Source organism: Nipponia nippon, unplaced genomic scaffold, assembly GCF_047370975.1.
Source record: "Nipponia nippon isolate SJK-2023a ecotype South Korea unplaced genomic scaffold, ASM4737097v1 scaffold_12, whole genome shotgun sequence".
NCBI lineage: Eukaryota > Metazoa > Chordata > Aves > Pelecaniformes > Threskiornithidae > Nipponia > Nipponia nippon.
Window position 1 is genome coordinate 1,874,718 of NW_028262313.1, and position 68,417 is coordinate 1,943,134.

General features: G+C 50.1%; 3 protein-coding genes across 10 annotated transcripts; all 3 read left to right on the forward strand.

Moving 5' to 3' along the window:
* The first annotated feature begins 1,463 nt into the window (after window positions 1–1,463).
* Window positions 1,464–27,997, forward strand: MTMR8 (myotubularin related protein 8). 4 transcript variants are annotated; one of them, XM_087748348.1, is made up of 15 exons: window positions 1,466–1,698; window positions 3,301–3,423; window positions 4,103–4,265; window positions 6,606–6,763; window positions 8,316–8,444; window positions 9,435–9,569; window positions 11,526–11,658; window positions 13,411–13,520; window positions 14,646–14,771; window positions 16,439–16,488; window positions 18,599–18,799; window positions 19,227–19,355; window positions 20,299–20,425; window positions 22,265–22,592; window positions 22,675–27,997. In XM_087748348.1, the coding sequence occupies exons 1-14, from the start codon at window positions 1,675–1,677 to the stop codon at window positions 22,547–22,549; spliced, it is 1,893 nt and encodes a 630-aa protein (XP_087604474.1). In that variant the 5' UTR covers window positions 1,466–1,674; the 3' UTR covers window positions 22,550–22,592; window positions 22,675–27,997. The 4 variants fall into 4 exon arrangements, with proteins under 4 accessions (XP_087604475.1, XP_087604474.1, XP_087604473.1 ...); XM_087748347.1 differs by having other exon boundaries at window positions 1,467–1,698; window positions 22,265–27,997; XM_087748349.1 differs by lacking the exons at window positions 8,316–8,444; window positions 9,435–9,569 and having other exon boundaries at window positions 1,464–1,698; window positions 22,265–27,997.
* Window positions 27,998–33,656: 5,659 nt separating this feature from the next.
* Window positions 33,657–39,241, forward strand: ASB12 (ankyrin repeat and SOCS box containing 12). 3 transcript variants are annotated; one of them, XM_087748202.1, is made up of 4 exons: window positions 33,657–34,609; window positions 34,709–34,825; window positions 36,510–37,355; window positions 38,367–39,241. In XM_087748202.1, exons 3-4 carry the CDS (start codon window positions 36,545–36,547, stop codon window positions 38,498–38,500), a joined length of 945 nt encoding a protein of 314 aa, XP_087604328.1. In that variant the 5' UTR covers window positions 33,657–34,609; window positions 34,709–34,825; window positions 36,510–36,544; the 3' UTR covers window positions 38,501–39,241. The 3 variants fall into 3 exon arrangements, with proteins under 3 accessions (XP_087604328.1, XP_087604329.1, XP_009472850.1); XM_087748203.1 differs by having other exon boundaries at window positions 34,709–34,812; XM_009474575.2 differs by lacking the exon at window positions 34,709–34,825.
* A 1,555-nt stretch (window positions 39,242–40,796) lies between these two features.
* Window positions 40,797–51,027, forward strand: AMER1 (APC membrane recruitment protein 1). 3 transcript variants are annotated; one of them, XM_087748952.1, is made up of 3 exons: window positions 40,861–40,931; window positions 41,550–41,792; window positions 42,763–51,027. In XM_087748952.1, the coding sequence occupies exon 3, from the start codon at window positions 42,833–42,835 to the stop codon at window positions 46,193–46,195; it is 3,363 nt and encodes a 1,120-aa protein (XP_087605078.1). In that variant the 5' UTR covers window positions 40,861–40,931; window positions 41,550–41,792; window positions 42,763–42,832; the 3' UTR covers window positions 46,196–51,027. The 3 variants fall into 3 exon arrangements, with proteins under 3 accessions (XP_087605076.1, XP_087605078.1, XP_087605077.1); XM_087748950.1 differs by lacking the exon at window positions 41,550–41,792 and having other exon boundaries at window positions 40,797–40,931; XM_087748951.1 differs by lacking the exons at window positions 40,861–40,931; window positions 41,550–41,792 and adding an exon at window positions 41,849–41,976.
* Window positions 51,028–68,417: the final 17,390 nt, after the last annotated feature.

A 68,417-nucleotide genomic window follows, 5' to 3' on the forward strand; every position in this document is an offset into this window, starting at 1 on the left:
GACAGCAGGGCTCCATCACGCGTAACGGGGACTCGGGAAGACAAACGCCATCGCTCGGAACGTCCCCCCCTTCCTCCTTCTTCCCCCAGCTCTACGTGCTGAGCATGACGCCATACGGTGTGGGATATCCCTGGGGTCAGCTGTCCCGGCCGTGTCCCCTCCCAGCTCCTGGTGCCCCCCAGCCTCCTCGCTGGCGGGGTGAGCAGCAGAAAAGGCCTTGACTCGGTGTGAGCGCTGCTCAGCACCAACTGAAACGCCCCTGCGTTATCAACACTGCTTCCAGCACGAATCCAAACCATAGCCCCATACCGGCTACTATGAAGAAAATCAACTCCAGCCCAGCCAAAACCAGTACGCCAGTTTATTATTAACATTATAAACTATCATCATCCTTCCACAAACCCCAGGGGAAGCCACCGGGGGAAAAAATGACTTTGGATGGATGCGGAGCAGAAACGTGAAGCCCTAATTAAGGAGCGCTGCCCCCACTAATTGCGGTGGAGGAGCCTGGGTGCAGGTGCTACCTGGCAATTACACCACCTGCGTGTCTCATCTTGAAGTGAAGCAGTGTGTTTTTATACAAGTGGTAGAAATTAAGGGTTGCTTATTTCTGCGTGGCCATGGCTAGGGGTCTGTCCGACCCCGTACAGCTTGGGTTTGCCACCAGCTGAAGGAATGTAACAGTATCTCTGCTGTCCCCTTTTTCCTTCCCATGTTATCTCTAATAAACGGTATTTTAATCAACACCTTGCGGAGTCTGAGTGCCTTTCTTGCTGGGATCCATAACAAATGCTTGCACTGGCGCATTACACTAATATCGCCCATTATGTAATAAATAAAAAATGTCAGTTCTCAGGCTTGATACAAGGTCACCCTCCTGAAGGAAATTTCTCAGTAAATGAAGGGTTTAGATGGCAACGGACACCTGGGGAAACCCTGCTGCCCTTGGGTTTGCGGGACATCATGAATATTCATTGCAGAGGCAGCTGCAGGTGAATAGCAACTACAGCAGTTCCTCAGGATCAAGCTTGGCTCTCCCCAAGAGACAGCATTATGCTTTGAAATTAAAATATACGGGAAAACAGATAAAACAGGTAGTATGAGTTCCGTGACATGCCTGTACTAAGTATTAACGTGGTCAAATGTGTCTGCACCCCCCTTTCACGAGTGGGGAATGCTATCAGCCTGTTAAACACTGAGGGCAATTCACACGCTGAGGAAAAAAGGGTTTTTTTCCCTGAAATACCCCCGAGAGCTTCGTGTGCGCCCACGCCGGGAGGGGAGGGGAGGGGAGGGGAGGCGGGCACGGGTCCGGGTCCGGGTCCGGGTCCGGGAGGCGGCGGGGCCGCAGCAGGACACAGGGGCCTCTCTGGCGCCCTCAGGCCGGGCCCTGCCCAGGGCCGCGGAGGGCGGCGATGCTCCCCGCCGTCCCCCGGGACCAGCCCAGGGGCTCCGGGCAACCGCGGCAGGAGCGTGGCGACCGCCGGACCCCGGAGTCCCGCCGCGCCGGCGGCGCTGTGCCCTCACCCAAGATGGCGGCGGCGGCGGCGCCGCTCCGCAGGACTCTCGCGAGGTTTGCGGCAGGGCCGGGCGCTGCCCCCTGCAAATGGCGGCGCGGAGGCCGGGCCGGGCGGGCGCGCCGAGGTGAGGCCGGGGGAGGCGGGCGGTGCCGCCATGGAGCACATCACCACGCCGAAGGTAAGGGGCCGCGCCGCCCCGGCAGCCAGCCGCCGTCCCGGCGGCGTCCCCTCGCGGCCCCGGGGGCGCCGGGCCGGGCTGCGGGGCTCCGTTCGCCGCCCTGCGCCGGGGCCTCCCCGCGGGACACCTGAGGTGAAGCCCCTTCGGGGCGGCGGGCCTCGGCCGCGGCTGTTGCCGGGGCCCTGCGATTTCAACGACTTTTTTTGTTTTAAGGTCGTGATTAATTTCAGCAAACCATCTGCCTTTGCGTTCCTTCAGGGCCGTCCCTTGCGCTTCTCAGACGGGTCAGGGATGAGTCTAGAAAGCTTAACGCTACTTGGTGTGGTGTTTAGGTGTTTCTTACTGTACCGCCTTGTTGGAAAGGGAATTTTTAGAAAGGATACTGATCAAAAGCTGTTTTGGTTACGAATCGAGTAAACTTCGTGTACATCAAAGTGCCGAGACCCCCTCAGTCCGAATAAGTAAATAAAAATGTGCTTTTTTTAGTTGAATGAAGTGAAATGGGAGCTCTGGCAGTGCTGTGCTCATGACAGCTAAAAGAAATGGTATTTACTTCAAGCAGCTGTCTGTCCAGCCGTCGATTGAGTGATTGATTTTAAATCCCATGAAGGTTGCTGGTTGCTGTATTTTGTTTGGTTTTATCCTCTAGGGTATTAGTTTGGGGATGCTCCTTACCCATGTTGCCAAAGGTGCTTTGCTGCACCTGCATGTCTCTAGTGGCCTGAGAAAGGGCAATATTAGATATAATAATTATATGTGCTGAAAAACATGGTATACTGGGAAGATACACAGCTGAGACCTCTGCTCTTCACGTTTCTTTGCTGACATTTTCCATGATTTATCTCAGACCAGTGACCCTGTAAGGAAGCTTACATATTCAATACCCAGAACTAATGTATCCTATACTGTTTAACTGTTTGTTTTCATTGTCCTTCCAATTTTTTTTTTTCCCATTATTTTTGCTTAATGGTGAAAGAAAAATTCCATCTACGTTTATTAAGAAGCAAACAGGCCAGGAGAAAAACCAATCAAATAATGTAAAATGCTTTAATATTTTATTGTGTCTGTGGTAATGTTTTTTTTAAAACCATTTTTATTAATTAGCTCAGAGCGGTTTATGAAATGCACTTACATGCCTAGGAAGTGTGTTACAAGAAGTAGCTACTAATACTCTAGTAGCTACTAATACAACTGAGCGGTTGGGAGTCAGACTGGAGAGGGCTGTTTCTTTCACAGCAACGCTCTGATTATACTGAACATGGGCAGTCTTTTCTTTTGCTGTTCTTTGTCTTATTATTTCTGCAACCTTGCACAGTAATAAGCCGTGATCATCTTGGCTACAAATCCAGTAATCCTGTTACTCACACTGGTCCTAAACCTTGGCTGTTTGCTTAACCTTTTTGGCTTTAATTGATGGAGAAATAGTTTGAATTTATAGTGTAAAGCTGAGTTAGTGTTGCAGGGGAGACTTTAATTCTTATATTTTTCTGTCTGTCTTCCCGAGTTGTATATTAGCAATTACATGATTGTGGTTCAACAGGTGCTTAGGTATTTCCTCGATATAAGTTAAATTCATTTTTTTATACTCTTTTTGCATTGCAGGTTGAAAATGTGAAATTACTGGATCGCTATACAAATAGGAAGGCAGCAAATGGGACGTTATACCTGACGGCTACGCACCTGATCTATGTAGATGCTTCTGCTGAAGTCAGAAAAGAAACATGGGTACGTTGTGATACCTGGAGTCTGTTTAAACACAAGTATAAAAATTACTTTATATCTCGTATCCAAAATGAACAGGTTTGTGAATTCCAAAGTTGTAGTGGTCTTTTTATAGTATTTTGATGCCAACTGCTTACCAGAAACAGCTGTTTTGGAAGGAAATGAGCACAATGGTAATAGGACTTGATAGAGGTCACTCACTGAAGTAGTGTTAGTTCCAGAAACATAAAAAACTTGTCTAGTTTCCTATCTCAAACTCAATATACCAAGCCACCAAACTTGAATTTACAGCTTTTAGAAGGGCAAAATTAGCACTGAAATTAGCAGCCTTTTTTATTAATTCTAAAGTAAAATGGGAATGATGAAATATATTGCATATGGGAGTGGAGGGAAAGCAAAGTGAACCAGGTAAACTGAGCTGCCCATCAATCTCTAAAAGTAATTTATATTATATATCTGTATTTTTTCAATCTTGCTCTTAGTTACCTAGCCTTTGGGTGCACAGTCTGGATGTTTATTATGTTTGCTTGATAAATATCACAAATAAACTCATTTTCCGCTGATAGTTAGATGCAGTAAGCCTTAAATAGCTGATAGTATTGCAAAAACTCAATATCTGCTTGTACTGCTCGCAACCTTAGCAGCAGCTTCTGAAAAATGCTCTTTATTTCCTGTTTTGCAGATTTTGCATCACCATATTGCAACTGTAGAAAAATTGCCTCTGACCACGGCTGGATATCCACTCCTCATTCACTGCAAGAACTTCCACATGGCTCACTTTGTTATTGGGCAGGAACGTGACTGTCACGAAGTGTATACCTCCTTGCTTAAACTTTCACAACCAGGTATTTAGGACGGGAATCTGTTTTGGATATCGTTGAAACACTTTAAGCTGGAAGGCTCATCCAAGTACTAGCAAGAGCTTTGCCTGCCAGACTGTTGGTTTTGCAGTGTCGGTACAGGAGGGGGAGGATGTGAAATCAGAATTGGTTTCCACCACCAGAGATGATCTGTGTGGGTTGGCTCAGTAAGTAGAGTGATACCCTGTGGACCGGGGCATTTGCTTCCAAACTAAACACAAAGCTTTCGTGGCAGTGGGAATGAGGTGGTCCCGACGAGGAGCTTCTGAAGACCCGTGCAAAGTTCGTTTGCCTGACTGAGGCTGTATGCGGCATCTCAGGCTTTTTTCTTGTAGCACTCGCGCTGAGTGTCGTATCCCATACCCGGCTGTTGTCAGTCACTTCTGTGACCTAGCTGTTGGCTGTCTGTAGTTCTGCGCTTTCCAGTTGATCCAGGTGTTCACAGAATTCTGGAATCCCACAAGTAAAGCTTTAAACGTTGGCATCTTTCATTTGTTTCCCCATAGCATGTTCAGGCTGCTCTTCAGTGTTTTCTTTCAGTTGTGAAACCCTGTGCTTCACCCTGGCTGCCCTGACTCAGAGTCACCCTTAAGAGTATAAGCAAAACATCCTCAAAAGCCTGTGGTCTCTTCTGGCTTCAGCTTTTTAGTCCATCATGGATGAATCTTCAGGCTCCTTGTTCTTCTCGCAGGACAGCATTCCACCGGTTTCCTACCTGGCTTCTGTCTATGGCAGCTTCTGTTTTTGGGGCGCTCCTTCCGTGAACCAGTATTTGGAGTTTGGTGTTATTATAAGGATGCCGTTTGTAATTGTATTTTGTAATTATGTCACTAGTCTGAGGGAAGGGAATTGATGGCACCAGTCTGTTTCATGCTGGCCATCACCTAGGACTTGAATAGAAATACTGTCGTGGAAATGGTTTTTGCCGAGTTTGGGGTTTTTTTGATTGATATTAAGGCTTGGGTCTGTTCCTGGCATCTCCCTTGTGCCCTGAGCTTTGGAGTTTTCTTAGTTCCGAAGTTCTAATTCTAATGCTGTATCTGCAGGTTTCTGCTGTTATGTTTAAAAGCTGTCACTGTTCTTTCAGTTTTGAAAATTAGAGATTTATGTAGCGTCTTAAAGCGTGGGAGCTGTCACTGCAGGGGATTACATCAGTTTCTTTTGTCTTGTGGTTATTTGTGTAATATGCTGTAGGTCTTTCTTTTGTTCTATTTATGGATTTTTAACAGTTCTCTTTTGTTGTTTTGAAATTTATGTATGCTTCCTTCATGTTTTTTTGGCAGAGCATATAACTTTTTATGATTTGGCCATGTGTGATTGACAGCTATGGGTTACCTGTCCGGTAACCTGGCTACTTTATCAGACTCTGGCAGGTTTCACTCTGTCTCTGGAGCACTTGCTGCCTTGGGAATCAGCTGAATGAGTTATTGGTTGGATTTGCATTTTATGAAGAGAGGGAAGGAAATTGGGATGGTAGAGATGGAGGGAGGAAGAAATTACCATTTTTCAGGCACAGCCTGAAGCTTTTGTTGGGCTGACAGTAATATTCGAGACATCTATCAAGTTTCCCATACGGCTTGGAACTCACTGTTGAACGATGAACTTACAGGTGTGCAAGAGCTGTTTTATGAACTCTTCACAGAAAATATATCTCTTAATAATGTTTTCATTTATGGATTAATTCTTATGATATAAATCCCGACTAACATGCCTATTGTAGTGAATTCAGTAGGAAATAATTTGTTTGGGAAGAATTACTACTTTGAAGTTTTAATTAATTCTAACAGAATGTTTTGGCGTATCTCCCCGCATGTGGGAAGTGAGTATTGGAAGTTCCTGAGGATTTCAGTATGAATTGGCAGCACTCGGTACTACCCCGAGTGAAAACCTGTAAATGTGAGGTTGAGAAATTTTAAATATCTATACTCTTCTATGCAGTACTTTTTTTTTTTTTTTAGGAGTGAGAGTCAGTCTAAGTTTGCTTAGAGTAGTGAAGTATGCAAAGTGATAAAAGAAAACTTCATGCTTCCGATCTTGGAGGAGGCAGAAGCATAAGCAAAATAGCTATTATTAAAATATAGCCAACTGTGCAGTACAGTGGCATAGCCCTTTGGCTTCTTTAGTAAATGATTTGTAAGTCCCCTGATCTTTCTTGACTGCATAACTTTTTTCAGTCCTTGGATCAGTTGTGGTACACCTGCAGCTCGTTGGCTTGCACAGTGTGATTATCCAAAAGATGGCCTTTGGGAAGAAGTGTTGACCTCTCCGTATGTCTCTTTGTATCTCTCTCTAACTAGTTCTTTTTTTTTTTTTCCTTCTTCCCAGTGAAACCTGAAGAACTTTATGCTTTCTCTTATAATCCTAAAATGTCTAAAGAGAACCGGGAGATTGGATGGAAGCTGATTGATTTAAAAGTAGATTACCAGCGTATGGGAATTCCGAACGACTATTGGGAAATAACGGATGTTAATAAAGACTATGAGGTAATTCTTGCCCAAAGTAGCCATTTAGTGCCGTATCTCTTCTTTGTTACTAATAGCATACAGCAGTCCTGCTGCTGCTGCGTAAGTGATGCCTCTGGGGAAGAACAAGCTCAGTTGGTTTTAATTGAAGCAGCATCATCTTGATGTGAAGTTGCAGATAATGATGCTATGGAAAAACAGAACAGAGCTGCAGAGTCACCTTGGTTTGCTTTGATCCCCCTGGCAGAGTACCAGGTACTTGACATTCCTCTAGAAAAACAAACCATCTGTTACGAAAAACCTGAAGTACCTTTAGTTGCTTTCAGTATTTCCAAACCCGGTCCCGTCAGGCTGGTGACAGATGCGTAGAAGAGAAATAAATGGCAGCAGCTTGGCTTGGTGGGGAATGAGGCAGAGTGGAAAGGGACTAGGTAAGGAAGAAAAAAACAGTAGCCGAAAACAGACTTTTTTTTTTTTTTTTTCTTGCTTGGTTGGATCTTCTGTTAAATAAGGGCTCTCAGTCATTTCAGTCCTAACTGGCTGCTACTGTTATCTTCTTCTCTTTTGCCCCTGCAAGGCCAGATTGAATCTAAAGAACATTAAATGAAAGCATTTTTCAGGAAGCTTACTCAAACTCCTGCTTCGTATTATTTCCCTTTTTATTTCTTCTGATGTTGTCTACAGTCAGATCTTTCTGTCTAAAAGACAGAGCAAACAACTCTGAGGAAGATACCAATATATTAAGTCTCGAATCCCTTCCCCCTGCTCTCCACTCCCTTCCCCCACTAGTTTTCTTTACTGTTACACTTTAGATTGAAGAAATATAAGCCTGTGCTGTCAGAAATGACTGGTAATTTTAAATGACTCTATCTCTGGATGCCTGAATTGAGATATGACGCGAGAGGTGCTTTTTCCATTAGCTGATTAGGGCATCTGAATGTGGGCATCTAAAGTCATTAATCACTTTGAAGCTTTACTTGCTAGTAGGTGACTCTCAAGTGCCAACGCTTTATAATTTCTTCACGGTTTCCAGCTTATGTTTTAAAATCGTCAAGCCTCACGTAAAGCCAGACTTGGAGAATAGCTTATCTGCGAAGTACGTGCTGAAAAGACTGTACTTGCTTGAGGAAAAAGGATAAAGCTGGTCTCTGAGGATGCTACCTGATTGCTGGAAGCTCATTTCAAGTTGAATAAGATTTAAAGGGAACTTTTTAATATAGTTGTTCTTAATTTCTCTTTTAGTGAAAAGTCAGAAACTTTCATAAAATTTATGGATTTCAAGAACTTCCTTTTAATATGTATTGCGTACTGTGCGGTCCGTTCTTTAGGTTCAGTTGCAAAATTGATTGTTTCCTTTACTACATTGTTTTTATTTTGCTCCTGTTCCTGTGTTGTTTTTCTAAATGCATCTTAATGGCTTGAAACTTTAGATGTTGACTACATTAGATACACTGTGGCAAACAGTCTATTCCTGTTGTTTATAAATGCTCGATCATAAGCTAAAGATGAATTTTTCATGAATTTTGAATTGCGAAGTAGTAATATCTGGATTTTTTTCTTTCTTCTTGCTTAGGTTTGCAACACATATCCTCCAGAAATAGTGGTGCCTAAAGCTGCTAATAAGGCAGTGGTGATCGGAAGTTCAAGGTTCAGAAGCAGAGGGCGGATTCCGGTGCTTTCTTACTTATATAAAGAAAACAATGTTAGTTGTTCATTGTCTGCTGTCTTTGTGGGGAGTCAGGGTTCCTCTTCTTGTCCAGTCCCCTTTTAGTGAAAGGAAAGGATGAAGTAATTATTAGCACATTAACTTCATGTTTGAGAACAGTGCTTCTCTTAACGCCTTTAATACTGGTTTGTTCTGAGTCACAGAATGAGCTAGTTAAGGACGAACACTTAGGACGCATCCAGAGCTGTGCGAAAAGCACAAACTTTCCAAGCTTCCTGTCTGGAAATTTTTTTAATCAGCTTTCAGCGATGCCTTGTTGGTATTGGGTTTTTTTAATCTACTGTTTAGCTATATGGTTTTTTTTAATGTTTTAACAAGATACATGTTAACTCAGCTGGATTTTCTTAGTATTGGAGAGGAGGAACCACCCTGAAATAAATCCCCACTAGCTCAGAATAAGTGAAGGTTTCAGTTTGTTTTTTTTCCACTGAAGACCAGAATGTAAATTTTTAACTTTGCTGTCTCAGCAGTGTTTTAGATGCAGATGTTAGGAAAATGCTGTCACAGTCAAATTGTTGTTTTCCTGAGGAAGCATGCCTTGACCTGGGCAACTGTATGGAGTTGTGCTGGCAACTATTGACATTTCCCTCAAGCGTACTCGGTGCAGTTCTGAGCGTGGAACAGTAACAACTGATAAGTGAAGTTGTGGAGAAGAAGGGTTTGGACAATAGAAACCAAGTAGAAAACATGAGAACTGCTAACATTTGGGATACTGATCATCAGGCAGAGCACAGTGGGTTTGAGAACATAGCAGTGAAGTTTGCAGCAGGGCTCCTTAGCCTCACTGCTTTCCCAGACTTCTAGCTTTGAGAAGTATTCCAGTGGTATTTCTGTATGTCCGTTTAAGTAGCCGGTTTTTAGGGAAACAGCGAATAGGGCACTTAAAACCAACAAATTAGTGTTCTTTGGGGCAGTGCAGTAGAGACAATCTGAAAGCAGAAAAATGTGAGGTGTTGTGTGTTGCAGGCTGCCATATGTCGTTGTAGCCAGCCTCTCTCCGGGTTCAGTGCGCGCTGTCTGGAGGATGAACAAATGCTGCAGGCCATCAGAGAAGCCAACCCTGGGAGCCCCTTCATGTATGTTGTAGACACAAGGCCAAAGGTATCTTCATGGGGTTTGTAGCTACTTTTAAAGCTTGCGTCTGAATTAGTAATGCTGTTTTCAGTTCATTCTTTCACAACTCTGCTAATGCTTTCTTATGCTGCATGAGGTTAAATTGTGCCAGTCCTGAATTAGGAGTTCAGGTTATTGGGCTCCTGGTTCAGTGTCTTAATGTCACAAATGCTTACGCGTAATAAACTGCAATGTTGAGTGCTGTTAAGAATGCTTGCACTCGTGGAGTATCCTGGGTTGAGGTTTGTGCTAAGGATGACCCGAAGCAACTGGCAGTCTTGAAGCTGGCTGAGACAGTGAAGCATTTTCCCGCAGAGAGCTGGGTCCTTAATACGCTGAGTTGGAGAGGAGCCTTAGAATTTGGTTCCGCGGGGCTGAAGTGCTTTTATCAGCAGACCTGGGAAGAAGTGGGGTTGTATGGAGGCTGATAACGATGGAGAAAAGCGACTCCTCCATTTTTTTGCCGTTGTAAAAATAACACAAATGTTTCCATGATGTGCAGCTTGGAGTTTAACGCAGTTCAGCTCTTCTGGTCCGTAGCCACTATTTGGGGCTAGAACTTTGTTGCTGAGGTGTTTATGTAAGAGGATATTGAAGAAACATTCGCAAAATGAAATCTTGCATGACTGTTATCTTGAGGAACTCAATTTAGAAACCAACTCAAATGATTGTCTTCTAAGCATATTGCTTGCGAGTGTCAGTATAAGCAAATTAGAACACAAGGATTTTCATAGTACACAATTATGTAAACACAAAGATTTAAATGTGCTCTGATTATTTTAAAATTGAGCTTTCTGAGAATGTGCTTCACTGTTCAGATATTGCAGTTATTTTATAGAAACTACAGATTTAGTTAAACTATGGCAAGGGCAAGAAGGGAAAAAGTCTTTTTGGGAAAACGGAATGTTTCACCTGTTGTTCCAAGATGTATTTTGGCTTTTTGTAGTACGACGTTTCCTAGAGGTACCCTATTCCGTAACTATGTTTGTGGCAATCACTGCATGTTCTTTTGGTCCAGGCAGCTTCCAGTGTCATAGGTGTTCCACTGAAATCTAGCATTGGTGGCAACTTTGTTCTAAAGTATTGGGTGAAAAAGGGAGAGTTTCCAATTGGTGATATTTCTCTTCCTAACACAACATGTCTGGCTCTGAATAGTAGAGCTGAAGCACTAGGGTGTTATTTAGTTGTTCTAAAGTTGTATATACCATATCTGACTCTTCCTTCTCTCCTCTCTAGGGAGGCAAATCACTCCTCTTCCCAAATTAACATGTGGGGGGTTGAGGCGCTCTTTTTCTTGGTCACCACTAAAGATTTTCTGGTAGCTCTTGAACTGTTTTGGGTTAATTGTTAGAGCAGGTGGCTTCTTTTCTACTTCTTTTCTGCAGTTCCAGTTGGTTGCTGTATTCTTTCTGCTCAACTTTAATATTTCTATGTTTCCCTCAGGTGGCTTTATTTCATCTGTGCATGTATGTCTGTGAAAAGCTTTGGAATTCTCTTACTATTTCTATACCACCATGTATGTATGTTACTCGTAAAAATGACTTTCCTAGTTTTACTTTCGTATGCTTCTGTCTGAATCTTTTTACGTAGCTTCACAGTTAGGGCAGACTCAATGTCTCTCTACCTGTTTTGATGACAGCAGTGTTCTGAAATTGGGCACGGTTTTGATGCTGCCTACCCTAAGAAATTCTGTCCAGGGTCTTAATGAGTCTCTGTATATGACTAATGGACTGGAGACACTGGCATAATTTTAGTGAAACAGCTGGAAGTAATGTCTGGGAGGTGGGGAAGTACATCTGTGTAACAATTTGGTTCAGTATATTTTCTGGGAGATTTTAAAGAAAGAAGGATTTGCAAACCAGACTCTGTTTATTTCTGCGTATTGTTTGTGGTAATTTTCTCTCTTTCTTTTCTGTCCTGTTCCTGTTCCCTTGAATTTGACAGTTAAATGCCATGGCCAACCGAGCTGCTGGGAAGGGTTATGAGAATGAAGATAATTATGATAACATTCGCTTTAAATTTATTGGCATAGAAAACATCCATGTGATGCGGAACAGCTTGCAGAAACTCCTGGAAGGTAGGTACAGCCCGTGCAAGTGGCCAGTCTTCGTTACCCTTGGCTACTTTTGGACAGAACCTTTTGCTGAATATATAAACCCTATGTGCGCAAGTGGACATGGGTGTCCTGATGTAATCAGATAAGCAAAGTCAGTATCTTACTTTGTTTGCTGTATTGAAGTAGCTGAAAGTATTAATGTTGTTAAACTGCTTTCCTGCTAGACATTTTATTTATTGTTGTGCTTAGTTTTATAGTGGTTCAAAAATAGCAACTAATACTAACAACATGCCTTAATTGTGCTAGTTACATAAAATGTGAATTTCTTAAATGTGCCAAATTAAAAGAAAAAGGCTAGAGAAATATTATATTTTACCGTTAAGGTAGTCTCGTCATTGCTTTGTGAGCTATTGAAAGAAAACTAGCATAGGTTGTTGAGGAAATATTCTTCTGGGGTTTGCTATGTTTAGTTTATTTCGGTGTTAAACAGTATTTCTGATTTGAAATAAAATTTTGGCATGATCTTCCAAAGACTTTAATCTCAAATGAAAAATAAGAACTATGTACATATATTTCTGATTTCTTTAACTGAACTTGTTTCATCGAAATACATCGAAATGTATTAAACTAATGTTTTAATACATTAAAATGCAGAGTAGCTCAGGTAATTAAGCTACATTGTGAGACTGTAATCTTAGGGGAAAAATGCGAAGCAGGGCAGAAGAAATACTTACCTGAGCCATTGGAGATCGAGGTGAATCAGGCCCATGTTTTCACGAATGTAATTTTGGAGAAGTTCCATTAAAGGTGATGGCATAGCTTGGATCAAACCAGCATACTCTGATAGCTGGTTTCCAGCCCCGTTACCATCCTTGTGCTGACAAAGACTGCGGAACGGGGCAGAGTAGATGCTGCAAATCATTCTGCTTGCTCCCTGTGCTTCGTTTTCTAAAATGTAATACAGGTGCTGTCATTCAAAATATGAGTTTAATATTTTAGTAACCAGCGTAATGGTCATCTTGCTTCAAAATAGTTGAATAATTGATGCTACCAATTGCCTGGCCAGGTAGCACTGCAGGATCCGTGGTGACCTTGGAGAAAAATGAGGCTATTCACGCGACCAAGAGATTGGCCTGATAACAAGTATAAGTCCTTAATTGCCTGTTCCTGGCAGATTTATTTTGTGGTGGAAGAAGAGGCGGAATAAATACTTGTTTACCTCCGTATTCTTCTTTGACAGTGATAAAATCTCTCTCGCTGGTGCTTACGGACTATTGAACTGTATTACTCTAAGTATTTTCTATGCTGGCTTTCAGTATAGCATCTGAGTTGCCTTCAAGGTTAGACATGTTATTTCTCTCTCTAAATCAGAACTCTCCTTTCTTCAAATCTTTGTGATGGTGACTGCATGTTAGTGGTTTAGATGTGTGTGCAATGGTGATTTATAGTGAAGTAACAGATCACTAAACACTTTCTTTTGTTGGAAAAAACTCAGCTGAAAAAATAGTGAGTTACTCTTTAAAGAAAGAGGAGGATATTTTCATATCCTCAAGTTCTCTCATAGCTAAAAATTGCTGGTTTGTGTATTTAAGTACGCAACCAGTAGTTTCTGTGTCCTTTCGACAGAATGTTGCTGCTGACACTTAAAAAGTGTGGAAACGTTAGCTTTTAGGATCTACCAAGCTCTGTTGCTGTGAAGAGATAATGAGGAGGTGGGAAGAAGAGAGAGATGTTGTTAACAGTGTCAGCTAATTCCTTTGTTTGTGTTCCTAGTGTGTGAAACGAAGTCCCCCTCCATGAGCGATTTCCTCACTGGGCTGGAGAACTCAGGTTGGTTACGGCACATTAAGGCTGTGATGGATGCAGGTGTCTTTCTTGCCAAGGTAAAACTGTACCCCAACCTGCAGGTGAATTAAAAAATCTGTACTTGTCTGTTAGGGAGTGCTCCAAGGCTGTGAAGTTCTCTCTGGAGAGAAGGTGGGAAAACATTGCTATTCAGGTTGGCCTCAGCTCTCAAAAACAAGCCTGCAGTTGGAGAACATCAAGTGGGTTACCCAGCTGGCGCTCTCCTAGACCCTTCCCACGACTAAATGAAGTGCCATAGGGTTGGGGACGCTGTCCTGTTCACTGCGTTGTAACAAGCAGTTATCTAGGCTTTATTAAAACTCATTTGAAACAAATAAAATCACAGAATGTGAATAAATGACCTTTATAAATGTCTCTATATAACGCATGTTTAGCAGTGCAAACAACTCGTAACCTTGTGCTTGTTGGTTATTGAACAGCTCTGCTTTGAACGAGGGATTGTTTAGAGCAGTTTATTTTCTCCTGGTTCAGTGTGATGTGGCGGCTGCTAATTTTGATTATTCAACGCAGTCCTCATTTCTGCAGAGCTTGTGGCTTTGCAGGTCAGGCCAAAGGAGAAAAGTCAGAGGCACGTGGCTCTTCAGTAGTAGTAAAGGGCACGCAGGCAACGTGTGGCAAGAGTAGTGACCTTCCGTAAACGTTGTCTCTTCTCTCTTAAAATTGTCCCCTGTGGCAAGCAATTTTCCTGTGTTTTTCTCTTCTGCCACCAGTACAAGGGGAAGAAGGTGATCCATGTGGGAGGAAGTTGGGATGAGCTCTTCTAATTTTTCTTGAGAAGTTCCTAGTCCCCATGTGTCCAGTTGTTAGTCTTTACTCATCCACCAAATTTTTCCTCAGAGGAGGGGACTGAGAATTCTTGGCCTTTCAGAAGACTGAGCATTTTGAGATCACAGGGCCTTTGTTTCTTGACGGTCTGTGTTGCTGACAAGGCATGCTACAGCATTTTGTTCTAGTTGGGGTCTCCTATGGGTTGATGGCTGTGTGCCAAGAAATGGTGAATTTCCATGGTCCAGATGAGAAATGACAAATTCTCCTCTTGGCTTTTAGGCCAGTCAGGTAAACGCAGGTGAAGGGATAGTATTTAATTACAGTAACCAACCTAGAAAGCTGCTCAACTGTTCTGTCTGGTCTCTCCTTCACAGGCTGTGAAAGATGAAAAGGCTAGCGTGTTAGTCCACTGCTCCGATGGGTGGGATCGCACAGCGCAGGTCTGCTCCCTGGCTAGCCTCCTCTTAGATCCATTTTATAGGACTTTTAAAGGCTTCATGGTAAGAACACTAATGTTGGAATTTCAAAAATAGAAAATGCTTCCTGGATTTGAAATGTAACCAGACCCTAATTAAATGTTTTAGGCCATTTCCTGGAACAAACAGTAGGTGACCTATATAAAACCAGCTTCAATTCTATAAACAAATTTTAATTGCCCTGAACAGCATGGGCACAAAATGGCAGCTGTTGATCTGCAATTCCCAAGTCTTTGTTTCCTTGAGTGTCCACATGAGAACCGCTAATGAGACATTTCAGCAAGAGATGAGCGAGCAAAGGATGCGACTCTGGGAGCAATCCTCAAAAAAGTGAAGCAGCTTGTCATTCAAGACTGTTACAGTGAATGGTCTCTTATCTGCTAGGATTTAAAATTGAGTGAACTCATTCTTGTGCACAGGGCAGCATATAACCTGTATATCACGTAAAATCCGTGCATCATTTAAGACCTTTTTTAAAGCCATTACACATGAATTTGGCCGTTTGCTTCTATTGCGGGTTTTTTCTTGTTCGAAGCCATCACTGCGTACATCAGTGATGTTATCTTTCCATTCATCTCCTTTTGTTAAATACGTGAAAGACAGGCTGCTGCTCTTAGAGTTCCTTAAAAGAAACCTTCAAATCGGAACAATGCAAATTTTGTCTCCTCCAATGTGTTGTACTGCTAGGACTGTTTCCTTGCATTCTGTGCTATTTTTAGTAGTATTACTATTTTTGCTTCTGGATTATACTGCAATCTTTTAACAATTAAAATTACATCAGAGTGTGAAGCATCTGCCTGGGCTTTGTTTGTGCTCTGGACAATTCTGTATGAACCAAGGAACGTGATTTTGATTAGGAACAGGAGCAGTAAGTAAAACAGACAAGTGCTTGTCTGTCCTCGGAGCAAATGGCTTGTATGCACAAATGCTATGACAGCGGTTATTCCTAAATGAATGCAACAGAAGTGTAAAGAATGGAAAGATTTGCAAAGCAGTGTAACTTAAGTTTTCAAAGAACTCTGTTGTGAATTTCTGTCTTCCTTTTTTTCAAGTTTCTGGATGATGGTATCAGGAATTGATCTTTAAATATGATCCAGCAAGGCGAGTAACAGTGGATTCGGCATCAGTCATTTCGTTCCTTATGAGACCTGTGTTTAAGGAAAATACTGCTTCCTTGTTATTTTCTTATATATAGCACAGGCATTCTATTTAAAAGAGAAATAACCATATAGTTCTTCTGATGTCATCCTGAGCTCCTCAATACCCAGATGTAGTTCTTACATTCCTATTTGTGTGTTAAACATTTGTTGAATTCCAGTTGCTGATTTATTTTGCTGACTATTATGATACTCTCTTCCGAATTAAATAGCACATAATGTAATACTAAGCTGTTAATTCTTTTAGCTTGGTGTGTTGATATATTATGATTTTAACAACATAGAAACTCCCTCAAAATAGCACTAGACTTGCTTGAAGTAACTTCTGATTCCAACAGTGATGTCGTACTGGGAACTGTGGATAAGCTATAAATCACTGTTACTATTTTCATTGACTTTTATGGATAGACTCGTAACAATAGGGTCAGCAGGTAGCGTTGGTTGTAAGCTTTTTAGAGTTTAACATCAAAGGCTTCATTTTGCTTTTTGTAAACAAAGTAATGTTCTTTTTTTTAACCTCTTTCAAAACTGAAGATTCTAATAGAAAAGGAGTGGATTGCAATGGGCCACAAGTTCTCACACAGGTAAGAAGAGCGTGGTATCTTGGGTGTAGCGACTGGGTGAAGGTTTGACTGTGAAACTAATACAGTGTTTTCAGGTTCGTGTACTCCCGTGAAAAATTTAAATGAAAATACAGGACAGAGGAGAGAAGAGTTGGAAAATACTGGAGTTGGTGACGTAAAGCCAGTATCTGCTAGGGTTGTTATTTTATCAGTGCTTTTTTTTTTTTTATTACTTCACAAAATCATAGAGTCTTGAACAAATTATTTGAATTCCGAGTGTTTTCCTACCTGTAAAATCGCATTCGTATTACATGAGGAGCGCTAATGTTCTGGCAAGACATGTTGATTCTTCTGCAATTGTGTCCTGGAAGAAAATCGCAGCTAATGTTTTTCAGGAGTTTTACCAAGTTCAAAGCATAAACTTGAGCCCAAAACAGTGCTAAAACCCAATTTGACCTGCATTCTCTAGGCAGATTAAAAATGCTGTCATTCCTGTAATTGATAGCCTGCATCTACTAGGGATATTACCTCGAATTACTACTTGTTACAGTTGCCATATAGAAATTAGAAACTGAGATGGTCCAAAAGAATACGAGGAGGGAAGGGACCGGTCTGTTCAGTGATATTAGCTTGTTAAAAATTGAAGCTTTGTTCTTGATGTAAAGCCGATTCCTGTTTTTAATAATAAAGGAAATCTATTTCCTTAAAGCATATCTGGGGAAAATAAGCAATATGCACACCCTTATACTGGTGTATAAGAAGCAGCAGTCAAAGATAAACTGCTGTTTGGTCATTATTGGCCAAATAAATGTTCTGTGGTCATTGTTTCTGCTTCTTTAGGGATTCTTTTCACCTTTATTGCTTTAAGACACACACACCCCCCAAAATGCTCCTATTCTTCTATTATAAAGGATTGTTCCAAATATGAGAACTTGGCAATGGATACAAAAAGTACTTGAGACACGAATTTCAGCTTTGACTGTGAGAATATAAACTTCTATTCCAGTAGACAAAAATCGTTCCTCTCGTAGTGGTGGCCGGTGCCTTACAGTTCTGAGGGAAATCAATCCTCCTTCATGCTGCTGCTTAGGGCGTTGGGGTTGGAATCACAGGGCCAGGAACTGGGGCTTGATCAGCTAGATCTCCATCATAAGAAATCTTACTTCATTTTTCCACTTAAGTTTGGGGATGCCTTGGTTTTTTTTGTGGACTTCCAGGTTATACCCCTTCCTAGAAAAGGAGGATTCTGCCCCAGGTTTTTTCTCTTAAGAACAAACAGTCACTACAGTACAATAATGTACTATTTGGTTTCTTTCCAAAAATGCTATCATTCCTTTTCTGGTTGTTTTTTCTGTTGTGATGGATTGTAGTGAACACCAATAGATCCCTGGCTAGATTTTTGCAAAACTGGTAGGGTTTTTCTGAACTTCATCTAAAGCGGTAAAAATATTTTTCATTGTTGTTTTGGAGTTTTCTTTGTTTGAGGGTTTTCTGTTTTTCTGTCTGAGTAATTGCCTACCAGGATTTTGTTCTTGATGTCCCCATGGAGCAAAATCGGGCTGTTCTGACACTTGCTGCCTGTTGTGGCTATGCCTGCACCATAAAATACTCTCGCATCCATAGAAGATTGTGGAGGACGCTTTCTCCGCCCCTGCAACCGTTTCTTGTTGTTCCTGGCAGAGAGACAGAATCCCACCACTGTCAACTGTTTTTCCCCAATTAAGGGCTAGCATTAGTTCCTTACATTCGAGCAATATATTTTTCTTTGGAGAATATTGCCTTTTTTCCCTTGTGCTAACATCATAGCATAGGCTCAAGGATTCACAATTATTTCTTGTGATCCTTGCAAGTCTGTTAAGCAGGCTCTTCCATGGCTAATTTTACTTTAGAGAAAGGGACATCGCACAATTCTCATCACTCCTACCAGGTGCCCTTGGAGAACGAGTAATGCCGAGGGTGGCACATCTTAACGTACAGTTGCTGTAAGATAAACCACATGGGTTTTTTTCTGACTCTGCAGAATAATTTCTTATTCTAGTAGCGAAGAAAACTTGCTAGTTGCTTAATGGCGATGGGATTCTTTTTTTGTTGGGTGACACGGGATTTAACTCAGGTTTGTTCGCATCTCTAGGTGCGGCCATTTGGATGGTGACCCCAAAGAAGTCTCCCCTGTCTTCACTCAGTTCGTTGAATGTGTCTGGCAGCTCATGCAGCAGTTCCCGTGCACATTTGAGTTTAATGAGCGTTTCCTTCTTGAAATCCACGACCATGTCTACTCCTGCCAGTTTGGGAACTTCCTTGGCACCTGCCATAAGGAGCGTGAGGATCTGAAGTGAGTTGACAGTTTATAGGGCCAACAGTCTAGAAGTCACTGTAAATGTCAGAAACAGGGCAGGTTCGGTGTGTTGGTGTGTTTTTAATGTAATTGTAGATTGGTTAAGGGTAACATCGTCTTGATAGATGCTTATGTTCTACAGTGTGAAAAAACTTATAGATTAATTATTGCCCCAAAGTCAGATGTTTTAATTTGGACCACAGTAATAACTTGCAGATACCCCTTTTGGATTGGATAGTGTCCATTTTAAATGATTATATATTCTTCAGTGATGTATCTTGTGTTTATGAAATTAATCAGATACTGTGTAAAAAAAAAAAAAATTCTTAGCTCCCTTAATCTAATTCTACTCAGAACAGCTAGCGTTAATAATCCACTTAACTTGGTTCTTTTTTAGTGATTAGATGTTATTTGTAATTGACAGAATCTTTGAGAAGACCCATTCTCTATGGCCTTTCCTCTTGCAGAAGAAGCAGGAATTGAGAAATCCTTTGTACAGAGGATTTACAGCTTACAAAGAGCTTCAACCAAACACACTACCTTTCAGTTTCCAGTAAGTTGCTTATTTAAGAAGGGGGTGCTTCTTTGATTGTGATGTAGATTGGTAATTTAGGTTTAATAAAATAAATTTTCACTGATTAGCATGGTGTGTTTTACCTTTCTCCTCCATTCTTCATTCGTAAACTGAGAGTAGTAGTGCACAGGTAATTGCTAAATAAATGCAGGTCCTGTAATTTAAAATAATATCTTTTCTTTGCTATTGAGAAAGAGGGTGGGGAGAGGCAAGGAAAAGAACTTCAGATGTGTAGATAGACCCCCCCACACACCCCCCCTGACTGCTTGCTCTGTCAAATTTACATGATGGGGTAGGCAATTGTTAAAGCAAGTTCCTCCTTTCCTCCTTTCTAATATATATATTAAGGAAGTCTTTCAGACAGGAATTTCAGTGCCCAGTCACACCCAGGCTTGTGCAGTCAGGGTGGTTTTCACAAGAAGGGATTTCTTGTTGCCATGTCTGTTTGCTTGCCCAGGGTGTTACAGCTGAAGTGGTTGGTTTTGCTTTGTTTCTGGCTCACTCCTGTTCCCTACTGAGAGAGAAGGGGATGCAAATTTGGTTTTAAGTGCTGTGTGTGGTTACTGGCAGGCAAAGGGTTTTAATAAAAGTAGGGAGCTAGGGCAAACTGAGGACTTCAAGGTGGACTACCCAAGCCTCCAGTGCACCTGCTATAGAAAAAAGGATATTTTGTCCTATGTTAATACCTACTGCCAGTGCATGGGGATCATAAGGCAGAAGTACTTAAATCCTCAGAAGTTTTTTTAACTTTATGAAAATTTGCCCATTGAAACTGAATTTTACAATCCAAGGTTGTAGCAGTTTTTTAAAATCAATTATTAATCTCAATTTGTTGAAAATTTTTTTTCTTAAACAGCATCGAGTTTGTGGCCAGTAGTGTACAATTGGCTGCCTAATTCTCTTTTCTTGCCCTGTTCTTGAGGTTTTGGTGTGGGATGTATAATCGCTTTGACAAGGGAATGCATCCAAAGCAGTGTGTATTGGATCATCTGCTAAGCTGTGTGAGCCAAAAGATGAAACTGGAGGACAATGCATCTGAACTGGAAAATGTGAGTCCTGAATCTTAATAATATTTAAAATCACATGATGGTTTTGGCAAATATAACTGGGATTGAACATTGGCACTGAACAATTGTTTCAGCGTGCTGGGCAGAGCTGGGCAAAATGAGGGGTTAAATGACACTGCTGTAATAAATAGGTTTGATTACCCAAAATTCTCATCTGCTAGGTAAAACCTGTGTTGGGTCAAGTTGTGTTGCAGGGTCGTGATGTTCTAATTCTCTAAATGAAGCAGGTGTTAAAAGAACATCTGGGTTTCAACTCCACTTCCAGCAAACTTCAAAGGAGAGGGAGAGAAGAAAAGAATGAGCCTGCTTCCCCCCCCGTGAATAATATGAATATACAAAAATATTCTTGTTCTCAGTTCACGCCCACGTTTTTCTTTCCCACCTTCTCATTCACAAGACACATTGGAAAAACCAACGATCAACCAGGTGTTAAAACAGTGGAGTTACTTAAGTTGGCTTTCATGTAATGGCCAAAATGTGACTGGATCGTGTAGGCTGAATTATCCTCTAAAAGGGGCTACCTCGGATCTGAAATGCTTCGCTAAAACAAGATGGGGAATCTTCCATGTTTACTACTTGTGTTCTGTGTTATTGGAGGGCAGAGATGTGGTGTCCAGAATAACCAATTTCTCTCCTTTGATCCAGAATAATAAAGTAAGCAGCAACACCCTTCACAGTTTGGTCAGTTCTGCTCAGATTCCCCAGAGAGCTCTGTTTGTCCATATGGGATGTAGATACCTCTCTCAGCAGTGTGAGACAGGAAGAAAAAAAAAAAAAAAAAAGTAGATAGTCTTGTTAGCTTTTGAAGTGCTGTAGTTTTGTGTTGCCATATGCATGGGGTCTGGCCGAGATGGAGCTCAGTTTCCCCCCAGCAGCCCTCATGGCTCTGTGCTGTCTGTCGGCAGCGAAGGCTGTTGATAACACACCGGTGGTTTGGCATCAGGGCTGTCCCTCCAGCGTTCCCCCTCACCCGGTAGCCTGGGGGTGGGCGAGATCTTGGGAGGGGAGGCAGCCAGGACAGCTGACCCAGACTGACCAAAGGGATATTCCAGACCATATGGGGGTCTGCTCAGCAATAAAAGCTAAGAGAAAGGAGGAGGGGGGAGGCATTTGTTGTTACGATGTTTGTCTTCTGGAGCAACCCCTGCGCTTACTGAAGTCCTGCTTCCTGGGAAGTGCCTGGACATTGCCTGCTGATGGGAAGTAGAGAATAAATCTTTTGTTTTCCTTTGCTTCCATGTGCAGCCTTTCCTTGTGCTTTATTAAATTGTCTTTATCTTGACCCACGAGGTTGGTTTTTTCCATCTTACTTTCTCCCCAATCCCGTCCCGCTGAGGAGGGGAGCGATAGAGCAGCTTGGTGGGCACCTGGCGTCCAGCCAGAGTCAACCCACCACAGTCCTGTACAGCTGCCTGAAAGGAGAAGTGTGGCTTTTCTTTGTGCTCAAGGCTCTACTTGCAATATCCTTTTTATGTGTATTAAAAAAAACCCAAACCACAAACAAACCAAAAAACCCGTAAAAATACAGTAGTGGGAGAGACATCTAAAAATACACCAGTGAGAAGACCGATCAGTGTCCTTTGCTAGGTTAATGTGAATGCTGAAAACTTTAGTTTTATTAATTAAACAATGATGATTGTGTCAAACATGTAAGGATCTATGCCCATGTACTTTAACGCTGGATTGCAGAGCTGAAAAAGAAGTGCTGACACAGGACTATTACCTTGACAGTTGTTTCTTGTATATCCCTGACAACTGGGAATAATAGCTTTTTATCATCTTTTTTTAATCTTTAGCTTTTTAATCTTTTTATTTGTGTAGAAACTTCCCTTCCTTGATGGTCCTTTGCCCAGTGAAGCTTGCTCCTTATCTAAAGTAGGATACGCTGCTTCAAAAACACCGATGCTCAACACTCCTCAGGATTATGAAGTGGAACCCCCTCCTGCGTTAAGCAACGGCGCCTCAGCAGGGGATGTAGATGTTGTGTCAGATGTGGACCGAAAGCACAAGGAGAACCTGTTGCATCACCAGGGCCTCCACGATCTTAGTGACGCCATTGATGTTTTGGACTCCAAAGCCAAGGAGGGAAAGCTGCAGCACCACTGATGGGCTCTGAGAAGCGTGGCCGACGAACCAGGCGCTTGTGGTGGTGAGGCATAAGGGAGCTGTGCCCCCGCGAGGGTGTAGACCACCAAACCATTTACAGCTAAGCTGCGTACATGTGTTTGCAGGGAGCTGTGCTCGCTGTAGAGAAGACAGATGATGAAGATGCGTACAGAGCTGCCCAGAAGGCTGCCTTGAGTTAGCGTAAACCTTATTTTTCAGTGGAAACATGATGTGTGTGTAAGGTTTGTGACTGCCTGCCAGTAATGGTATTTCAAGCTTAAAGAAAGCTTGGCCAGTAAACATGGGGCTTAGGAGCTGTGCAGTGTTTATAACTGGAGTAGGAAAGATGCAACCCATTTATTCTCAGTGGTGGTGCAAGGTCATCTTAAAATGATAAAAAGTTTCAACTCATCTTAAAATTATTAAAAAAACCAAAACCCTTTTCTTAGCTGTGAATGAATCTCTGCATGGACCCTCACCTTGTGGCAGAATTGATTCATTTTTTTGTTTTCTATGCATATTTGATAAACAAAACCAAACCCCCCTGTGCCTTTTTATGGAGACCATTTTAATGTCTAGCCATGCAACGTACTATTTTTATTGTTGTAGTGTAGAGTGTAGTATTTGGTTGTCTTTGTAGTCAGTATTTTTAAACAAGGCTTTTTTTTATCTGCTGCCGGCTTCTCCAGGATCTTTGCCTATCCCCTGAGTTTAGTAGCTTCTTTCTAAGCCGACCTTTCAAAAAATAAGCTTTTAGGGACCTCATTTAGTGATTGTGAGAGTGCAGCAAGCCACAAAGACAGCCTGTAACACATGAATTTTTGACAGAGGGAGGATTAGAAATGAGAAAAGATAGGAGAAAATTTATATGGAATTTTTCTCTCTTGTTTTGTGATCTTGGTTGAATTGAAGCAAGGGAGTAACTCTTTGTTCTAAGCTGGAATCGGTATGCTTCCCTCGCATCCATCCACGAGGCAGTAATTACAGATGAGGTGTGTTCCGTTACTGAATTGGGGCCTAAAATGATTACTTCACATCCCATGCTGAGTGATTATCGTGAATGTTATCTCAGATGTTAAAATTACATGAACCTTAGAGATGTTTTGTCTGTACTGTCAAGACACGGGGACCTGAACAACATCTCTCATGGCAATGAACTTTGTAATTTTGTGAAGCTGGTGACAAAACGTAAATTGGGATGTGACCCCTTATTGGACCAAGAAGCGGACATCTTGGCTCATGACTGTGGCTCCAGCTTGGGTTCACTCCAGTGCTCGTTAACACTACTTGGTTTCTTTAAACTGCAGTAATCTCAGCTGGAGAGACTAGTTCAAAGTTGCAGGTTTAAAACAGAGACATATATTCCATTTATACAGAAGTCTTGTGAAGAAACAAGGGCTTGTCTCCCCAGGGAAATGGATGGCCCAGGAAAGCTGTTCTACAGGACTTGTTCTGGACAAGCTTGTATAAATGCGCTTAATTGCACAGGGAGTCCCTTTGTGCAGCTTAATTCAAGATGCTTTTCTGCTTTCTTTTGGATCCTCCTGTTTAAATTAGATGCTGCCATTAGGTCTTAAAATCAGTTTTTCTCTTTTATAAAATTTTGAAACAAGCTGAAAATACTTGCCATGTTAGCCCTCCCGATCTCCCAATGAAAAGGAGAAACATTCCATTATAGCTTCGTAAAATGCAATAGCCACTGTTTGTATGCTTGCGACCGATGGTGAAATGATTGGGTTAGTTTCAGTGTTCAAGATAAAAGTAGAAAAGAAAAAAACCCAAAATTGCCCTGAGTGTCTCACTTTGGGTAAGGAAATACATATTTCATTAAGCCTATCAAAAGACCCAAGGAAAAGGGGCAGTACCTGAGAACACGGCATTTTTTCAATGCCTAGAATGGCAAAGAGAAACGTTTTTTTAATGTTGCAGGTTTTTCAATCTTAAAGCAAGTAACGTAGTTGCTTTCAAGGTAGGAGTGAGAGAACTACGGTGTGCGATTGATTTAAAAACTAAGCACATAAAATACTGAACCAGGTATGCTTAAGCAGAAGACGTTCGAAATTTGTTGCGTGGGTATGTATCAAAAATACTGCATCGTGCAACAGCTATGTATTTTATTTGGAAGGGTGCACGTTTCTGAATGCATCTTTTCTTAATCTCAAGCTGAATATCTGCTGTTGAGTCTCTTTGCTCCTAAAAAGAGATCTGCTAACCTCCTAACGTTAAATTAGATAGTCTACCAGCCTTTTAAGTTTGCCGTATCCACGTACCCCTCAAGTGAAGAGGTTGCACCCTAAATCTTAATCAATCTACTCTAGCTAACCAGCGTTCGGAATCTGCTGTAGATTTCCACTGGAGGGTGCTGGCGAGATTATTTCCCTTTGCCTCTTCGTAGTGTAAAAGCTCAATTTCACACGTGCGCTTTGCAGTTTCGTATGGACTGATAGGTCAGCCCTGTCTTTTCTTTCTAGCTGGTAGAAGAGTGTAGCGGGTAGTATGCACAGCTTCTGAAATAGAGAACTCCCAAATGGTAAACGCGACCAAGACAGGCACTTTTTAGGACCAGTTATTCTAGATGTCATCGGTTCTTTTGATGTATTCTCTAATTAAAAAGAGAGATACGGAATTGTAGAGAATTTTGACTGCCCACTGAAGGATTTAGACATACCATTGGTTAATCTTTGTATAAAAACATTTTGCAGAAGGTTTCTATAAATGTTTACGGATTGCCTTGTCTTTTGAATTACTATAGATTACCTTGAAAAAAGTAGAATAATCTTTTCTGATCCCTAAAACGTGATGCTGACATCTCCACAAATCCCTCTTGACTACGATATTACTACAGGTGCATGTAACCATGAAAAGATTACTTCATACACTGAAAGTATTAGTAAGCTTTTAGTAATCTTGCTGCTTTTGATTTCAGTAACAAAACAATGGATGACTTTATACTTCGAAATGCAAAACCTAGCCAAAAAAAAAAAAGGTAATGGTCTGTCTTTTTAAAAGACTCTTGGATTTAATGTATACAGACCTGGTCAAAGTCTACAACATATTAAAAATCAGTCATGCTGGTGCTGTAAATTTATGGAGCTGGGAAAGATTCCAGGGTTTCCTGGCTTTCCATGAGGTTATTTGTTTGCAAACCGATTAGCTAGAAGCTTTTTAGTTTTGATGGTAACTCTTGTGTGTTTCAAGACCAAAAAGGAAGAGCTGTTCAAAGCGGTGCAGCGTGTCCTCAGGTCTGTGGTCGGCTCGGATTTGCTTCCCTGCAGAAAGCCTGTGCTCACTCGTTACGGGGCGCCCTGCTGACAGTGGTGAGCGAGTTGATCGTATGTTCCTTAAAAGTGTTAACAGAAATCTAAAAGCTGTTACGTAGGAATCTTCTTGTGTAAGCACTGTGTGGGTGAAAAGTTACTATAACTTATTTATTCCTAGTGGAGCATCCATGCGTTGTGAAGTCGCAAATGCTCGTTTTTATTTGGAGCTGTTAGCTGAACAATGCAGCTTGCTGCTTTCCATTTGGATTCCTCTGACTGGGAGAACTGGGAGGGAGGAGGGATCCTGTTTGCTGTGCATGGGCTCTGTTTATGTAAAACTCTTCCTTTGCTGGAGCACTTCTTGCTTTACCAAGATACTCCACGGTATCGTGGTTTCATGCCTGCACGTAGTCTTTCTTGCTACAAATAGGTACAGCACTGCAGTGGGCGAGTGCCTGTAACATTCTGCGTTAAAGCTGCTACTTTGACGTAGAAGAGGGACTCGTGTAGCTTTATTTCTCGGTTGAAATGTCTTAATGTGATCTTCACAGCGCTGGATTCTTAAATTGTATTTTTGTTTTGCAGTTGTCACCTGTGGTAGAGAAAATCCAATCGGTGCTGTTTGCTTTACAGGAAAAAAAGGGAATAATTGGTTTGCCCATAGATGTTGTAGTTGTCAGTTGGCCCGCTTTCACGGGAGAGAAAAAGCAGTTTGTTACAGCCTATGGGCATAGCGTACTTCTAGCTGCATTTGCTGTTACTGCGCTTAGTGGATGCCTTTCATTTAAGCGCTTAGCAGAAAAATTCACCTGCTACGTGAGTGCTCACTGGTGCATGAAGCTGCCCTGACTGGGATGGAGAAGGAGACTTGCTTGGAGGTAGCTGGTAAGCCTCAGTTTCCCCAATAAGCTTCTCAAGTCCTGGCGAGAGGGATTTGCTGGGAGCTGGAGGTGCGCAGAGCGTCACAGGATCTCTGCCTTGAGTTAGCCCTTGTTGGGTTCCAGGTGCAGAGCTCCCTGTTGGTGAAGGGCCCCTCTGTGTCTGTTGTTCCCATCGGGTTTGGAGATGGTGAGCCCTAGCAGGTGCTCAGAAAGCACCCTCGCATCTAACAAAGCTGCAGCGCCTGCAGGGAAAGCGTTTCAAAGCGCTCTTGTGCCAGGCGCTGCTTCGGTTCGCTTTCTGGCAAAACTGGTCTCCGGGTAGCCTCAGCGCCTGCCGGCTGCACCCCCAAAGGGATCGTTTCGTGGCACGATTTAGTAACGAATATTCCCGAGTGACCAGGAGAATTCAAAATGTGTCTGCTGTTCTGCTCTTCTCCCCTTCGCCACCGCTCTGCGTTGAGTGCTGGGGTCCTTTTTTTGTACGGCCCTAACGCAGTTACTCCTTGTTTACATACTGTCCCTCTTGCACATATAGGCACTTCCCATGCCTTGGGGTGGAGTGGGGGGAAGAATCTGTTCTGAATGTAGTAGTTTCGTTTTAATTAATACACAGCACTTGATTAATTAGATGAGGAATGTCTCGAACCAGGTGATGTTAAGTCCATGCTTTCGTAAGCATCTTTAGCACTAAGAGCAGCCAGGGCGGTGCCAGTCGCAGTCGGTGTGATTTGTTAGGGCAGGTATTGTAACGTACAGCGCCGCGTCCTTTTGGCATCTCTGAACTACAAAAGCAATGCAGAAAGAGGGTAGGTTAAAATGGTTGACCTAAATCTCTTCTCATATCGGTTATCTATGTCTATGCGTCTGTATTTAATGTAGCAGCATACTACTGGAGTAACTTGTAGCACTGGATCTAGTCATATGTAACTGAGCACACGGACGTACTTTTCCTGTCATCCGCAAACTGATCTTTGTAGGAACGGACGTAAAATCGTGTGTAGTACGCAGCTGAAAATTGTACGTGTGTTTGCTGTTTCTGTCAGTCAGTCGCCATTTTTGTCAGTGTAACTGTCGAGGGACAGTTGTATAAAATTGTGAATGATGAAATCCCGTATCCTTGAACGTGCTGCGATGGCTGTATACGTGTGAGTCATTTTAGTTAATGCACTGCTTAAAAAAAAAAAAAAGAAATTGTACCACGTTTAGAGGAGCACTGTGTCTTTTTTCTCTAAATGTATTTGTTCCATGAAGTTTCACTTGTATTACAGTTTATTTTTATTCCCTACAAAAATAAATACCTTGCCTTTTTAAAGTAAACGACTAGTCTGTTTATTAATTAGACTCAAAGCAGAACTTCACAGGTTGAAATGTGAAGTCAACTAAAGGCTCCTAGGCAGCGAGCTCATCTCAAAGCGAGTCGGAGTCCATTCCCCTTCTTTACAGAACGGAATCAGGGGACCCCCCTGCCCTGGGAGGGAGGGACTGCTGCGCGCAGGTCTTTAAGTCATAGTACTAATGAAGCTGTATTAAAGCTTGGTATCTTCTGTACGCTTCGTTACTCTGTGGTTTTTTTTTTTTAATTAGATTTTTCTTTATATATAAAAACCGAATACCTTTTCAGTGTTTCCTTCCTCCTGGCGAGCTGTCTGTCCCTCACCCGTGGGTAAGTCTGTCTACAGGTGGCTCCAGGCTGACTTCAAAAGCTTTCTGCGCAGCAGCCAGACCTTCCTCCTGGCCCGCTGTAAGGAACCGAGCCTGACCTTCGTGGGCGTTGCACAGCACCAGGTGAAGAGATCTTTTTCTGCTACCTTTGAGTGAAGAATCTGCAGTCCATCTGCTGGTGGTATCATTTAAAAATGCTCTTTTATCCAGTTCTTCTTAATCATGACTTCAGTAGTGAGTCAAGGTGGGGCAGACAAACTCAAGTGAGTGGGAGGATGCTCGAGAGGGAGATTCCAGGTGCAAAACTTGCCTCATGTTTATAACCAAGATGGGACTCGGTGCTTTAATAACTTACAGCTGTGTGGTAACAGTCAAATCCTACAATTAAATACAGATCTGCAAAGCAGAGAGGAATTAGGTAACACGAGCTAATTTGATGTTTATAAGGCTTTACAAAATGCTTCAGGATGCCATTTGGATGGGTAAATTCATGTAAATGGTTCAAATTGGTGCCTGGCGAAGTAATGTAGGCTATTTTAGTAATTAATTTTAAAATAAGCATCTGGAGGTTTTTAATACTCTGTGTGGGAGATGGGGGAGCTGGGTGGCGGGGACGGGACTCGCGGAAGGACGCGCTGAAGGCCGGCAGGGGAGGCGGACGAACCGTTTCTCCCAGGTCAGTTCAGCAGCGGTTCGGCCTTTAACCCTAAATACGAATAGTCCCGAACCGTCCGTCATCGGTCGGGGCGGTCAGACGCCAGGACCAGAGCCAAGCCCCAGAGCTCTTACCCAGCCCTGGTGAATGTTTTCCACTGCACTGTGCATCCTAAAAACAGGTATTTCTTTTCTATGTCTTAAGGCAAAAAATACGCCTGACGCTTGGGTATACTCAGTCCCCAGATGTTTCAAGTCTTTTTTTCCTTCTTGCTAATTTTAAATGTTCTTAATGGTGCCAGTGAAATCCTTCATTTACCTAAATTAGACTTGCCTTGCATTTAATTGGATTATTAGCATTAGCGCTGACTAGAATTGATAAAGCTGTAATTTACATTTGGGGAAAATTTACTGCCTGTCTGACAGCATCGTTGCTGCGGGCGATTTAAAACTGCCGTGTCGACGCTACCTGTAGCTTTGAGGGGGCAGGTTCCGCTCCGAGTCGTCGTCGGAGTATTGCTGAAGACTTGTTTTTAACAGCTCTCAGGAAAGACCTTATGCTGAGTAAAATACTGATCAGGAAACTTAATTGGAGGCACGGACTGGAAAATCACTGGTTTAAGGTGAAGTCTGCTGTTCTAAGTTCAGATTGAACAAGCAGTTACGATAACCTGCTTTCTCGTTGAGGTTCACGTTCATGCGCGCCAAGGCCGCCTTCAAACGTTGATCCATCTTCTTTCCGCATCGGTGCGCTCTTTGCTGCAGCAGAGCAATAATACTTGGTTTTTTTGGTAGCAATGCAGCTTTGCACTCACGTTTTATCCAATTCGGTCACCCAGCAGTTAAAGATGCCGGTGAGGATTTGCTAGAGAAATAGCGGCGTTAAGGCTTCACGCGTGTACGTACAATGGATAAACTCCTCTGATATTGAAGGGAGACTACAAATTTGGGGGTTGATGACCTTTAAAAAGGAAAGAGAAAAAAAAAAAGCCAACCCAGACTAGCAGCAGAAAGAGCATTTTTGTATCTGTTTGCACAGGCAAGGAGGTGAGGTACTGTCATTGCACTCAGTACGGCGCAGGGGCAGGATTGAACCTTCACCGTAGCCATTCGCTGCCGAGAGGGGACCGCGCTCGGTCCTGGCGTGGGTCTGCGCGGCTCGGCCGGCGTGTGGGGCTGCGGCAGGTCCTCCCCCGTTCAAACCCCTAATCAAAGGGCCGTTTTGTCCTGAATAATGTTTCTTTAACGATAGGCAGCAGGTGTCCTAATTGTAACTTCTTTCTAAATTCAAGTGTTCTCCTGTAACTTACATTTTCTTTCGCGTGGGGGGAGTGGAGGGGATGGGGGATACAAAACCCAGCAGCCTGAGGAGTAATAACCCGTCTGTAAGCCAGACCAGAGCCCTGATTCCCATGGCTCTGTTGCAGTGGCTTTGGGAAAAGTGAACGCTACTTACGGAATCTGATTATTTTTCCCCCCTCTCTCAACAAAGAACAGATCTTGGAGCCTGCTCGGCTGCGGGAGAGAAGCAAGGAACCCAGTATGAGTGGTTATCAATAAAAACATATATATAAGCTCTCTTGCAAAAAACCCAAACGGGTATGGATCTGCAGAATTAGCAGGCGCTGCTCTTGGCCGACGGCTTCGCCGGCTCACGCCGGGGGCCAGGCAGGCGTACGGACCAAAGGCTGAGGCTGACTTGACGCTCCAAAATTTGAGTATTCTGCAAGCGTTCTGGTTTTTGTACGGTGCCCGAGGGCAGTCCCCTCCCTGGTGAGGCGCTCGGAGGGACTCGGGCAGCGCGGAGGCTTTTACAGATCTTACCTGACAAAGGGGAAATTGGGGAGAGGATAAAGATACGGGGAGTCCGCTTCCCATTTTAAGGAAATCTCGTCCAATTCTGATGTTTTATCCTATTCGCATGTCCCTTCATACAGCATTTTGGAACTTGATGCTTTTCCTTTTTCTGCTTTTTTTGGGTGGTTATTTTTTTTTTCCTTCGGATGACCAGTAATGTTTCGAAAGCAATGATTTTTGTTGCGCAGTGATCCAGCGTGCGTGTGGCTTGAGAAAGTGTTTGGGGTAAACCTGGCAATTCACACGGATCAGAAATTCTGTTTCTGAAAGGTGGTTGTGGCCGTCCTACCTGCTGTAGGAGAATCCTTTAAGAGCAGGTAGTTCTCCCATGCCTGCTGTTATTGCCTGGTATTTTGAATAATAAAAAAAAAAAACCCTTATTGAATATATGGTCTGTGATCTTAGGGCAAAGATGCTCTTGGGGGTGGCATGACTCAGAGCTGATTAGTAGAGTTTTACTTCTTCCTGAAAGCTTTGGAATGAAACCCAGCACATTTTAATATTGTAAAATAAAAGCAGAGAAGACCCCCTTAGCTCTCCCAGGAATAACTTCCAAGTGTTGCCAGCCCTGGAGCACATCTAGAAGAGCAACCGGGGCAAACAGGCAGATTTATGTGAACGATCAGTGTCGCGCAGATAACTCACGTAACGAACAGCGGGCTTTGGGTTCTGTATTTCAGGTCCTTAATCATGGAATCGTTAAGGTTGGCAAAGACCCTTAAGATCATCGAGTCCAACCGTTAACCCAGCACTGCCAAGCCCAGCACTAAACCATGTCCCTCAGCACCACATCTCCCTGGCTTTTAAATCCCCCCAGGGACGGGGACTCAGCCCCTGCCCTGGGCAGCCTGGGCCAGGGCCTGACAGCCCTTTGGGGGAAGGAGTTTTTCCCAATACCCAACCCAAACCTCCCCTGGCGCAGCTTGAGGCCGTTCCCTCTCGTCCCATCGCTTGTTCCTGGGGAGAAGAGACCGACCCCCCCGGCTCCAGCCTCCTTTCAGGCAGTTGTAGAGAGCGATCATCTTCTTAACGATCATCTTCTCACGTCGGTTTGCAGCCGCTGGCTCCAGCGCATCCTCGGATCTAAAAGGAAAGGGGCTCCTGGAAGGCGGTGGAAGCCAGGAGCTGCCTTGCAACACCACCGAACTTCTGGGGCTCCGATGCTGCCGAAATTCCTCGAGGAATTACAGCTCGTGGAGGACAAGAAACAGTTCCTGGATTTTTTCCTTCAGTTCTAACTACATATTTTGTATGTTAGTGCACCCATCGAATTGTGAAGTGCCGAAGAAGGGGCCCTGGGAGCTGCCGCCGTGCGGGTGCGCGCAGTGTCGGCAGGGATGGTCCGCAGGTGTCTGTGCTCGCTTGTGGTTAACCCCGAATCGCGCGGCTGCTGGAGCCAGCTCCAGGCCGGGTGGCGAGAAGGCGGCCAGCAGAACAGGCCGGCGTTGGTGCCCGAAAGCTGCGAGCGGGCGTTGTGAGCACCGAGGGGAACTCCCAAGTTCAAAGGCTTTGCTGTGGTTTGGCAGCGGCTTACAGTTCAAAGGCGGGAGTCGGAAGCAGCCCCGCGCAATAACTGTGCGTTTCCGACCTCGAGGACCGTTAGTAAATCCTTAATCCCTGAAAAATTATTTATTTGGTGCTGTTTAGCGCTAAACTTTTAAATCGGAATGCTTAGCGGTGTTAAATCAGAAAGCTCATTACCTCTTTTCAGCTGCGTTAATAACTATAATCTCTTTAATGGAAGCAACTTTGTTGGGCCAGATTTACCTTCCCAAAAAACCTTCTTGACTGGCATTAAATATACTTCTGCCCTTAATTCTTCCCCAATGAACGGAGAGCTGACAGAGGAGCTGCTTTGCCCGGAGCACGGGCCGGGTCAGCCAGCGGCTCGGGGGCAGCCCGCTCCCGCTCGGAGCTCAGGCCGAAGGTGAAGGCTTCTCCCGGCTCCGCAGCCTTCCCCGCTGTTTGAAGCGTTCGGAAGCTTATCTGAACTGGGCCAGACTTATCAGTCGCCTCTCCTTGGGCTCCCCTTTGGGGCTTATCCGATCTCCTGATTTAAATGCTCGGGCAGGACGCTGTTTGACCTGTCTCTTGGCTGCTCAGGGAGCACAAGGAGTATTTCCATTTGCGTTCTCCCAGTTGAGGGTGGGTTTATCGGTGAGGACTTCGTACTTTTTGCTGCATTAGTATTCGGTTTAATCTCTTCCTTACCAAAGAGCTGATCTTGTTTCCAAGATTTCTTTTCGTGGTTTTAACAACTAAACAGCGGCAGCAACAACAAAAGAATATGCAGTTTATCGTTACATTTTCCATTCAAGGATTTTCCTTTCATCTCTAAGTTCCCTTACAGTTTCCTACCTTTCATATTTTCTAACGTGTATTCATTCTGTTGTCTGTATGCCCTTTTTTTTCCCATTATAATACACTGTCGTCTTAATTGCTGCTTTTATTTCTGCATTTTGTTGAAGGGGTTTCCAGCCAGGCTTGGCTTTTCTGACTGCAGCAGCCCCGTTGTGGTTGCAGCTTCTTGACGCTTAATAAACCTCGAACTCCCCGCTTTTGCTCCGATGTTTATCCCCATTTCTCCTACTCAATAATTCCATTTGTAGTGTTGACTTTGGGAAATGGAGCTTTTTGAAGTGACAATCTATTTTTGAGTGAATTTATGAGGAAGCCAGAAGTCCAAACCCTATCAATACTGAACATTTTGCTGCTCTCCATGCTTTTCACAGTGTGACGACAAACTGTGAGCGCGGCGGTGATGGCGGCGACATCGTAAATGTTTTGCAGAGCCCCTGATTTTGCTTCTTGCAGCAGTGGAGATTTTTCTGCTGGATAATTCGGTTCCCCTCTCGCTATCTAGCCTGCTGATAACGCTGCCTCAAACTGTCAGACCATTCCTGCTCCGCCACCGAAAAGTTTGGAAAAGGTTTAAAGGGAACTGGATAAAATACGATTGCACTTACCGGCTGACAGCTTTTGATAAGACAGCCCAGGCGCTGCTTCCCACTTGTTTTGTTTGCCCCTGCAAAGTTTTCTGCCTTGCTCTGTGCTGCTTAATTTTACAAAGCCAAAGCAGTGGTTTGTGCTGGCTGGGAGGGAAGCCTCCGGAGCAGCTCGGGCGCGAAATCTGGACCCTCTTCGGTGCCTTTTGTCTTTCTCGTCTTTAATAAACAATTCTGGATGTTGCGAAGGGCCATTTGTATTGCTCTGAAAGTGGAAAAGGCGGTCGGGAGAGGGGTTAAGAGGGGATCCATGGGGTGATTGGCAGCACCCAAGATAACGCGGAGGCCGGTGCCGCAGCAGGGAATGCGCTGCCCTGGCAGGGGACTCAAAAACTCCCGCTACCCTGTGATTTCTGCAAGGAATCGGTGAAGCAAACGCTCTGTGTCTGCTCGGATGGGTCAAGCAGCCGCCAGCACCTGTCCCAGCCTCCCCCCGCCTCGCTGCCCCTCTCTATATTTATCCGGGGGGAACTTTCCAAGAATGGAAGTGGTAAGATAAAACCCCTGAGGGGCTAAAATTAGCCCCAGCGCCCTGGCCCTTCTCCCCGCGGTGGCATTTCAGCTGCGAGCTTGACAGCCTGTGTCGTTCCGGGCGCACAGAGCGGGCGTCCGTCCCCGAGACAGCAAGATCCTCTCTCTTTCTCTCCTTTTTTCTTTTTTTGTTTAAACCGAGGGAGAACTCGCCATGGGACCGCCGCTGCCTCGCCCGCCCTGGCTGTGAGCATCACCTACCTCCCAAAGGTAAGGCAGCAGCACGACGACAGCTATGCCGCATCGGGCAATGGAAGGTAACGTGGTTACCTGTTGTAAAAGCATGAGTGTGTTCTCTGTCACCTTTAGCTCCAGTCATAACCCCCGTTTTGGGGTCTGCGGATGCATGGACAGCTTCCTTCAGCCCAGGAGGTGGCAACTCTGGTTTGGGCTCTTCTGGTTGAGGAACATCGGTGAGCTGCCCATGTCAGTGCTTACGCTGTCAAAGTAACGTCCCTCTGGGGATGTTTATTTGCGTGTTCAGGGAATGGTACAGCTGGTTTTTTACTTTTCCAGATTATTTCCCTTGGCAATATAACTGGGCCTTCCTTTGGAACCGAATCTGCAATAAACCCCCCGCCCCATTAGCCACGTAGGTGAGGGCGTTATCAGCGTGTCTAATGAATAGCAGTAATAATTTCACACATTCCTATAGAAATTGTCCGGGTTAGCATAACAGGTGGAAGCGCGGCGGAGCTTTGCCGTCGCTCGCTGCCATCAAACTTGCTCTACTTAACCCGACGCGAAGCTACGCAGGTGGCCTTGCGCGGGGGCTCCTCCGAGCTCGCGCGTCCTGCCACCGCAGGCGGATGTGGGGCGAGCCTCCCATGGCTGCCTCGTTACCGCCAGGCTCGTTAGCAGAAAGAGGCTAATTGCTCAGTGCAGCTCCTTGTCTCCTCCAAGGGAGGATCAGAGGAGCCTCTTGGGGAGACGGAGCTCTGCCCCTGCCGTCTCTCCCTGAGGAAATCCGAGATGCTACGGGGCTGCGGCGTGGCGAGAAATTCCTCTGCCCTTCCCGGCGGGCGGCGTTTCCCAGCTGCTCAGGTGCCGGCCGGGGCATCACATTCCTCTCCCCTGCTGCCGGGAGGCCAGATCCTGCAGCAAGCGCCTGGCAGACGTGTCGGGGTTCGGTCCCAGCTCCGGTGTGGTCGGCTCAGCACCCCCTCACCTTCCTCCCACCACCCCGTCACCCCCGCTATAAAAATCCCAGATCCTTCTTGCAGCCGCGCTCCTCGGGCTCGCGTAGGCAGGAGAGAGGAGAGGGTTTGCTGAGTTCAAACGCCGACGTTTAGGGAAGGGCGATGCTGAAAGTCCTTAATCAAACCAGCCACCTTCGCATTCGCTGCATCTCCTATTTTGAAATCCAATCCCTTTAACAAGTGGCAGGGCGTAAAAACCTTGCAACGCTGCCAGCTCCTAAATTAAAACTCCTCCAAGTTTTCCGTGGGTCCCAAAATCCTTGGAAGTGCAGGTGCTGCTGAGGCTCCCACCAGAAGCCTTGGCTGATAAGAAGCAGAGTTGATTCCTGCTCTTTTCCAACGTGCTCTTCACTCAGCAGCTCCCGCAGAGAGGAGCTGGATGGGGTGACCTCCGTGGGTTTGGGGAAAATGGGTGGCTTCGTCCAGCAGTGGGGTGCAGAGTCCTTGCAAGAGCCCGTGGCCACCCAGGAGCCTTCCTGAGCTCAAGGTGCGAGGATCCCATGAGTAGTCTCCTACCCTTTACCGCCTCAGGGGCTAGCAGTACAGCATTAAATAATTTTAAAAAATAAAGTAAAAGCCTGTGAGCTCCCTGGTGCAGCGTTTGAACTCCAACACTTTGATTATCTCAGCGCGTTCTCGATCACGACGTGTGAAGGGGAGGTGGCCCACGTACGTGCTACAGCAGCGACCTCCGCCTTTGCCTTAGCCCTTCACCAGTGGGGATTTCCTCACCCGCGGTGGCAGGGCAATAAGCACATCAGCCGCATCAGACTCCAATGTTATTTGTCTCTTTTTTTTTTTTTTGCGAATCTTCCTTCAATTGTGTATTAAAAAATAATAATAAAAAGATGGTGTTGGTGTCAGGGGGCTGGTTCTAACCGTGTGGCGGTGGTGTTTTTGTCGTCCCGTAGATCTTTGGCTTTACCGTTTACGATGAAAGCGGTACATGGGAGACAGACCAAAAAAAATGAGCCTAATGGATATCACTAAAATGTTCTCCATGCTCCAGCCCAAAGAAGATGAAGAAGACAACGGAGAAAGCGAGGAGCTGAACCGAGCGGTCTCCGAGGACAATTACCAAGCCCTCGATAACCTCTTGTCCCAAGACAGGTACAAGAGGTTCATCAACCGCAGGAGCGGCTGGGGGGTACCCAGCACCCCGCTGCGCCTGGCCGCCACGTGGGGCCGTGTCAGGAGCATGAAGGTCCTCTTGGCCCACGGGGCGGAGGTGGACAGCCTGGACGTGAAGGCGCAAACCCCGCTCTTCATGGCGGTCAGCAACGGCCACCGGGAATGCGTGAAGGTCCTCCTGGACGCGGGGGCCAGCCCCGTCGGCAGCATCTACAACAACTGCTCGCCGCTGCTCATCGCCGCGAGGGACGGGAACGTGGACATCCTGCAGCAGCTCCTGGACCACGGCGCGGAAACCAACGTTCAAGCGAGGTTGCCCGAGTGGGCCGCCAACTCGGTGGCTTGTTCTGGTCCCCTCTACCTCGCCGCCGCGTACGGGCATCTGGAGTGCTTTAAGATGCTGTTGCTTTACGGCGCCGATCCTGACTATAATTGCACCGAGGAGAGGGTGATTGCCCAGATCAAGGAGCCCAAGACTCTGCTGGAAACCTGCCTGAGGCACGGCTGCAGGAGCGAGTTCGTCAAGCTGCTCATTGACTTTGGAGCCAATGTCTACTTGCCCAATGTCACGGTCGACGAGACGGCATCCCGTAGCAAGGGCCTGGAGCTGCTGCTGCAGGCGAGAGGTAATCTGCGTGCGTGGCCCCAGGGCTGGAAACGAGCACTAATTTTGCACGTTTGGGTGCAAGTTGCTTCAGGTTCCCCTTCCCTTTACCTCTGCTTCCCAACAGCCTTACCCAGGCTTTCCTACAAGCTTCGACTCCCTTTGCAGCATCTCTTGAGTGCATGGGTCTCTCTAGTCTTAAACTCTTGGGTATTATCACTGTTTTACTCTGAACCCTTATTCCTCCCTCTCCCCCAACGATTGCTGTGTTCAGGCCAAAAAACCCCAGTCTCCGATACTGAACGTAGCAAGAGAGGGACATCACAAAGTTATGGAGAAGAGGCACACCACCGATGTAACTGATGATTAAATTATTAAATCCGATGGCTTGGATACCTGTGCTACCGCAGGAAACTCCTAAACCGAATTTCTCGGGGAGAGTGTCATGGGAGGGCTTGTTTGTAATGAATATCCACCAAATGGCCCCATTTCCACTGCTGGCTGCGGCTGGAGGCAGGCTACCTTGCTTTGGGTCTGGGCTGTGACTTGGTGCAGCCACCACGTACGTTTACGTGGTACCTTCCCTCTCGGACTCACCTTGGCGTCTGCTCTTCATGAATATTCCTTGCTGAAGAAGCTGCTCTCAGTGAGGGTCCTCGCTGCGGTCGGTGCTGGGCTGGAGCACGCGGGGATTTCCGCAGCCTGGTTTTTCTACTTAATAGAAATCTGTTGGGTTAAAGGCTGCTTTTCGCCGTTCCTCTCCTTTCTGCTGCTCCATTTGGGCTCTCCTGTACTGCCCGTGTCCAGGAAAACTGCACCTCTTTCCATATGACAGTGGAAGATTTCATCTCGGTATGCCCAGCTCCCGTGAAACGCGTGCTGCAAAACTTGTGGCTGAATAACCAGCCCTAGCAAAGGCGTTTGGTTTTGGTCTGTCGATGTCCCTTGCTTCGGAGAATGCCCGGGTCGGAGGGGAGCGGGGTTGTGTGTCTTGAAGGTGACCATCCCATTTTTCCTCCCTCTCCTTACGCAGCTCATCCCAAATCCTTGATGTCTCAGTCCAGGCTGGCGCTGAGACGCCTCCTGAAGCAGGCTGGCCACCCGCTCGCCCTCGCCGAGCTGGAGATCCCGACGGTCCTGGCGAACTACCTCCGACACCAGCCGTGACGCGCAGCCCTCCACGAGAGATGCCTGCCCCGTACACGTGTCGAGCGCCCGAATTAAAAGCCGCTCTGACATCTGCGCGGTGTGAAACCACCGTCAATTTGTGGTCGCGAAGTAATTTTTGCTTACGAGGTGTCTCCAAAAAGCGGCGCCCCTGTGAAAAGATGGGAAGGGAAGGGGGGAGAAGAGAGAGGAGACCTCAGCTCTGGCTCCGCATCAGGGTGATGGTAGAGCAGGATCGGATTTAGCTGAGTTTGGCTTTAAACCTTCTTTACTGAAGGATTTTACACCTTTAATGGACACTGGTTGGAGAAGGGGCTGGGAAAAGGCGTGGAGGGCAGAGGGAGAGGAGCGATGGCTGCTCTTACCTCCTCCCCTCCTGGGGAAGAGCGGGAAGGAGGGAGGCACGACCAGGCTTCGTGCCTGCGGGTTTTCCCCGCAGCGTGGCCTCGGCCGCCTCCAAACCCCCGTTCCCAGAGGGGTTTCGTAGTGCCTCCTCCCTTCGGCAGCCCGGCGAGGGCAGAAGGGCGGCCGGACCCGGCCACGCGTGCCCGTCGCCGCTGCGTCCCCGGGCCTGGGGTGCTCCTGCCCCCGAGGAGGCGCGGGTGCGAAGCCCAGCGCTCGCAGGTGCCCGCACGGGCGGGGGCTGGGATCGGCATCCAGTGGCCGGAGCCCCCAGGCTCCCTTCTCCCTGCCCCGGCTCTGTCTTTAAACATCACCGTACTCGCCTCTGAAGTGGTTCAAGTTATGGCCGAGGGATCGTTTGCGGTTTCTTTTTTTTTAAATTAAAAATGTTGCTACTATTCTTGTTAATAACTCTTGTGACGCGTTTGGTGAAATATCCTTTAATCGGAAGTGCCCAGCCGGCATCGTTTGGGAGGGATGCGGGGAGACGCCACAACCGGGGAATTCCAGGCGGAGGCTGGAGCGGGGCTGGAGCGGGGCTGGTGCCCGCCAGTCGCTCCCGCCTTCGGCGCCGCTCTCCGGCTCCCGTCACCAGCGGTGGGGACAACCGCCGGCGGCCGGAGGAGCCTCGCTGGCTCTTCCCGCGGCCAGGAGCTGACGGCTAAACCACGGTGCTCCTCGGCAGCTCAGCGCACGCCAGCCGGCGACGCTCTGGACCGCTTTGGGGACGCAGCAGGATGCGTCCCCTGCAGTGTAGTCCACCCTACCCTAATTGCCTCTCGAACGCAGGCGCTGTCGGGGTGGAGGCACGCGGCTTTGGGGAGCTCGAGGACCGCTCTTCGCAAAACGCAGGCACGGTTTTGCGTTATTTATGGGCTTGTTTCAAACGCTGTGGAATGTATTAACCAGCACCTGTTAATTAGGCCCTGGGGCATCTCCTGGGGGAGCATTAGGGCTTCCAACGAGCCGAGGGCGTCGCAGCGTGGGGCTGTCGGCATCGGGGCGCCCCAAAATGGGGAGGTGCCTGCGCCGCCCGGCTGCGCTGCTGGGGGTGTGCGGGGGTGGGTGGGTGTGAGCTGGGGGTGTGCAATGGGTGGGTGGGTGTGAGCTGGAGGTGTGCAATGGGTGGGTGTGAGCTGGGGGTGTGCAATGGGTGGGTGGGTGTGAGCTGGAGGTGTGCAATGGGTGGGTGGGTGTGAGCTGGCTGGGGTGGGTGTGAGCCGGGTGTGCAGGGGTGGGTGTGAGCTGGGGGTGTGCAATGGGCGGGTGTGAGCTGGGTGGGGTGGGTGGTGGCTGGGGTGTGCAATGGGCGGGTGTGAGCCGGGTGGGTGTGAGCGGGGTGTGCAATGGGCGGGTGTGAGCCGGGTGGGTGTGAGCCGGGTGTGCAATGGGCAGGTGTGAGCCGGGTGGGTGTGAGCCGGGTGTGCAGGCGTGGGTGTGAGCTGGGGGTGTGCAATGGGCGGGTGTGAGCCGGGTGGGTGTGAGCGGGGTGTGCAATGGGCGGGTGTGAGCCGGGTGGGTGACACGCAGCAGCAGTGACGCCCAGGCGGCGTGACAGCAGCGCCAGACCGCGGCAGCCTCACGGCGCCGCGCTCACTGTCACGACAGACACGTGCGCTCGCGCTCTCAGGCGGGGGCGCACACGTCACGACAGCGCCCTCCCCCACCCTCCCGGCGTCACCCACCGTCACAGACTCCCCCCCGCGCGCGCGCGTGTGTGTGTGTGTGTGCGCGTGTCACCCGCCGCGCACCGCCTCACGCAGCCGCCTGTCGTCCCCCCCCCACCCGTGGCCCCGCCGCGCGCCTGCCCCGCGTCACACCCCCCCGCCTGACGTCACTCGGGCCGCGCCCCACCCCTGCCGCGGAGGCCACGCCCCCCGCTCGTCACCCAGACCCCGCCCTTCCTCGCCGCGCCGGGCGGACCCGCGGACCCGGCGGCCACTTGCCGGCGGCCTGGGCTGGCCCGGGCCGGGCCGGGCCGGGCCGAGCCGCGCCGCGCTGCGCTCCCCGCCGCCGCCCCGCGCAGCCGGTGAGTGCGGGGGAGCGGGGCCGGGGCGGCGGCGGGGCCGGGGCGCGGGCGGCGAGCGGGCCCCGGGCCGCCTTTGCCGGCGGCCGGGGCGGGGGGGCGCGGCGGGGCCGCGGCGCGCTGGGGGCCCTCCCCCGCCGGCGCTTTCCGCCGCCCCGGGGCGGCCGCGGGTGCCGGTCGGTGCCCGCCGAAGTTTGCGGGGCGCGGCTGAGTTGGAGGCGGCCGGGGGGCGGGAGCGCTGCGGGCCGCGCCGCCCTCCCTCGGCCGGGCCCGGCGCACCGGGCCGCGGGGTCTCCCGGCGGCTCCGCTCCCCTGCGGCCCGCGGGGCTCCCTCCCGCCGCCGGGGCCGCGGACCGCGCCGTCCCCAGCGCCCCCCGCCCGCCCCGCGGAGCCCGGCGGGGGCGAGTGCCGCCTGGGGCTGCTGTCGTGCTTATTCTCTTTTTTAAGAAAAACCCCGTTTTCCTCTCTTCCTACCGTGCTCTTTGCCCTCGGTGGCTTTATCTTCCGAGCGCCTAGGAATAGCTGCCCGCTCGCAGCGGTGTCTGTTGATGCCAGCGCTGATGTGGAGCCGGAGCAAAACAATTTCCCAATTGCATTTCTTAAATCCTCTTTCTGTTTCAGGTCATCCCCTCCCCTACTTTCCAAGCAGTCGGTGCCTACCGATGCAGGCGTGGGGTTTTCTTTCAGGCCTGTCTAACCAGGTCTCTGCAGAGGGGCTCCAGGGAGAGCCCAGCCGTGCCCCAGCGAGGCTTCGGAGGCGCCCGGGACTGCAGAGTGCTCCGGGGCAGAGCTGGACAAGCCCAGTTTGGCGGTGGGAAGGAGGCTTCGCCCCCCAGCTTCGCCCCAGCTGCTGGTTTGAGTGGGGTGGGTTATCGTCAGTGATAGAGGCCAAGCAACGCTGCCATGTTCCCCAGACTTCGGGGGGGGGGGGGAAAAATAAATCTTAAATTGCAGGTTTGCTGTCGGGTCGCAGGAGCTAGAGGCCGTTGTCTGGGTGTACTTTTAATTTGGGCTGAACACTACGGAAAGCTTCACTGGCCTCACACCGGTAAGAGCGAAGCCTCGGGCGTTACAGCTCGGCGGCGCGTTACGATTTTTATTGCATTTGCTATCTCCAACCTCACCTCTGCAAAAGAAACGTTATTATTTTAGTTCTCCTGTTACCGACGTTAATCCAGGATCAAATTTAAAACCTACCTCCCTGCTTCTGAGATAATCTGATCAGGGTGGTTCACAGCAGATGTTTTTAATGCAATTCTTTCTCGCTGGACAGATGATTTCAAAAACAATTGAAATCTTAAAAAAAAAAAGAAAAAATAGTAAACAGCTTTCTCCCTGGACACAGGCTTAGTGTAAGGGCTGCGTCCTGGTTTGGCTCTTGGTCCAAATGCTCCCCGTAGCTCGGCGTTAGGCTTGGGGGAGCTGGAAGCGGGGTTTGGCAGGGGTCAGTCTCCCTCCCTGCCGCAGCAGCCCGCGTTTCCCCGCTCGAAGGCAGCTGGGAACCAAACCCCATCGCCCCGGTGGCAAAAAGGCCGGGAATCCGAAGGGGTTGGGGCGAGGTGGCTCAGGGTTCGGACCTGCCTGTCCCTGGGCAGCGGGAATGCTGCCGAATGGAGACCCGTGGTTTTCTTGCGCTTGCGAACTGGTAGATGGAAGCATCGCGATGTTTTCGTGCCCGGATTTAAGGAGCGGAGGGAGCTGAGTGGCCGTCGGAGGCTTTTGCAGCTCCGGTTCCAGCTGGCGACGAAGCTCTTCGCCTCGTGACACTTACGCCTCTGGCTTTGCACCGTCCGCCGCCGTCGCCTCACCTCTCTCCCCTTTCTCTTTGCTTTAGATCAGCTGTGATGCTTCGAGCTCTGCGCCCAGAAGAGGACTCCGCTACCACAGTCGTCGTTTCCAGCTAGATGCACCCAAACCGAGCAGCTGCCATGGAAACGGGCTGCACAGAGGAGCCTGCCCGGACCGGGTCGCAGTCGGTGGCCTGCGGGCAGCGGGAGGGAAGCGACCCGCAGCGGGAGGAGAACGGGGACCGGCTGCCCGAGTGGGGCAATGCCTCCGTCACGGCTGCGGAGCCGCAGCAGCCTCAGCCGCCCCCCGGCAAGCTGAAGAAAACGGCTTTCAAACTGTTTGGAGGGAAGAGGAGCATCTGTACGCTGCCCAGTTTCTTTGGAGGCAGAAGCAAAGGCCAGGGGAAAGTAGCCTCTAAAAAGGGCCTCAGTAAGTGTAAGACCCACGACGGGCTCAGTGGTGCTGCGTACGACAAGGGCGGCGGGGCGCAGCTGGAAAGCCCTTCCGAGGGGAGCAGGGACTTGCATCCTTGCCCTCTGCCGAGCTCCCAAAGCGCTCACTTGGCCGTAGACACCAGTGCCAAGTTTGATTTCGGCCAGCAGGACAGCTCTCCGCCCGGGAGTATCGAGGGCTGTGAGAAAAAGCCCAACGGAGAGAAGTCCTCCTTTCCCAGACCCAAAAAAGGCTTGAAAGGGTTTTTTAACAGCATCCGGCGTCACCGGAAGAGCAAGGTTGCCGAGTGTGAGAAAGCAGAGCTCCCCGAGTGGGCCGGGGATTCGGAGGAGGCCAGCAAAGCTCCTGGTGTGGGAGCGGAGAGCCGAGGGGCCGCGGAGGGGAGGGGACTGGGACCTGTCCCTCCTGCCCCAGCCTGCCCGGGGAGCTCGGAGGATGACCGCTCGGTAGGCACGGCTGGCAACGGTGGCGAGGCTGCCGAGCCCGGCTGTCTGGCAGCTGATGAAGGCAGCACTGAGGGCGACGTGGTGGCGATGCCGGGGAAGAGGGACGTTCTGGATGCGAAATCAGAGCCCGATGCCGTTGGCTGCGCAGAGTTTGACTATGGCAATCTCCTGCTGGCCTTTCATCCAGACTTCGTGGACAACGACCCTCCCTGCCTACACTCCGGGGACCTGCTAAGCCTCATCTTAGGAGACGTCACATCCCTGAAGAGTTTCGATTCCCTGACGGGGTGCGGAGATGACATTGCTGAGCCTGACATTGCCGAGAGCACCATCTCTGTGGAGCGCAGCAGAGATGCTGCTAAACGGAGCTCCTGCCTGGTCACCTACCAGGGCGGTGGGGAGGAGATGGCCATACCTGAGGAGGCGGAGGAGTACCTCCACCAGATGTGGAACGGCAACACAGCAGGGGACAGGAGCTACGGAGCCCAGGTGTCGAGTAGCAGTTTGGAGACACATGCCTCGCACGAGGCGGAAGCCCACCCCTACATGGGGGACGCGATGGACGGCGTCGACCTCCTGACGCCTCAGAGTGACCAGCAAGAGTCCGCCCCTAACAGCGACGAGGGTTATTACGACTCCACCACGCCGGGGCCGGAGGACGAAGCCGGAGATGGGCTCGGTGAGATCAAGAAGGACCGTCTTCCCAGAGACAGTTACAGCGGTGATGCACTTTATGAGTTTTACGAGCCTGATGACGCGCTGATGAGTCCCTCTCACGGGGAGGAATCTCTCTTTGAGAGCAAAGTCTCACGCCCGGGGATCTTCAGCTACTTCTTGGACATCTGCCCTCCTGCTGACAAGACCCTGAACCAGATGATGGATCAGAAAAGAGGAGTGATGGAAACGGAAGAAGAGCGGCTAGCGGCCATTCAGAAGGAGCTGCTGTACTGGGAGCTGCAGAGGGAACCAGTCTTGAAACGACTTGATATTCCCAGCAAGGAGAAGTGTCCCCGGGAAAAGCAATGCATTGAATGTAAAACTAGAGCAGCCAGCTCGAGTGGCAAGAGTCAGAGTGGCCTTGGTGGTGAGCAGGTGGCCTCGCACGCCCCAAACAGGGGTGTGAATAGTGGGGGTTTGGTGGCTAGAGCTGAAAATCCAGAGTGGAGGGATTTTCCAGGGACTCTGTGTCCAGAAAACTGTTACAACAGCCAAAAAGCCCAAGGAAATTGCCTTATTCAGCTCACGAAGAACAACCCGGGGTTCGATTCAGACCCGGATTGTGGGTTGTTTGGGGGCTCCATCCACGGCGGCGTAGCCCCAGCCAAAGCAGGGGTGTTCCCCGGCTACAGACTTTCCGAGCAAGAGCATGGCGGCGGAGCAGAGGCCACCACCGGTAAGCCCCAGGTGGGCAGCGAATGCGAGCCCGAGCATGCTGTGAGCTTCTCGCAAGCGCTGGTGGAGTTCGCCAGCAGCGGGACCCTCTTCTCCAGCCTCTCCGAAAGTCTGGGGAGCTCCAACTCCGGCTCCTCCTTCACCCAGAACCTCCCCGCCCTCCCCACCATGGTCACCTTCGACGTCGTCGACGTGGAGCAGGAAGGAGAAGGGGAGTGCGAGCAGCATCCCGAGATGAACGCCGGCGAGGACATTGCTGAGGCCTTTGATGACGGCTACGGACGAAAAGAGTCGTTGGCTGAATGTGACGAGAGAATGTCCCCGGGGTACGCCCCGGGCTCCTTCCAGAGTGGCAACTGGGGGGTTGCCAGCCTGCCCCGCCACCTGCGCCTCCACGGGCTGAGCCCCTCCATGCCAGCACCGCTCTCCGTCAACCGGAGGAGCCGGTCACTTGACACAGAGAGCCTGGAGTTTGAGCTTGCCGACTCGCAGGTTGCCAAGAGCGGCCCTCAGCTGTGCCGGCTCTGGTTGAAGCGGGAGGGTGGCAAAAGGGACTTGGGCGGAGCGAGGAGGAGCAGGAGCAAGGAGGAGGGCGAGCTGGCCGCTCCTGATGGCGGGTTGAGCTGGCCGGGCTTGCAGCACCTCCAGCACGACGCCGACACGGCTGCCAGGGGGATGAAGCACTGGGGTTTTGCCCCGGCCGCCACAATGGAGAGTGCCTGGGAGCCATCGGAGCAGCCGAGCACCGTGTCCCCTTTCCTGTCTCTTTCCCGGAGCGTTGCTGGAGACGCTGCGGACAGGCGGCCCCAAGAGCCGGAGCTGAACAGGCACCCACTCAGGCCCTCCAATTTACCTCTGCAGACCGACGCGAGGCGGCCCTGGGAGGCGGCTGGTTCCTACAGGTACCACGGAGAAGTCGCCACCAAAAAGCTGGCCCGCTTGTTACCCTTGGGAGAAACAGAGCCCGAGCTGCCCCCGAGCTTTAGTTTTGCTTGCTCCCCGGAGAAACGCGCCAAGTGCAAACCCATCGGCATCGCCCAGGGCGTGCCTCAGCATCCCAACGGCAGCACCGACACCGTAAAAAGCCCGGAGTGCTGCGGAGAGCCCCTGAAAGGCAGAGCCGCCCCCGGCCACGCGCTGCCTGCCGGCTGCCGGAGCGCTGCAGTGAAGGTCACCGAAGCCGAATAGCTGCTCCTGGGAGGGCGTGAAAAGGGTTGCAAAGTGCAGGGAGGGCGAAAATAAACATTAGCGAGAAATTTGGGGGTGACTTTAATTTAGACCTGGGCTGATAAGGATGAGTTCCTCTCCTGCAGCCGTGGCATGCGGTCTCACCGCGGCGGATGCTCCGGCGGGGTTCGGAGCCGCCGCCAGGATTCGTACGTTGATGCTGAGGCACTTTCTTGTTTTCAGCGCGAGCCGCCACGCTCTCAAATGCCAAGTGCAGTAGCGGCCCCGGTGCGCTCTCGCCTTGCTGCTAGAATACGAGCTGGGAACGGACCCGTTGCTAGTGTGGCAGGTTTGGGTTTTTTCTGCAGGATTGGAGCTAGCAGAGCAAGCCTTGGGGAGACTTTTGAGAGAAATTGGGTTTTTTCTTCCTCTTCTCGGTGAAATGTTTTGGTTCAGACTTACTTTGAATGTCTTCCATCTTAGTCTCGGTTTGGGGAGGCTGGGAGGAAGGACGCCGGTTATTTCCAGAGCGAGGACGGGAGGCCAGTCAGCTGGAAGGGGAACTTTGCAGAAACATTTTTATTTATTGGTTTTCCTCCCTTGCCCCAAAGGAAAGCAGGAGCTTTTGTGTGCGTGCCGATAACGTTTTCCAGGTCTAGTTTTAATTTGCTCAAAGATACCGCGCTCGGAGAGGTGTGCTGTCGATGGTGTCCCTTTTAAGAACAAAGTGTTGGTCCCGTCTTTGTCGTGGTCTGTCTTCACGGTGCGTAATTCCCGGTTGAAACCTTTCCCGTGCTTTGTGCTGCGCTCCTCGTCTCTCCTGGGCCATGGGCACATGGACGAGGTCTTTGAAATAAGCTAAATTTGCATCGTGCCTGTAGCTGCGAAGTTGCAGATGCTGTTACTTTCTTCAAAAGGAAGTTTTGTGGGTTGGTTGTTTGGGTTGTTTTTTTTTTTTAATTATTTTACGGTTGTTTTCTTTGCATAAACTCATACGAGGAAAGTATTCTGTTAATTGGAATACAGGATGTAACGCAGCCTAAATTAGGCTTCACGACTTCTTCCTCCTAACTGGAGGGAACAAAAAAGCTGGAGGTTGCTGCAGGTTTTAGATTTCTTTTTCCTCTTCGAAGGAGCGTGGAGGAGCGACACGAGCCACGGAGACAGACTTTGTCTGAGGAGGTCGTACGAGCTCCTGGAGACATCAGGCCCTTGGTCCTCGAGGCGTCTCCCATGTGCTCTGTGATCTCGAACACGCTTGTCTCTAAACCAAACCTCCCTGTCCGTGACTTACAAAGCTGCTTCCTCCTCCTGTCCAAGCTCTGTATTCTGATTTTAATTCAATTACCAATGACGATTTTTGTTTTCCCCCCAGATTTGCCCCTTTTCTGCTTTTCTTTGCAGCAGAGTTTGTAGCAGTAAAAAAAAATAATCACAAATTGGAAATATCAGAGGTTTCTCCCATTGCCGGAGCAAAGTACGGGGCAAGGGGCGGCTCTGCCCGGCCCTAACCCGCTTTTCTTGCCCACTCCTGCCCGCAGCGAGCAAACCCCCTGCCGCTCTCCCGACCCGCAGCCCCGTACAGACGTGGCTCCGTTCGGAAAGTGCAGCTCCCTGCATCGCCGAATTTACAGGCCCAAGGAACTGGTTTGGGTTTTTTTCCCCTCAAGCAAAATGAGGTCCCGATATTTCTTTTTGAGAAGAGACTCCTTACTGCCATGTCCTCATATATCTGTGAAGGAGCAGGGAATGGCAAAGCCAGGCTTTGCTTGCCTGCGGTTCAACTTATTTCCGTGGGTTTTTCTTTCCTGAACAGACTGCTGAGGCTAGAGTAGGGCCATCTGTGTATCCAGGGGCTGAAACCCTAATTTTTCAGTATTTTCCTACCAGTACTGCTGCAGGGAGTTACTGCAGGAACCTGCCGTGCCCCGTTTTTTCCGCCCATCCCTCCATGCAAGCGGCGAGGATTTCGTGGGACAAACCCGGCTCCTGATGCCGCTCCCGCTCCGCATCCATCCCCGCCCTGGAGAGGAGAGCGCGGTCGGCCAGGTCCCCTCGCCTCCGCGGCTCTGCGTGCAGCCTCCCCTCGTTAGCGCAGCCTGCGAGCGTCTGCTAACGAATATCGTCTCATTGGGACAGGCTCCCCTCGTGCTCGGAGCAAGGATGGGGTCAGGTCTTGGCACTGCACGTCTCGCTGCCGCTCGCAAATTAAAAATCACAAACACTGCTGGCGACACGGAGACGTCGTCGCGCAGACGGGCGTTCACAGTAATTGCTTGGCCTGAGCAGCAGCCCCTTACTGGTTTGTTTTTTGTTTTAATTACTATTTTATTTTAGCGTGTCACCAAAGGCATCTCGCGGGTTATAAGGGGGTTTTGCGTAGCGTTTTGTTTAGACACGGTGCAGCCTTTGCCAAAGTCTTGGTGAGGTATGGAAGTGTCTCGGTGCTAAAATGAATGTTCAGTTGCAAATGCATGTCTCTAGGAATAATTCTTTTGGTCGTAGGTACGTAACGGAAAGGCTTAGTGAAAACAGCTTCTAGACTCGAATGCGTGAAAGCAATACAGCCAAGACTTGATAATCTGACTTTATACCAAAGGTTTCTCCTCTTAATTTGATGTGAACTAAATGAAGCAAATATCTATTGGTTTAAAATGAGCTTTCTAAAAGCATTTTTGGAGCTAATTTCCTGGATTATTGGCGTATTCTGCCCCATTAACCCAAAGAAATAAGAATTTTCAATGCGCTAACCCAGCCTGTAAATCAGCACTGCTGTAGAGAGATTGGATTCCACTGCCTAATGTACCGCTCTTCCGAAAATACCCCTCTGTCCGGGATAAATAGGAGCAGATCTCCTGGTCTTGATCTGGATCGAGCCGTTAGTCAAATACTGCCTTACCCGAGGAATTCAGAGTGGTAATTGAGGCTTTTTATGAAAAGGCTTCCGAACCAGAAATAAGTCATAAAAGTCAGGAATAGCAGACTGTCTTGCCAAGATACTAAGGAAAAACTCCCCTCGAAGATGTCGCCTGAACACGTCCTGTCCAGGGAAGGTCTTGCCTCAAAAATTCAAAAAAAGTGGTGAATTACGGCTGTTAACTTGCGCTTAAACCACTGACGTTCGGGTCAGTCTACCAAGTAATTCTGTATTGCGTTTTGGGGACTCGGGGGGTTTTTTTGGTTTGTTTTTATACACATAAGAAAATGGTCGATTTTATCTATTTTTGTATAGTTTTGCATTTTATATTCACGGGGAAATTTTACGGACTGTTCTTTTCCTCCTGTTGTCTTTTGAGAAGCGGTGTGGTTTACCGTTCCGATGGAGAAAAGGCAAAGTTTGGCTGCCGCGGCCGGCGCAATGCGAGGAAGCAGCCTCGCTCCCCGTCGGCGCCTCGGCCGGCCGCTCCGCCTCGCAGGCAGGGCCCCTCACCGCGCACGCTCTCTTTGCGCACACCACAGAGACATCTTTGTTTTAATCCCACTTTGTCACACTCGTCAACTGTTATTTCTTTTTTTTTTTAAGCTCTGTTTTTAATCTGAAGTTGTGGACTTTGGTGATTTCTCCCCGAAAGTATTATTGACTGTCTTTTAAACTAGAAAACCCACAGATTTCAGTTGGGGCTTTCCTTCTGTGTGCTTAAATTATCCAAAACTGGGGCTTTTCTTAAATCCCCGGGCAGGAGATGCCGTTGGTTGGTGCGGGGCGATGCTCTTGAAACCGGTGACAAATTTCCTCTCCCCTTGGTGCTCCCTGGCCGGGCTGGGAGCTCGGCTTTTGCCCTTGCGCAGGCAGCATCGCCTGCTCCGTGTCTGAGGATTAAATAATCCTTAAATAATCCTGGGGTCCGTGTGGGATTAGCGGGGCTTTCCACCTTCTCCTCCTCTCCTGTCGCGCTAGGCTGGAGGCTGGGGAGCTCCAGCCCTGTGCCGCCTGCGTTGCCAGCGCCAGCAAAGCATCCTCCTGGAATAACACTGCCTTGAATTTTGGGATCAGAAATGCAAGGAGAGCTTCTGGCCAGCTAAGGCCCAACGCTAATGTGGCTCTTCTTGCTTTTGTTTTTGATGTAGTTGAATGAATATGCTGCTTTGTTTGCTTGCCTCTGTAGGAGTTGTGCCCCTGCAGAGTCTGCAGCCCCGCGCGGGGTGTAAGGGCTGAAACAGCTTCTCTGCAGAAGGCCACGGTGATTAATTGAGTGGACAAGAACGATGTCAAACAGTGACGTGCAAAAAGAAAATTAAATGCTGAAAAGCTAAAAGATTACAGCCGAAAGGAAACTTTTTCCCCTTCTTTCCCCCTTGCCGATGCCAGCAGAGATGGCAGTTGCCACTGAGACGTTTGGCTCTGCATAGATTTTTTTTATGTCTTTTAATTAAATAGCTCTTCACCTGACGGTGCTTTTTTTTTTTTTATTTTTCTTAAACGGGTTTGCCTCCATGCTGGCACGGGGACTGGATGGGCAGGTTGCTGGGCAAACATTCCTGGGGCGCTCGGCCCCACGCCGCATTTCACATTCCCTCTGCCCTTTAATTTTGCGGCTCCCTCCTCTCCTGCTCTTCTCGCCGGTATGGAGTCATCCTAGAAGCTACGCTTGGGTGAAGTGATAAATTAAAAGCTACAAAAGCCTCTCAGTTCTAAAGAAAAAAAAAAAAGAAATCAGCCCCTGTGGCAGGTCGGGCCGAGCTTCCCCTCTGCCACCGGCTGCAGAGCTGGGCCGCAGGCGCCCGGCAGCGGGGGCCGCTCGTCCCCGGCGACTGCCTCCTCTGAATTTGGAGGGTTTTTTGTTTTCTTTCTGGTCTCATCGCTACTAGTCCTTTAAACTTTTTAATGTATTGATTGTGTTTTAAAATGAATGTTCCTTTCACTGAATTCTAATGAATAAACTTCAGATTTTTAGACAACGTTGGATTTCACTTGTGGTTTGTTTTTTTCCTGCTTATTTTATGCTTGCTTTAATCTTTTTCTTCTCCCTCCCCTCCTACCTCTTGATTATTTGCAAGGGAAGTGGCTTTTTCCATGGAAGAAGGCGACAGAAGAGATGCTTTAGAGAACACAGCACGCCGCCGGTCCGTAACACGCGCTCCTCAGCCAAGCCCCGTGCCATTACATGAACCCTGCAAAATATCCATCATTTGAGGCACCAGCCCCCAGAGTTGAATTTTCCCTCTTCGTTTCTCATCGCCTACAGCAGTGGCTGGACTGGAGCGGGGCCAGGGCTGCCGCGGACGACGGGGAGCGGAGATCGCGTGGCTCGGAGTTAGCGAAGCATCGCTGGCGGGGTCCGGCCTTGTGCGGTGCCAGCGGCCGCGGCTGAGCCGGGCTGGGGCTCACCGGGCTCCCTCCTTTTCAGCAAAATTGATTATAACGGGGATTTCGGTGGCATCCGTGGGAGCAGGAAAACCAGTGACGGCTTCGCCTCCCCCACGCTACCCAGCTGGCCTCATCGGTAGGTTCCTTGGTATAGAAGAGAAGGGGTTGAAGGGATGGTTTTAATTTGGGTTTTTATTGTGCAATAAGCATTTCTAAGGGAATTTATCAGCATTATGGATCAGTAGCACTAGTTTCCTGGTCTGTTAGTTTCTCTGGGCTGTGTCTCTGCTGCAGCCCTGTGTCCCACTCCCCCGGGGCTTTGGGAGCAGCACCCTTGGGCAAAGGCACGTGCTTGTGGGCACCGCCGAGAGCTGCATCTTCCCCCAGCTCGCAGCCAATTGATAGCTTATCCCGCCAGCCGGTTTTAATTAACGGCCCCTCCAGCATCGCTTTGGGTGATGAGGTGCTCAAAAGCGTGGGGCTGGGGCAAGGGAGCCCGTGGCCGAGCCGATGGGGCAGGGTGCGAGGCGAGCCGAGGCATCTGCTCTTCCCTGGGCTCCGGCAGCTGCTTGAAAGAGCCCCACCTTTCTGCGTTACTCCTGCTTCACCCTCCTCCTCTTGCTCTTCAGCACCCGGCCGGGTGATTTCATTGCTGGATTTCGGAAGGAAAGCTGAAATAAGATTTGCTAAAACTCCCTGAGCCAAGCGATAGCTCTGAGTGAATGGAAATGATGACCCAAGAGTGCTGGGGATGCGTCACCCCATGTTTGTGTGGGGGCACAGGACCTCTCCTGCTGCCAATGGCACCGCAGGCCGGCTGTTCTCTGAAGATCCACAAAGTCCGAGGTGCAGACCGGAGGCAGGGTGAGGGGCAGGCAGCAGTGCGAGATGCTGGCTCAGGGCTCAGCTGCCTCTAGAGCAGCTTAAATGAGGCAGCTGGGGGAGACGGGGCTTTCGCCCTGGACAAATGCTTTTCTTTGTGATGGCACCTTCTCCGTTTGCCGTGTGCTTGCCACGGGGCCCCGCTGCAGCACTGCCCTGGCAGCGATGGTGGGTATCTCCATAAGGCTGCTGCAGGTACCAGGAGCATCCTTCCCACCCAGCCTGCTCCAAGCACGGCGGTAGCTCGGATGCTGCTTTACACGTTCCTCGGGTACCTCCCAAGGTTTCAAAATGCATTGAAAGACCCAGAAGAGTCCTGCTTCCCCTCCCTCCCTTCCTCAGGCAAAATTGAATTTGTAAAAAGCTGTAATTATCTGTAGCGCCTGATTAGCTGCTGCATTAACGAGTCCGGAGCGGCCCCGGAGTGAGCCCCGGCTGCAAGGCGGATGCCCTGGGGAGGCTTTGTCCTTTCTGACTCCCTCCGTTGGAGATTCCCGGCCATCCATCATGCTGGAGGGAAGGGCAAACCTCTGCTGTGGGGTTTGTGAGCAACCAGGGGCGCGTATCGCCTCTCCTCCCCCTTGCGCTACCCCAAACCTCCTTAGACAGGAGATCCTCTCTGAAAATTGTCTTTTCTGTAATGCTCCGCTCAAAGCTCCCTCTCTGCTTCCCATGCCTTCCCCAACATTGTGCTTCAGAAGACTTTCCCGTGCCAAGCCTGAACCCTTCTGTATTTCACTTCTGGATGCAAACAGGCTGTATCACAGCCACCGATTTTGCTCCTGGACCACCAGATGTGGCTGAGCATCGGCTATCAGGGAAACCGCCCGGTGCCAGGCTCGGCACAGCCACCGTCTGCTGTCTCGCCCGGCCGCGGACGCCTGTAGCCGATGACAAGCTTCAGGGCACCTCACCGCAGACCGTGCGCAGGGCACCCCTATTTATGCCTGTTGCCTCTAACGGGGGGCAGCTGGGAACTAGCAGTGCGACGGGTGGGTGTTAAAAACCACCGTTCACTGTATTAAGGCGTAGAAAAGGTGGCGGAGAGGCTCTTGAGCAGGTAGCTAGAGCTCAGGTATCTAAAGAGCTTTCTCAACAGACAAGAGCAAAGAGCCTCTGCCTTTGGGCACAGCAGAGAGGGCTCGGGGCTGCCCCACCGCTGGCTCCCCCCTCCTGCCCTGAACACGTCCGTGCCGCACGCGGTCCACAGCAAAGGGTATTTTAACCAAATTAATATGTTTTCCTACTTTACGCTTTTTTCCCCCAAGCCCGATGGAGAGAGGGAAATATGTGCTGAAGGGCTGTCTGCTGTCCGACTTGGAGGAGACGCTGGGGGCTGTCACGGAGATCAGCGTGGCCGGGGAGGACCACGGGCTGCACCCATAGCCTTGTTTTCTGGCTATCTGCTGCATTTCAGATGGGAATACCCCCCAGCCCGTGGGGAAAGGCTTTCCCCAGGTTGGATGGAGCCAGGGTGCAGCCTCCGGCAGCGCCCGAAGCCACGGTGCAGCAGGGTGAGGCAGTGGCTTTCCCTTTGGGTTTAAACATGAGCCTTTTGGTTGCTTTGCCCCAGGGAGGAGGTTTGACCACGTCACCGGGGACGGTTGATGGCGGTTGCAGCTTTGGTGGGTTTTGCCCGAAACAGGAGCTGGGGGAGAAGGTGAAGGGGGGTTTGAGCCAGGGGTTGGGGCAGCTCCATCCCTGCTCTGTCCCCGACAGCCATCCCATGGGACCGCACGCTCGTGTGACCTCCCCGTCGTGGGGACGGTGAGGGACGAAGGCAGCAGCTGAGGCCCCTGCTGACAACAAGCAGAGCGGGACCATCACAGGGGAGAGGCCACTGGCCCAGCGCTCCTCTGGGGGGAGAAGCTCCTGATCGTCCCTAATTGAATTTAGGGAGAGAAAAAAAATATACGCGGGCAGGGGAAAGGGCAGAGGGCAGGCACTGACTGCCGCCGACGGATCAGCTCCAATTATTCTCCTTCATTTTAAACCCAGACAGGGGTCTGGAAGGTAATCAGCTGGGAAAAATGAAACGTGGGGCTGGGTCAGTGCTGCCAAGGGCTCTCCCCTGCTGAGGATGGAAACCTCATCCAGAAAGGAAAAAAAAAAGCCATTGAAAGGGTGGCAGGGGCGAGGGTTGTGTGCCTGGTGGTGCCTGGGTCACGAGCTCAAATCTCACCTTACTCTTCAAATTCTCCCTCTGGAGCCGTGAGCCTGCCCGACCCCTTTGCAGCCCGCCGGGCTGTTATGCCGAGCATCCTTCCTGCATCCTACACGCTTCTTGGCTTAAAATACATTCCCCAAAGCACTCGGATTGCCTTTCCAGATCCCATTTTTGAGGTCTAAGACTGCCAAAGCTGCAATGGCATTTTCTCCCGCGGGCCATGGCAAAGCCTGCTGCGCCAGCTGGGGGTCCCCGGCAGGGCCTGGGGTTATTGGGGGGACTGCTGGCAACGCTCATGACGGAGGTGTTTAATACCACGTTGTCAGCGGTGCCTGGGGTGTGTTCCCCTTGGCTTCACCCACAGCCATGGCAGAGCGATGGATACCGGCGACCGGAGGGGATGCCAGAAGCCACTGGGGCCCAGACTGGCAGGGGGATGCTGCAGGAGATGGATTTCCCCTTGTCCCTGTGTTGCCTTCTCCTTCTCCCACCGCTTTCCTGCTGCACATGTGGCAGGAGAAGCATCCGACTGGGGGAGCAGAGCCTTGCTGGTGATGGGCGCTTGGGATGGTCCATCCCACTGGGGATGCTTCGCTCCTTCAGCTTTAATTGCCTACTAGTAAATACAAATCAGCTCATTCACTGCAAACAAGGCCCTACTGGAAAAGCACACTGGAAGTTAGTTGTCATCACACAAATGTATTTCACACTTCGAAGTGTTTCTTTTTCTTTCCCCTTTTTTCTCCAAAGTAATTTAGAAAGCCCCGACACAACAACATCGCTCCACGAAGGAAGGCGCGGGCATCTGTAATACTGGCAGGCTTCCTCAGGACTCTTGTTTCCCAGAGGCTGGAGCAAAATGGGTCTTTCTGGGGCTGAACATGGCTCTGATGTAGTCTCAGCTGAGGATACTAACTAAAAAAAAACCCACAATAAAGGGATTGTGGACTTCACCTTGGTGGAGGAAGGGGTAGGGCAGCGGTGGGGCCCCAGGGCTTCGAGCTCAGGGACACAGCTCAGCAGTAACGTGGGTGCTGGGGGGACCCATGGGGACCCCCCGAGGAGCTCCCTGGGGCCCGGCATCCCTGGGTCCCGCTGAGATCCCGAGTAGGACGAGGCCACCAGGCAAAGCACAGCCTGGCCCTGGTTCTTAAGCCGGGTGAGATAATCAGCAGCCAGCCCTTCACTCAACGCAGTTGTTGGGGATTCGTGGCCGTGAAGCTCTTCTGACTCTGCTTCTGCTGCACAGCCCAGCCCGGCAAGCTTCACTGTATATTTAATTTCATCTTTATCTCTCTAAATCCTTGCTTTAAGCAGAACTCTCTGCTCTCGGGGGTGTGAAAGCACGGACGAGCGCCGGTCAAGGTAAATCCCTTTTCAAAGGCGTGCAAAGCCGATGGGGTCAGGCAGAGGAGGGAGCCACGGCTCAGGCAGGACCTACTTAACGTGATTAGTATCACAGGAGAAAATATTTCAGGCATGCAAAACCCTTTGTGCCCCCCTGAATTCTGCAGAGATGGAAAAAAAAAATACTTGAAAACAACGTTTCTCCTCGGAAACAGGCGATGGCGAAGGGAAGCGGGGCTGGGCGCTTTGGGACGTTGCAGGCTCGTTGCAGAGAATGAGCGGTTGCTGTTTAATTGCTGTCTTTTCGCAGAGGGCTGGATCGCACCCCTGAGCATACTTGGCTCTGCACATCACTCCCGTCGACCGGGCTTTTCTTCCTGAGACTGCCCCAGTTTGCAAAGGTATCAGGCAGGGCTGCTGACCCAAGCCTGGACCCGAGGGCTGGGGAAAGGCCCGGGTCTCCGACCGGCTCTTACCTCCCTCCAGAGCTCGTAAGGCCGAGCTTTAGCAACGTCCACAGTTCCTCTCCTGCACGAGTCTCTGGGATGAGCATCCGCTCCCCCCGCCCGCTCCTCCGGCATCCCGCCGGGATAATCCCGGTCCTCGGCTCCCGCCTGGGCTGAGTGGCGGGCAGCAGCAACGCGTTTGCTTTCTTTTGAAATCCCCTTCCTGTCCCTGTTCCACCACCAGCCCATGCCAGAGATGGGCTCTGCTGTGTGAGGGATCCAAAAATGAGCCGCCAAACCCTCAAACCCACCGGTGGCTGCGCATTTTATTGTTTTGTTTTTTTTTTTTTAATAAGGGAAAAAATGCTTTTGTTTTTATTTACTTTCTATTGGCGCCTCTTTTAGGTTACCCTCATTTTGCATTTTCAGGCTTTACTTGAGCTCCCATAATTAAGAAAAAGGGGGGGACGAGCTGCGGGTGGGCCAGAGGGACGCGGCACTTGTTTGCCACGGGCAGAAGGGCCATGGCACGGGGCTGCTGCCTCCTTCCCCGGCGAGGGCCTGCGGATGCCCCCAGAAAGCCTGAAGCAGTTCCAGCAGGAGCCCAAGAGCGATACAGCGATGCTCTGCATCCCTCTGATCCGAAGGGGAGCAGTGGGGTGGCCTTCGTGTCACCCGCAGCTCGGCGGCAGCGCCCATCTCCATCTTCTGCTCCACCTTAAGTCCTGCCAGAGGTTTGCTGTCATCCCTGGGACAGCTGATTTAATTTATTCCCTATGCCCATGGCCTCGTCCCCCATCCAGCTCAAGCGGCACTTATCATAGCCCATCCGTCCTGCCTGACGTTATGGGGCCGCACGGCAGCAGTTCCCTGCCGGCGGCTCCCATCCCAGTGCAGCGGGGGACAGTCCCCAGGTGCCTGTCCTGGGTACAGAGCGATGCCCCAGCATCACCCCAGCAACTGGGTTTGGGGGTTTCTGGTGTCGCTGCAGGGCTCTGGGTCCCCCCATGGCTCAGCCCCGAGGTCCTGCTGCCATCTCCAGGGTGGCCGCCGGCCCTGGGTGCCCCTCGCTAGCGGGGGCTCCATGCCAGAGGTTTACTTCTAATCTCTCTATTTTTAGTACGATGCCAAAATCTCTTTTATGCCAGAGGGATTTAGGGAAAGAAAAAGAAAAAAAAAGAGTTATTTTCTTTCTGATGCATGAACTGTCAGTGAAGGCTTTTTTGGGGGGATGGTGGGTATTTTTGTTGAGTCATATTTGTCTGTTAGAAAGGAGAAGGGAAGGGGGAATTAAGCCAAAAGGAAAGGCTGCCGAGCGGGTGTCCTGGCCGCTTGGGGCATGCAAAATATCACAGCAGCAGCAAGACCAGCCTCTGGTCCCCCCGATCCCCAAAACCCACCCGCTGGAGCCGGGCAGACTTTCCCCTGTCGGGGGGTCCCCTTGACCAGGGGTAGACACGGGGTTGGGAGCAGCCGGTGCGTGGGAAGGAGCCGGAGAGCGGGCAGGAGAGCTCAGCTTTTGGGAACGCTCTTTGGCAACAGCAAGGTGGGAGGCTGCAGGTGCTGGGGCCCATCCCTGCCCTCCCCGAACGGCCTTTTTAACCAAATTCCCGCTCTTTGCAGGAATCGCATCCGTCTGTGCGGATTTTTGGACCAGTTTTGATGCTGGGCTGACCCCTAAGGGAGAGCTCAGTTATTGCAGTTATTGGGCTGGAGCGATGCTGAGCCAGGTCTCCCCCAAAGTCCTCCCAAAAGCCGCAAAGGCAGCCCAGGGCCTTGCAGCGGGGGAAACGCGGAGATGAGCCGGAGCTTCACGCTTCCGTGGCTCTGGCCTCCCTCGGTCCCCCGAGCCTTCAGCATCAGCAGCTCCGAATCACAACCCCACGGCGAGGTACGCCGTGCCTTATAAAATACCCTAGCCAGCTCCATCGTGCTGGAAGGACACACAGCTGCCGGCTGGATGCTCACCTCCACGTGGGTCTGCTCCACCCCACCTGGCCTTCCTTAGGGTTTCTCCATTCTTCCCTATTCCCCCCCCCCTTTTTTTCCACCGAGTGAACAGACGAGAGAGCAGGTGGGGTTTGGGCACCGAGATGTTTGGTTTAGATGATGAGTGCTGCTCTTGTGGGGACGTGGAGGTGGCCATGCTCCGCACGCAGGGGATGAATGCGCCGGTGCCATGCACTGATGGTGAAAAGCTGTTGCCATCTCAAAGCCGTGCACATCGGCATTTTCACTGTCCCTCATCAAAGCCACACAAAAAAAAAACAACAGGAGGAAAAAAAAAACCCCAAGGGCCTTGGGAGCTTCTTGGCTCTTGATGTCTTGCTTTGAAGGAGGGGTGGGGACTGGGGACCCCGGAGGGGTTTGGTGGCTTCAGTGCTGCCTGAATTTGTAGGACGGCTGTGCATGAGGTGGCTGCAGGCGCTGGGAGCAGCGGAGGGTCTGCACCGTCACAGCACCCGCAGCTCCCGTGCAGCTCCCGTGCGCCGTGCGGGGGGCCCTGGGTGCCAAATCCTCGTGGCTTCGCAGCTGAGCGGGACCCAGGCGGGCAAAGCCACCACCGTGGCCTGCTTGGGCACCAGAGGGCATCAGGGACCCACTCAGCCCAGCGCCACCAGTGAGACCAGTGGGCTCTGCCCCAGGGACTGGGCAGGCAGTGGCTTTTGGTCATCCCCTTTGGTCCAAGAGCCTGAAAACGTGTCCTGTTTTTAAAAGCCAGCTTCAAGTCAGCAAGATGTATACAATATTGTTATTTTAGCTATCTGTTCTGTATAACGGTTGGTTTATTACTTTTTTTTTTTTTTCTTTTTTTGAGTTTTACACTGCAGGTTAGAAGCAGAGGACCTCCTATGCGCTGCACTTGGCGGAGGTGGTCACATCACCCGCCGGCGAGCGCGGGGTCTGAGGACACGGGATGCTGTCCCCCTCTGCTCTGACCCTCAGGTCCGGGTGCCCGCAGGCCACTGCTCTGCAAACTGCCTCCCCGGCCACGCTTTCAGAGGGTAGGCATGAATGAAGGATTCCTGGAGACCATAAGGTGAAGCCTGAAGGATCGTGTTATATTATAAACCCAATTATCACCTCGTTTTGCTCGCCGGGAGCTGCCAGTGCCAAGCAGCCGGATTTCCTTCCTCCCCCCATTCTTCTCCTTCCTAGGAGGTGTTTTCGGCAGAGGGACCGACGAGCCCGAGCCCTGCCACAGCCCTGGGGGACCGGCTGCGGCCTCGCTGAACCCCACCTCCCTCCTGCCAGTCCCACCAGCTCATAACTCTGTGGTTGGGGGGGCGGATAAAACAAACTCACCCGGGAGCGTTTGGTTTCCCCAGCCGCACCTGGATGCCTGGGGAGCGGGAGATGCCGTGCGGATGGCTGCTGGGACGCCTCGCCTGCGGGAGCTGCAAGGAGACGCTGCCGGCAAGCGGAGCGGAAGGAGGACAGAGGTGGCCATCTCCCAGGCACCAGCTTTTCATCTATTTCCTCCTGTTTCCGTGTTGCTAAGAAAAACCCCAAACAATGGCGTATCTTCCGAAGCAGGGAGGGCTGGGATGCGGAGTGCCTGCAGCAGGATGGGCTCAGCCTGGGTGCAGGGCACGGCGGGGGCACCGGGGGCAGGGATGTCCCCATCCTCTGCGATGGCACCCTGTCCCCTCCTGGGTGGGATCTCGGGGAGATGGAGGAGACCAAACTGCCCCTTCGTTGTCCCCTTGTGAGTAAGGGGAGAAGAGCCCCAGGTGTGGCTCTGCTCTCCAGCCAAGCTCAAAGGAGAGGGAGCCAGAAGAAGCCACCATGAAGCTCCCAGTGAACCCGAGGCAGCGCGGTTTGACCCAGGTCTGGCTGGGAAGTGGAGTTGTGGTTGGGAAGCCATGGATCTGCCCATCGCTAGCATCAAAACCGTGGTGGAAACTGCCAGGTCATGGGCAGGAAAGCCCTCGCCGAGGGCAGCAGAGCTCCTCCCCAGTGGGTTTTGGGGGTCAGTTAGACGAGACACAGCCTCCTGGGGGCAACTCCCTGCCCTGCTCCCCCCTTACCCATCCTCACCAAGCTCACTCCTCCTTCCCGGGGGTTTGTGAGTGGCCACGTCTGCTGCCACTGCGTTATCGCTCTGCTCATCAGCTGTCGGGAAGGCACCAGGAGCAAGTAGTCACTCGTGGTCTTCCTGGCACTCACTTGCTCCTTGTTCTTCAGCACAAATGGGCTGTCCCCATAAATACTGGACAAGAAGGGAACAGGGCTGAAGGGGGGCCGTACGTCAGGGGCAGGATAATGCGGTTAGTGCCGCGTTGAGCAGCGTCACCGTGGGATAGGCTGGCCGGCGCGGCTGTGGGATCCCTTCCAGCTGAGATCTTCTCCAGCTGGTGGAAACACTTCAGCAAAGGCCCCTTGAGTGTAAGGTTATCTACAGATGCCAACAAGCTAGGGATGCCCCGTGTGAATGTGTAGGCACCCTTAGCACATGCCACGAGGAGCTCCTGCACCTCAAACATCAGTCATCAGAAATTGCCAGGAGCACATATGAAGATGAAGTGAACATGAGTTTGATTTTGCCATCTGCATCCCAAAACCACAGGAGAAGAATTTCAGAGGGCAAAAGATGACCTTAGCTGCCAGCTCCCGTTGACTTTAAGACTCCTGAGCTTTTTGAGGGTTTCTTCTTCAAGCTTGAATATCGGTCACCTCTCTAGATCTGAGCTAGACCTCCTATAAAACCAATGAGGAGATTTGCATCTAGATAGCATCACTTTTCCCCCATAGCCATTGCCAGCGATTGCAAAGGGCAGGGCTCGGCTCTGCCAGGTCCAGCCCTGGCTGCCCCCAGCCTTCGCTGCCAACCAGGCTTGGGGCTGCTCCTGTCCTCGCGTCCCAGGCAGATACATGGCCACAAATGCGATTGCGATAGCGGAATGTCACCGTATGCCCATGAGGGTTTCATGGTAGGACAACAGCACAAAGTTGCTTGGCTCACTACAGGGATGGGACAGCAAAAGCCAAGGAACCATGACACTGGTGTGACACAGCTACTTGATGGCACATGAGAAATGGTAGTTATGGTTTTATTAGCCAAAGGCAGCTCCTATAGAGGGAAGAATAACTGAAGAATGATTAGATGCCTGTGCATTCCCCATGGTTAATGACAGACAGTTTTAAGCAGAAGTTTGCCAAAAAAACCTACCCCACTAAATGTGGGTCTGAGTTCCTCAAGAAACTGCATCGACTACAACCACCGTGGAAGAGAAGTCAGCTGGGCGAGAGAAGCCAAGCTGCGTTTCGTGCCAGTCAAGACTCCTCAGCTGGCTGCTCTGGCTTTTGAGTAATGGTAGCAGAGCTGGAGGCAGCAATGAACTTTTCCCCTTGCTTTCCGGGGCTGGAAAAGCTGCTGACATGACGGACACGTTTGTTTGAACGAGACCTGTAGCCTCCATGTGGGAGCCCCGGGAGGGATGACAGGCACAACTGTTTTACAAGAAGCATCTCCAAGATTAAGGAATGCCGAAGGCAAAGAAGACTCAAATATGATTAAAAAGTGATTAAGGCTGACTCTGAAAAACAGGACTTGAGGAAAGAAATCCTACGAGATAAACAGAGGGATTTCACTGAACGTTCAGCGTGGGGAAACAGCTTGAGCTGAAGGAAAGCCACAGAGCCTGAGTCTGTCTGACACAGCTCAGACCTCACAGATGTCGATGAATTTTGTGGGGGTTTTTGTATGTGTTTTTTCTATTTGTTGCAGTGAACGGAGCCTGCTGAAAACCACATAGCCGGGCACTGAGACACTCTGGTCCCAGCAGCTCAGCTTCTCCCAGCCTGGGGACCAGCGAGGAGGATTTCTCTATGGTTCACGCTCATGTTGGATGGGACACACTTGGACCTTTTGGGTCGGATCTTTTGTTTCTCACTGTGCCTGGGCTTCGCTTGCTGCTCCATGGGTGCTGTGCACAGATCTGGCCCAAGAGGGCAGAGCAAAGGTGGTGATGGCTTGTGCTCCCTTTACATTGTCCCCATAGGGGCTGCCAAGAGCCGTGAGGGCCCCCGTGATGGCTGGACTCTCCCTGAGCCCCAACTCCTGTTGCATCAACTCATCCTTTTTGGCCATGGCATCTCTCTCTCCCTGCTTTCCTGCAGGACAGCTTTGGAGCCAGGCTACCAGGGCTTGAGGGCACTAATAGCCCTTAATGGCCCTGAGTAGCCTCACCTGAGACCCCCACCCACACTCATGGGCCCAGGAGCCCATTTAAGCTCAGCCCTGACTCCCTAGCCTTCCCTGGGCTGTTTTGCAGGGCTCCAGCTCAGTCTCAGCCCAGCCCATCACTGGCCACGGACCTCGTTGATCTAGACCTTGACACATGGGTTGACTTCCCAGCCTGACTGTGGAGGTGCCTCATCACCGTGAACGTGCCTTGGTTGGCCTTGCCCACCATTCTTATCCTGCTCGCCCTGCTCAGGTACCATGGGGCCAGCCCCTGTCCTGCCAGCTGGGTTATTGCTCTTGGCCCTTGGCCAGTGCAGTTGGTGTCATCATTGCTGACCTCAGATGTCCCTAAACACCCCTAAAGGGTGCTCTGGGGCCAGGCAAGAGCTGCTGTGTTTGGAGAAGGGATGTCAAAAGGGCAGGGTGCCAGAGACCCGCCAACATATAAATAAACCAATCCTTTATAAAGCCACGCGAGGCTGGCTATGTTTGTTCTCGTGCCAAGAGCTGGCTGAGGAAGACTCCCTTCTCTTCCCCATGCTTTGGAAATGCACGGGAAGGTTTCCAGGGCATTACTTAGCATCTCCAAAGGGTGGGTGCAGATGGGGGAGCAAGGCCGTGCTGCTTTAACTGGATGTGCAGAGGAGGTTTCTCCTGCTGCTGGGGTGGTGGCGGTGAGCTCGGCTCCGCCTTGACCATCCGGGCTGCATGCTGCCCGCATGTAACGCGGCCTGGGGAGGCTCCGGCTCGGGGTGCTGTGGATTGTGCTCCATCCTCGGCTTGCTCCTTGGTTAATCCCCTTCCAGTGATGCAAGAGGTGGGGATTTGCTCCTTCCTTTGCCTGCTCGCCTCTGTTCCCTGGGTGATTTCTCCTTCATTCAATTTTCATGTGCTTGGCTTCACCCTGATTTTTTTCCCCCCTCGGGAATACCCCACCCAGCACAACGGGGCTTTGTAACGACACCTCCTGCCAGCCTCGGTAGGTGCCTCTCCAGCCCCCTGGCGCTGCGCCCTGCCTTCCTCCCGGGGCCAATCCTGCCTGCGTTGCCGTGCAGACGGCTCGGCGGTGGGAAGAAATGGCGCTTTCTCGCACAAGGCCTGGCGAGAGAAGGCAGGAACTCGCATGTCGGTGCCCGCATGCGTTTCCAGCATGTCTGAGGACCTTCCTCCTCCGCCCCGGGTCGTTGCCGTTGAACGGCGACACGCAAAGTCGTGTTGGCTTTGATCGGGAGGTTTGCTCTCTTTGATCTGATCTGTTTGATCTGATCTCCCACCTCCCCGCCGCGCTCTGCTACGTTTTTCCCTGTGCTTTTTTGCAACGTGGGGAAGTTAAATTCCATGTGCATATTAACATCATGCCGAGGATGTGCTGTTATCTTCTACAAACTCCTATTCCTTTTCGGATAAATCATTTGTTTGCAATAATAAAGTGCCTCTTGTTGTGAAACTAGGGAGAAAAAAAAGTGAAATCTGGAACTGAGCCAGACCCGGGGAGGGAGGAGTGCTGTTTTCTGCTATTGTTTCTTCCAAAAACACCCATGAACCAGTCTAAAAAAGAAAACTCCCTGGCGTGTGCCTGTAGATTATTCATTAGCGTGACACGACCGGCTGCAGGGAAGTGTCGAGGTCCGAGTGCCTGGAGCGAAGCTGGGTCTTGCTGCTCCTCTTTCTACACCCGAAATGTCTCTCCTGGCCTCGTGGCATGTTGGTTTTGCTTGGTGGCTGCTTGCTTGGGTGCCTCAGGGAGGGTGGCACAGCACAGCTTCTCCAGGCTCCCACCCGTCGCAGCTCGGAGTCCCCATCAGGGACGTGGTGGTTTGGTTTTGCTGTGCTCTGTTTTAGAAAATCCCCTGATTTTGATCCAAAGCAGCATGAGCTCAGGTGCTTCTTAACGCTGGAGCAAGCTGCTGGTCTGCAGGCGATCTCCCTTTGGTGACGAGCGGTGAGTAATGAAGCCCGAGTGAGCAGGGCGGGTTTGGGCACTGTGCACTTGGTGTTTTATTGCGACATGTCAACTCTCAGCCCTTATTTAGGGCCTTTTTTCCTCTTCTTGAATCCTTTTATAACATTGACCCCCCCCCCCTTGGAATATTTTTGGTTGCTGCACAGCATCCTCAGCTCCTTGTTTTGGGGGTTTTGAGGCTAGTGAGAGACCTGTGCCAAGGAGGAGAGGGGGATGCAATGAGACCCCCCAAATGAGAGGATCCAGTAGATCTGTTAGCTCAGGGGGAGGTTCACCTCTATTTTTCCATTAAACAGATAAAACCTATTCCTACAATTTTCTAGCATCTGGAAGAGATGCTGGCATTTGGATGTAGGAGAGACACTTAGCTCCTCGAAGCAGGAGAGCTGCGGTGACCAAGGCACCACGTAACGGGGGCAAAACTGGCCGTGAACAGGCATTTTTGGGGACGGGCTTTAAACCTGGGATAAAGCAACCTCAGCATCTGTACCATGGCCACAGCGTCGCACGCTTGGCAGCCCACCCCAGAGGGGCTTGTGCAAAGCCGTTGCTTTTTTCCCACAGAGGAGAAGGCAGGGAATTTTTTCTGGTTGAAACCACTGGAGCTGCTTCTGGTTTTGCTGCAGCCGCTGGTGGAGCCGTTTCTCACGCAGGGCTGAGCCGACTTTGTCGGCGCTGTGCGGATGCGCAGGGATGCTGCTCCGGGCATCGCCCGACCTCCCCCAGGAAGAAGCATGACCGGACCGCTGGTGCAATCAGGTGTATGGCAGGATTGTTTAAATTTTTTGAAAAAGCAAATAATAGAGATTTTAGCAGACGCAATGGATTTGGCAGCTGAGCAGCAGCCTGTAGGAAACGGAGCTGGCTGAGTGCTTCTGTGGTGAGACAGGTAAATTAACACAGCCTGACAAATAAATCACCGGCTTTTGGCCCCAGAAGTGAGACTGATATCATTGCGTATGACTTGCCTGGTTACATATGCAGCTTTTCAGAGTCAACAGCCAGCTGGTTTCGGGCTACAATGGTCTCCAGCTGAGCGGGGAGGAGGGCAGCGCTCCCGCCCCGAGCCAGCCCCGGAGCTGTAATGCCGTTTTACTGACCCTCCTGTGACCGTGAATTCAAGTCCTGTTTTCCTGGACAAGGACTAACAGCCCTGGAGCACTTTTCCTGCAGGATCCTTAGCTGGCTACTCTCCCTGTACTTGCCTGCAGCCAAGGTACGTCTTAGCCTTTGCCGGGACAACTGCGCAGCTCTGCATGCCTTTCTCTCGTTGCAAGGCTGGCTCTCCACGCCTTGGCTTTCTCCAGCCCCTCTCTTCTGAGATCTTTTCCCGATGGGTGATCAGGAGGGCAGTGGTGCCGCTAATGATGTGTAATGTCATCTCCCTGCCTGGGCCATCCCAGCCAGGAGCACAGCGCCCGTGGGAGCTGCTCACAAGGGCTGCAAAGGGCCCGCTGGGGTCCACCCTGCCTGCACCTCCTCTGCCAAGGATAAAAAGCAATTTTTTTTCCTTTTGCTGGTGCGAAATGCACCTGGGCACACATGCTTTTACAGTACTGTTGGTGGTTTTGCTCAGGTGCCCGAAGCCAGGGTGAAACCAAACATCTGTCTGAGCAGCAAGGGGTGGCAGCGGTGGCTTTGAAAGGCTGCTGGGATAAGGTGCAGCCGGGCAAGCACCAGAGCAAGGTGTTTGAAAAGGCTGACCAGCTCTGACATCGAAAGCTCCGTTATGAACAGTCAGGAACAAGGGCTTTCAGTTGGCTCAAAATACACCCCAGGGTATGCAGGTGGGGGGACAACACACTGCGGTTTATTTACAGAAGTGTGTAACTGGATGAATACACATAAATAATAAAACATAAGCCAAAATAATGCTTTTTTTTTTTTCACCCACTGAGCTATGCTGGCAGCAGACCCCCATACTTCTACGCTGCCTGTCATTTCAATCCTGTATTGATCTGTCCCGCACATTCCTCCTCCCTATTTACTATTAGAAATTACACTGCACCAAAAGGGTGAATCACGGAGCCAGCGTTTCTGAGGGTGTTATCCATGCCACAGCGGCTGGGGTGCGTTAGTCACCGAAGCTCCGTGCTGGAGGTGCTGGATATCCCCTCTGGCTGGGGCTCGAGGGAGGAGCTGGAGGGATGGGATGGCAGAAAGCATCCCGCCGTGATGCTGCGTCAGCATTCGGCCGGCGGTGCTGGGTGAAGGTGCTCCTCTCTGCCTCCTCCCGGTTGTATCCAACCATTAAATGTCCGTTTGTAGAAACGAGTGGGGACGCAGCGTCAGAGGGGGCCAGCACCATATACGATGTAGAAGAGGTCCGGGATTTTCAGACTGTATCTGGCATCTGGAGGAACTTTGCAAGGCAGGTGGCAAACCCTCCATTGCTCTGAGGGCTTTTGTTTCAAATTAGGTGTTTTCCCTCCAGCAGCATCTCCAGGTCAGCAGCCGTCAGCAGGTGAAACTCCATGGCCCAGGGGACTCAGGGCAGGCTGGATAAATAAAATGATTTCTTCCAGGCTTAAAATCAACTGTGGTATTTTGCCTGGGTGCTGGGGCCCTCGATTCTCCCCCACTTGTGCTCATTCACTTGTCCCCGCTGAAGCAGCAATACTGCAGAGCCTATCAAGGAGATGGGTCCTTGGGGGTTATTTCTGGAGGAGCTGGAGATGAAAAGGGTCTCTACCAGCACTCCTTCGTTTTCCACCTCTTCTGCAGCTTCACTCAAGTTTGGCCATGCCCTTGTCCCAAGCCCACCGGCGTGACCACTGCCGAGCAGGAGCCGTCCCGGCGATGACGGCTGGCTGGCAGCTCTGCTGGCCCCCGGCCCCTCCATGCTGCAGGTGGCTTTGCCGGGGTCCCCGAGCTGCTCTGGGGCCAGGCGAGCGTGAGTCACGCTGCAGAAATCTCCCCGGGGCTGCTCCTGGCTCCTGCGTCGGGAGATCATGCCCATCTCCAGCGTGCACGTTGGGACTGGTTCAAGCAGAGCTGCTTAACTGGGTTAATGCCTTGGCACCCCCGTGATGGGAGGAGCCGGGCTGGGGCGAGAGCATGGCTCCTCTCCCCAGGGAGAGACCCGGAGGCTCCTGCCCACCTCCCCCCTGCCCACTCGGGCTCTCCCTCCTGGGTTTGGCTCTAATCCCCAGTGTGGTTGAGGGTGGTGGTCTCACAAACACCTTCCCCCTCGCTAGAGGCACGTGGCTGTGGGCTGAGCGTCGGCAGCAGGAGGAGGAGGATGCTGAAGAAATGTCTCCTCGCAGGCCATCGCACGGGAACGGCAAAGGATGGACAACGAGATGTTTCAGCTGGGAGCTGGTGGGGAAACGGGGCTTTCGGTCCCAGCCATGTCACCGAGGGGTCCCCCTCCCCTTGCTGGCACATCCCGGGCAGCACATCAGAGCAGATCGATCCCAAAGGCGCTGATGGGGCGAAGCACGTGTCAGACGGGACCCAAAACCTCCCTGCCTGACTTGCAAGCATCCAGCTTTGTTCTCTCCCGTCCACTGCTTGCTCAAAAGGCCACCTCTTGAGTTAAAAGAAAGTAATGTGCTTTAAGAAACATGTAAATGCTCGAGTCTGTGCTGTGAGTGATGGAGCTATCGGGGTTTCTGCTTTCGTGGGTGCTGCCGGGGCATGTTCCTGGCTTGGGCAGCAGCCTTGCCTTTGGCTGCCTCCCCTCTGCTCCTGCTGCTGCACTGGATCCCAGCGGCATTTGCTTTGCAAACACAGGAGACCATAGTTTCCTCCTCCACAAATAGAAAATAATGAGACTGCAGCAGTTTTGATGTTAAAAATGCGGTTTCCAGCATCCCAAGTTGAGGAAGCAGTGAAAACTTGGGTGTTTCCCAGATCTTTCCTCAATGCTATTTTCCTGCGAGGTGTTTGCAGCGCAGCTGCAAGGGACGTGGTTTTTCTGCGTGTTTAGTGAGTGGAT

Bases quoted from the DNA above. Each gene is read 5' to 3' on its own strand.
- MTMR8 (XM_087748348.1), top strand. From the start codon at position 1,675: ATGGAGCACATCACCACGCCGAAG. The intron at 1,699-3,300 runs GTAAGGGGCCGC...TTTGCATTGCAG, and splicing joins AGCACATCACCACGCCGAAG to GTTGAAAATGTGAAATTACT. The intron at 3,424-4,102 runs GTACGTTGTGAT...CCTGTTTTGCAG, and splicing joins AAGTCAGAAAAGAAACATGG to ATTTTGCATCACCATATTGC.
- ASB12 (XM_087748202.1), top strand. From the start codon at position 36,545: ATGGGAGACAGACCAAAAAAAATGAGCCTAATGGATATCACTAAAATG. The intron at 37,356-38,366 runs GTAATCTGCGTG...CTCCTTACGCAG, and splicing joins GCTGCTGCTGCAGGCGAGAG to CTCATCCCAAATCCTTGATG.
- AMER1 (XM_087748950.1), top strand. From the start codon at position 42,833: ATGCACCCAAACCGAGCAGCTGCCATGGAAACGGGCTGCACAGAGGAG.